The sequence below is a fragment of the Amblyomma mixtum genome, chromosome 4, assembly GCF_055824585.1.
Source record: "Amblyomma mixtum isolate Tamu chromosome 4, ASM5582458v1, whole genome shotgun sequence".
NCBI lineage: Eukaryota > Metazoa > Arthropoda > Arachnida > Ixodida > Ixodidae > Amblyomma > Amblyomma mixtum.
This window is the reverse complement of record NC_143015.1, coordinates 68,608,387-68,658,921: the sequence shown is the minus strand read 5'-3', so window position 1 is coordinate 68,658,921 and position 50,535 is coordinate 68,608,387. Positions and strand designations below refer to the sequence as shown.

General features: G+C 45.4%; 2 protein-coding genes across 2 annotated transcripts; both read right to left on the bottom strand.

The window, feature by feature from the left end:
• Positions 1-9,446: 9,446 nt before the first annotated feature.
• On the bottom strand, positions 9,447-32,563 carry LOC149346780 (uncharacterized). Its single transcript, XM_089541422.1, has 6 exons — positions 32,465-32,563; positions 20,435-20,483; positions 16,348-16,442; positions 13,272-13,351; positions 11,724-11,940; positions 9,447-9,730 (listed from the first exon to the last, which is right to left on the bottom strand). The coding sequence occupies exons 1-6, from the start codon at positions 32,561-32,563 to the stop codon at positions 9,677-9,679; spliced, it is 594 nt and encodes a 197-aa protein (XP_089397548.1). The 3' UTR covers positions 9,447-9,676.
• A 2,613-nt stretch (positions 32,564-35,176) lies between these two features.
• On the bottom strand, positions 35,177-47,452 carry LOC149346779 (uncharacterized). The gene is made up of 3 exons (XM_089541421.1): positions 47,419-47,452; positions 41,867-43,715; positions 35,177-37,677 (listed from the first exon to the last, which is right to left on the bottom strand). Exons 1-3 carry the CDS (start codon positions 47,450-47,452, stop codon positions 37,380-37,382), a joined length of 2,181 nt encoding a protein of 726 aa, XP_089397547.1. The 3' UTR covers positions 35,177-37,379.
• Positions 47,453-50,535: the final 3,083 nt, after the last annotated feature.

The window sequence follows — 50,535 nt, the reverse complement described above, 5'->3', positions numbered from 1 at the left end:
TTCTGATTGGTCATGAGGTTCGGGTTCATGTCTGCTTTTATGGGAGTGCTCTGTTTCTCTGCTGAGGCCGGCGTTTCGGACAACGCGTGTTCTCCGCCGCATGCTCCGAGTTCTTCGAAAAAGGCAATAGCTGTTTTGCGAGGCAAACATTGCGGTTCGCGACCAATATTCGCCACGAAAAGTTCGTTTCGCCCTCTGTTAAGTTTAGAGATTCCGCGAGCAATAATTGCCTTCCTGACCCACCAGCAGCGACACGTTGGTTTCAGCGATGCCACTAGTGCCGGGCCTGTTATCGTATTCTATGAAAAAACTAGCGAAAGCGAAGACGCGGGACAAGAAGGCACACACATGCACACTGTCGCCGGACATACAACTGATTTAGTTCTTGCCATGCAAGTACTTCGAGTTTTGCGCAAGCGCACAATCAAAAGAAAAAAAAGGATAACATACTCAAGTCCGGTCGTCATTTAAGTACCGACGAAAAACGCCGCTCTTTCTTTGTTATCACAAACGGATTGCTTATGAACGACCGCGCATCCTTTTTTGTTAAAAATGCTCTAAGCAGTTCTCCCTCGTGCCTGGATTTCCCCTGTCAATAAGGCTCGTGCATTGAAATAGGGACCAGCATTTCCGGTACTCTTTAACAAGTAAAGCCAGGTTGCTCCTTGTGCCCGTTTGCAACGTGTTGACGTGTTCCCTGAGGCCTTCATTCAGGCATTGTCCTGTCTGCCCTATGCACACTTTCCCACAGGACATTGGAATCGAATGCACAACCCCCGCCGCACAATTTGGGAACTTTGTGTGGCGGTAGGTCTTGCAAGCTTATTCTCTTTCACCGCCGGAGATGCGGGCACAAAGACCAGAAAGCTTGCGGGGGACTGAAAACACCAAGTTAACAGCAAATTCTAGGCACACTTTTTCCACGAGAAAGTGTCCCAGAATTTGGTGTTAACTGGCGTTAAATTTGGTGTCACGTTAAAAGAGGTAGGAGAACAAAAGGAAATAATTTTAAACGCTCGCATTATTTGACAGTATTAAAAAACACAGCAGACGTCGCTTCAGACATCTTTAGATACTGTACGGAATCACCCGAGTACACCTTGCAATGGCTTATTGCGGCATGTCTCAAGGCTGCGTTGTAACTGCCAACGAAACCGTGAAATGGCTGCGAGCATTTGCACGGTTAGAAAACCTTCGCGTAAAGTGATTTACGAAAGGTTTACATGGCAGTAAGTGTTCTTGGGCACACTTACTGCCATATAAACGGCCGATAAGTATCTTAGATCTTCCTGCTTCAGCTTATTTCGCATTTTGTGCGATATCACAGGTTATAACGACCTCCCATCATTTGTTTTCTTTCTGGAGCTGTCTGCACTCATTCCTCAGTTCTCTCCATCTCTACATTAGTCTTCTCTGCGCAGTCCCCTTCCTGATGTCGGTATATACCAACCGTCTTCTGGTATATGCCTCGTCGGCCCCCGTTAAATGGCCAACCGGGAGCAGCCTTCACTCCCGTAGCTTTTGTGCTACCTGTGTAATTTTAAGCGTTCTTATTACATGGTCATTGTGATCTTAGACTATAGACGCTAATTAACCAGGCTGCTAACAGCGAAATATACTGCCAATCACTCTAATCAACGGGCCCTGCCCGTACTCCGTCTAAGTTGTTACAATTTCGTTCACACCAGGAACAGCACACTGGAGGTGAAAAGAACACATTTTTTTCGTAGCAACTTGAAATTATGTGCACCCATTGCAGGCTACCTAGCCATATGGCGGAAACATTAATGCTGCTTGCGACAACCTTGGCATACAGCCGCTATTTTAAGCTATTAGCCACTCGCCTACACACTGGACGCACTCGCCGGCTTTTGCAGACGATAGGCAGCATATGAAGCTCACCTCATTGGGTACGGCCGCACTACAGCTTGTTAGCCCGGTATTGGGGTTTAACGTCACGCTGCGGTACATGAGCTTCGGAGACGCTGTTGTAGAGGATCCTGATATCTCATCCATATATAGTGTTTTTGCCTTTCTCGTCTCGTCCATCGAAATACTGCCGTCTAGGCGGAGAGTCGATCCCTCGATCTTAGGCTCTGCACCCGGCCGCCATGGCGGCTACATCATCGCCCTCGGTCTGTATCTGGAATACCTCTATACAACTACACATAAGTGAGAACAGATACAAGGCAGCCACCAGACACGGAGTTATCAAGTCGTTTCTAGTGTTTAAAGAAATGTTGCAAGGCTAGCATGAAAATTAGCTGGATGCTAAGCAAGGGTTTCACCAATAAAGTTTCAGTAAGGAAGGGTGTCAGGCAGGAAGGCACGATATCGCCAGTGCTATTCACCGTCTGTTTGCAGGAGGTATTCAGAGACCTGGATTGTCAGAAGTTGGGAATAAGAGCTAATGAAGAATACTTTTATAATCTGCGATTCGCATGTGCATTGCCTTCCAAAGTCACCCATGAGATGAATTGCAAAGCATGATCAATGACTTAGACGGGCCGAGCAGAACGGTGGGTCTAAAAATATTTCACAGAAAACCAAAGCAACGTTCAACAATCTTACAAGGGAAGAGCAGTGTAGAACTGGGGGCACGACATCGGTCGCCGCACAATGCTCACCGCACTCCTGATGTTTCAGGTGCTGTCGTACTGGCAACCTGCTTGTACGTGGTGCCGCCCTGATCTACCGCCCTCCGAAGATTACAGCGCACCTGCTGGACCTAATGCCGCCTATTCCACGCTCGAGACACCATTCCCGACGATAATCGCCGTCCCCACCTGGCAACCACCCCTATCCATTACGTCATCAACCACGGGACTCGACGGTTCCCTACTTAACCAGCAGATCCTCCCGGTCCACACGGGGCACGACATCGGTCGCCGCACAATGCTCACCGCACTCCTGATGTTTCAGGTGCTGTCGTACTGGCAACCTGCTTGTACGTGGTGCCGCCCTGATCTACCGCCCTCCGAAGATTACAGCGCACCTGCTGGACCTAATGCCGCCTATTCCACGCTCGAGACACCATTCCCGACGATAATCGCCGTCCCCACCTGGCAACCACCCCTATCCATTACGTCATCAACCACGGGACTCGACGGTTCCCTACTTAACCAGCAGATCCTCCCGGTCCACACGGGGCACGACATCGGTCGCCGCACAATGCTCACCGCACTCCTGATGTTTCAGGTGCTGTCGTACTGGCAACCTGCTTGTACGTGGTGCCGCCCTGATCTACCGCCCTCCGAAGATTACAGCGCACCTGCTGGACCTAATGCCGCCTATTCCACGCTCGAGACACCATTCCCGACGATAATCGCCGTCCCCACCTGGCAACCACCCCTATCCATTACGTCATCAACCACGGGACTCGACGGTTCCCTACTTAACCTGCAGATCCTCCCGGTCCACACGGGGCACGACATCGGTCGCCGCGCAATGCTCACCGCACTCCTGATGTTTCAGGTGCTGTCGTACTGGCAACCTGCTTGTACGTGGTGCCGCCCTGATCTACCGCCCTCCGAAGATTACAGCGCACCTGCTGGACCTAATGCCGCCTATTCCACGCTCGAGACACCATTCCCGACGATAATCGCCGTCCCCACCTGGCAACCACCCCTATCCATTACGTCATCAACCACGGGACTCGACGGTTCCCTACTTAACCAGCAGATCCTCCCGGTCCACACGGGGCACGACATCGGTCGCCGCACAATGCTCACCGCACTCCTGATGTTTCAGGTTAGTTACCTTAACCATTGCAAACAATACCGTAGTAGCAACCGTTTCTTGGTGATGGTGTCGTGCCCCTACGACTCGAAGTGGCGCGATGTTTTTCACATACTCACTGATGTTCTAGCTTTCAACTACCTGTCAAAACTCATGCTAATATTATCTGGTGACGTTGAACTCAACCCTGGCCCTGACACGGCCAAAGAACCATTACCTGTTGAAGCCCGTATTCAGCGACTCGAAGAAAGTTTTGCAGCACTCCGCTTAGAAATAGCTAACCTCAGTGTGACTCAAGTCTCGCACGAAAAACAAATAGCCGATTTAAGCAAACGTCTAGCGAATCTTGAGTCGCCGGAACACTCACCGAATACCGTCAATACGCATAATGAGACTGACCACATACAGCGCGAAATCGCAGTCTTAAAAGCTGCCAACATCGACACCAAAAACCGTATGCGCCGCAACAACTTGCTTTTCTTGGGCCTTGACGACACAAACACCGAAACATGGACCGAATCGGAGAACAAAATTGTACAACTTTGCGCAGATCACCTTGACCTTCAACTCGACCGGAGTAGCATCGAACGTGCCCACCGTATTGGAAGTCATTCCGACGACAAAAAACGCCCCATCATCGTAAAGTTTGTACAGTTTAAAACGAAAGAGAACATTCTTTCCCAAGGGCGTAAACTTAAAGGGACGAACTTCGCCATAAGAGAAGACTTTGAATTTCCCACACGCAAAGCACGTTCGAAGCTGCTCGAGTTCATAAGACCAAAAAAATGTGCCTTTAAACTTGCTTTCGACAAACTTTATGTAGGCAGTAAATGCTATTATTATAACGCTGACGCTGACAGCGTACTGGAAATCCCAAGCTCAGCAGCTACCATGCGCAGTAACACTGAATCACCCCCCACAAACACCCAGCGAAGCGATACGTGACGCACCGGCCAACAAGTACTTTCACCCGTCATTATACAGCGTCCATCACTTCACCTCGACCTGAATATTGCGTTCACAAACATCCGAAGCATTATCCCAAAACGCGATAAACTTGAAGGTTGCATTACTGACATTGAAGCGGATGTCGTGCTACTTACTGAAACCTGGCTGAACGAAGATATTAGAGACAGTGAAATATTTTGCCCCTCCCTTAACTTCACAATATACCGGCATGACAGGAAAAACAAAAAAGGCGGAGGCGTCATCATAGCTATCAAGAACACCTTTTCATCTTCTCACATCTCTAATGACGACACTCTTGAACTCACGTGGGCATCCGTGAATGACAGGGCAAAGAAAGTCATTTTTGGTATTTGCTATCGACCACCTGATAGTGATTCATCCTTCTGCGACGCGCTGTGCCTTGCTTTGAACAACATCAAAGATAAATTTCCAAATTCTCCCATCTATTTATTCGGCGATTTCAACTTCCCTAACATCAGCTGGCCCTTACTCTCAGTGCTTAATAGATCACCTTCCCACGAATCAAAACGCTTCCTTGATCTAACACTTGACTTCAACCTACACCAAGTCATTACATGCCCCACAAGAGGAAGTAACATTCTTGACCTACTTCTGACAACCTCCCCCGATGACGTTAAAGGCATCACCATGTTACCAGCCATTAGCGATCACAAACTAATTCACATCCGCCTATCATTGCCCATCACAAAGCGGTCCCCAACGAAAAAGATAATAACCGACTACAAAAGGGCTAATTTCAATGCCATCAACCACGCACTATCAGAATTTTATAACTCTTTTGTGAAATCTTATAATGCTCGCTCGGTCAGTGCCAACTGGGAACTTTTTAAATCTACAATGCTAACACTGAAAAACCTACACATTCCGTCCTTCCTTGTAAAATCCGATTGTAACAACGAATGGTTCAATAGAGACTTGAAAAGAATTCTTAATCGGAAAAAGCGTCTTTACCGTAAAGCTAACTTGCATAACCTGCCTGAAACATGGGAACGATACCATCTATGCGCAAAAGAATATAATGAAAAATTGGTCTCCGCTAAACTGAAGTTTTTTTCTTCCGACTTACATTCTATCCTTCAAACAAACCCTAATAAATTCTGGCGTATTCTCTCCCCTAAACTCCGATCCTCTAGAATTGAGCTTCTTGACGCTGACCGTGAGCCCATAGACAGCAATGAGTGCGCGGAAATTCTAAATAAATACTTCTGTTCAGTGTTCTCCTCAGCAACTAGCAGTCCAAGTTTTTTGCCAGCCACCTCAGCATTACCCATGTCCCAAATCACAATCACACCAGCAGGAATAGCAACCTTAATCAGTTCTCTCAAAACTTCATCATCGGCTGGCTGTGACAATATCAACAGCAAACTCCTGAAAAATACTAGTTCAGTCTCAAGCTTAATCCATCTAATTTTTACCCAATCGTTGGAATCCGGCGAAGTCCCTGACGACTGGAAGATAGCTGAAATCATTCCGATATTCAAGAAAGGTGACCGCACAAATCCGTCCAACTATCGCCCCATTTCCTTAACCAGCATTCCTTCAAAATTACTCGAACATGTTATATCGTCTAACTTAATGAGCCATCTTGACTCAATTAACTTCTTTTATCCCCACCAACACGGTTTTCGAAAACACTATTCCTGTGAAACCCAATTGGCCGAATTCACTCATGACATCCTACACTTTATGGACAATAACCTTCAAATAGACGCCGTTTTTTTAGATTTTTCGAAAGCATTCGACCGTGTTCCTCACTCGCACCTGCTCGCAAAACTCTCCTCCCTAGGCATTCCTGGTAACCTAATAACCTGGATCGATCATTTCTTAAATGGGCGCATGCAATTCACTTCATGCAATGGTTACCGCTCACCCCTTACCGATGTATCATCAGGTGTCCCCCAGGGCGCCGGATTATCACCACTGCTATTCCTCATTTACATCAACGATCTTTCAGTAAACACAAACGCCAAATTAAGACTGTTCGCGGACGACTGCGTAATTTACAGCCCCATTCGTGATCCCACTGATTGTCACCTACTACAAAAAGATATTGACATAATAGCCACATGGTGCGACCGATGGCTCATGCCTTTAAACTTAGATAAATGCCAACTGTTGTCATTCTCTCGCAAACGCGCAGTTATTCATCATTCATACAATATTAACTCAGTCCCGATAGCCGCAACAACGTCATATAAATATCTTGGATTACATCTGACATCTTCACTATCTTGGGTGAACCATGTCCAAAGAATATGTTCTGATGCCTCCCGTGTCTTGGGTTATCTCCGACGTAACCTCAAGTCAGCATCTCCCGAAGTAAAAAAAACTTGCTTACCTAACATTTGTTCGTCCCAAACTTGAATTTGCATCATCCATCTGGCATCCCTCTCAAGCGTACCTTAGCACCGAACTTGAGGCCATCCAAAACCGCGCGACCCGTTTTATCACCTCTGAATACTCAAAAGAAAGTAGCATCACTGCACTCAAACATTCTATCTCCGTCCCCACACTTGAATCACGCCGCATCATCTCACGCCTTTGCCTACTGCACAGCTTTTTCTACCATCCGATATCAAAACATCCCCTGCTGAAACCACCGATCCGAACTTCCAGTCGCCTCAGCCACAGCCACCCCATAGCCAGCATCAAGAGTCGTACTTTAGCAATGAGCAGTTCCTTTTTTCCTGACGCAATAAACCATTGGAATGCCCTGCCCAACGACATAGTATCATGCAACGATCGCAAATCATTTCGCACGAAACTTACCAGTCATTTTCAGAACACGTGAATCATTTGCTGATCTTTACTTTTTTTCTGTATTTTCCCCGAGTTTTTATTGTATTTTTCTGTGCTTTCTTGGCTTCTCTTGTTTTTTTTTTATATAACCACTTGATACTTTTTATCTTTATTTTTAGTGTTTGCAGTTGCAGTGTTTCTTTTATTGTCTATGTTTTCATCATGAGTGCGTTCACACAAAACAATTTGTAACCCCCTCCTTATGTAATGCCCTCGGGCCTTTAAGGACGTAATAAATGAAATAAATGAAATGATAGCCAGGGGCTGTAAGTGCTATGGTAATACATCTACCTATGACCGGTAGTGACCGCAGATCCAGATCAGGAGACGGAAACAACTAGAAGAACAAGAATGGTGTGGGGTGCCTTTGGCCAGTTCTCTGAGGTCATTAATGGCAGTTTACCAATATTCCTCAGCAGTCTAGAATATAACAGATGTATCCTGCCGGCGCTCACCTATGGGGCAGAAACGTGGACCTAACGAAAAGGGTTCAACTTAAATTGACGACAACCCAGCATGCTACGGAAAGGAAAATGGTAGGTGTAACTTTAAGGGACAGGGAGAGGATAAAATTTGTCATTGAACAAACGCGGGTGAATTACTTCCTAATCGAAATCAAGTAGAAATGGGCTTGGGTAGGGCATGTAATGAGAAAGCGTGATAACCGATAGTCTTCAAGGGTAACGAACGGGATGCCACGAGAAGGCATGCATAGCAGAGGGCAAAGGCAGAATTTTAGGTGGGCGCATATACGAAGCGCGGATGAATACAAGGAATAAGGGCGACCCAACTGGCATAAGAAAGGCTTAATTGAAGATACATGGGAGAGGACTTTGTCCTGTAGTGGACGTAGTCAGGCGGATGAGGATGACGAATGTGATGGGTAGCGACAACGCATGGTTAGCATTGTTCGTATTAAATTTCGCTTTTTACAGTGATATCCTTCGCACTGCGTCTTTAAGTTTGATCCCTCCGTCGATTTTCCCTTCAGATGCTGGAGAGATATCTCGAGTATGCAGGCTTCTGGGAAATAGAGGTGGTTGATGGCTTTCTGGTGGGTGAATATAAGCGGGCGGCTACTCAAGTAGTGTGTGGAACTTATGGATGGTGGGGGTGTTTGGACGGATAGTAAGTTGAGGCGTTCAGGATTGGAAAAGGAGGTTGGCGGGCAGTCGATGATGGGTTCGGATTTAAAGAGCGGAATTTTCGCTATATCATGGCTATGCTAGTGACGCAGTTATAAACTATTATTCCAAATGCAGGACGTCATATCCAACTAGGATGGCGCATGAATTTTCCGGAAATATTGCAGGGCCTCACAATGAACAGAGGTGACCTTAAAACACAAACATAGGCAAATTGCTTGAAAATGAAACGCGAAGTGCTCGCCAGTATCAATAAAGTTGAAGTAAACTCCTCGCTAAAACCCCTGTCGGCATAAACCGGCTTTCCTCAATACTTGCACCATTTATCTCCTGTCCGCGCCCATTTTTAAACACCGCAATGTCCGCGACACTAGCTGACCTAGGAACCATCGAGTGATAAGAGCACTGTCCTGGATAATGACCGCACATTCAAAACCATGGATCCTAACCGTCTTCTGGCTCGAGCTAAGCATGCTGTCGCGCGACTGCAACATCACCTTCAACGAACCAAGGTAAATATCCCTCCAGGTACCTTCACTGGGATCCCAGATTTAGTTGAATGTACCGTTACACAGAAAGCGCAGATATTTAAGCACAAGATTAGTGAAACGTTTCCGCTCCACTCGGTCACCCTATAAGTTGTATAGTGGGACATTTGAGTCAGTCTCGGCAGTGAAAAGCTCGTAAGCCTCAGGCGGGGTCTCATCCTCACCTCTGAGGACCTCGGTGACAACCTCGGTACCGTAACGGCCACACAGTACTGCTCAAAGAATACCCTATGGCCTGGGAACTTTGTACCAACCATGTACTTGCATCGTTACTTATGAGGACCTCATGTTTCGGGTCACCATCACTTTAATGGGTTCTTAACGGTTTTTATTTGTTATGAAGGAGGTCACTATAGAGGGTAGTGCGCGCGTCCCTTTGCGATATTTCTAATACGTTACCGGGCGTATATCGTCAAGTTTCCAATATATGAAGGTTGACTGCGGTGTTTTTCACAATCACTGCTGCCCTTCACCTTCCGGTGGAAGTTTTGGTACACTCATGATTTGGCGCTGAAAAGAGAATAAAACACTAGCAGTGTAGTTGCGAAACGGAAAACCAGATCATGTACTGTTGCGCTGGTGCGCGGTGGCGTAAACTGTCACAAAGCATCTTAACCAATGATAAAAGCTCATTGCGTTACTATAAGGGTGTTCAGAACAATTGTATCCAATTTTCTGTTTTGTAAAAATGATCCTATTCTCTTTGGGCCTATGATAACGTTTGTCCGGCAACAATGCGAGCTTTTGTTGCCGAGAAAATGGATAATCTTTTTTTGCCATTTATGCAAACTCGTGGCTTCAAGGCAGAAAAAGACAGCGTCAATAGCAGTGTAAACTGGCCTTCGAGATTCACGTGCATATTTCTGTTCGAGTGAAAGCACGACTTTCGACGAAAGGGCCTGGGTGGTGACTCGTCTATTTGGCGTTTTTTACGCTGCGATTTTTATACCCTCGTCGCGCCCTTATAGAAATAGTCTACAGACTGTCTACAGACTTCTTATATCCTTTTTCGTTCGTATAAATTATTTTTACGTCCATTCCTAACCTGATGACCGTATATTGAAATTCAAATTCTAATTCAAATTGAGTTTATTTCCGTTCAAACCAACGGTTTCAAACCGCTCAAAACAGCGGTTTCAAAACAATAGAATAAAGTCGAAGAAATATGTACGGCCATAAACATATGGATTCCTTGTAGATTGTTTATAGGGTTGTTATTGCCTAATCAGTAGGATTTGACCATAGAAAGCCCATAAATTTCATATACAATACTTCGTGGATAGCCTACAGACTTCTAAAGAAATTTTTGTAAGCCTGGCAGTCTATAGATATTTATTTTTTTCTTGAGCGTGTTTTTTTTTTGTTGCTCTTGTCTGAGCCCAGCACGAAGCTACGAATGTCTTCAACACACAAGCGTCATTATCAAATTCATTTAGTTAGTGTGTACGCACTTTTAATAGGCTCGATTGCTTTCGTGTAGATATTTTCTTTGTCTATTATTGCTCAAAAACAGAGAGAGCGAGAGAAAGATGAACGGAAAGGTATAGTGGTTAACGAGGTGACGCCCAGTATGCTACGCTTAGTCCCTTCCTGAGTCCTTCAAGGACTTCAAAACAACCTTCACAGCTGTACACTTCTGGTACACTTCTGTACATTCATAAAACTAGATTGTCAATAGGCTGTCGATAGCTTTTGTATTCCCTGTAGTCCATAAGATTTGTCTATAGGAAGTCTGCAGAGTTTATAGACGAGAATCATTACATCAACAAAGTCGAAAAGTTTGGCAAAACCATTACATTTGCTTTCATCTCACCAGAGCATCACAACAATGGGTTGTGCCCCACATGTCGTCTGCTGCTAAAATCTTAATTACCCAATGCGCAGATTTTTTCAAAGTTGCCAAGCAAATATCGATGGCCAGTTGTAATAACTAAATATCTGCATTAATATAATACACCACATTGAATGAGCTGCACAGATTTTAAAAATCTAGCGTCCAGAACGTTGTGCCTTTTACACCAGGTTCATTGAACTGCACAATTTAAAAAAAAAATGAAGCGTCTGGATTGTCGCGACTGTCGCGCCGCTTTTTCATCCATCCACAATGGCTTACTTCGCAATTAAGTTTTCCTTTCTTTCAAAGTAGCGAACCTAGCCAAACTTGAAATAAATTATAGCGGAGATGTGTCGGATCATGCGACATAAATATTGTGTTAAAGTGACAGCTCCATAAATTCTTACGATGCTGAGTAAATTACGTTCACTATCATGGGTTCACGTACAAGATTTCTCAGATTTGCTGGTTTTTCATTCCATGTGCCCGATTTCATTGTGAAATCCTGAAGCAGTCGTAAAAGTACACTTGCTGAGTGCCTGCCCCTCTTGTAGCGTTTGTTGCGGATCTCTACATTGCGCATTTGCCTAGGAACAATGAGAACTAGTATGTCGGTGTTTGGGTATATGCTGTGCCCGCGAGTGCAGTTATTGGGCGTTCAGTACTTACAACAAGGAGAAGGCTGAGGTCATAGTTGGAAGAAAACAAAGGTGGATAGGATTCTCCGCAGATAGGGTTGGAAAAGTATAGCATGAAATACTTTGGCATGTTGGTGATGAAATAGTAACAGTCGTCACGCAGCTCAACGGATATCTCAAATATGCTATCAGTGGGATATTCGTCGATCGGTAGATCGGCGACCACGCGTGGCGCCACCACATGGACCCTGCGAGGAAGACACAGTGATTTACACCAGCATTAAAGAAGCACCCTAGGTTAATCTCAGCATATCAAGGCGATATAGATAAGCAGTACAGGTAATTGGCCCAATATTGCAAAAGGATGTGTTCACTCTGGTCCTTCGTAGGTCAAGCCTTTGCCAATGTATTTCCACCAATGCGCGGATTAGCTGCGCTTCTGGGGATGAATTCGAATCTTTTGTTGTACACTTCATTCCTTGTTATTTTTCCTAATTATACACAAAACCATTTTTTGATAACTATTGTTTGCATTTTGAGATGCTATTTGTTTAAAACATTTATGTTACCTGCTGCCCTGCAATGTAGGGGCCGAGGGGCACGTCAAGCCAAAATTTCTGGCTTTTTTCCCTCGGCCCTCACCATGTGCTCGTGGAAAAAATAAATTGAAATTGAAATTGAAAAAGTGAACGAACCACAGTAGCAGATCACTCTACACAAAATAAACTTTTCAGCTCAATATGCACCATTTTAGGTTATAGGAAGCCGATGTGCACAGCATGAGTAATTTAGCCACAAAACATAGGGACATTAACGCGAGAGAAAATCAGATTACGACGAGTTTTTTAGTTTAAACAAGTTTGGTGTCATTTGATAAAATTGAGTTGAGAAACGAATTTATCATTCTTACAGACAGCATTGGCCTTCACAGAGGAATACAGAGGATAAATTGATTATGCGCTGTTTAGACAGATTTTCGCATTGTAGCGAGAAAGAAGCTACTTTAGAAGAATGGCCTGAGGGGCGAGTTGGCGCATGATGAAATGAACGGGGGCGAGACAAGGACACTAACAAGAGAGGGGACACCACATGCGCACACTACCAACTCCTGCGCACACTACCACCACATGCTCACACTACCAAGTTGGTAGTGGTAGTGTGCGCATGTGGTGTTCCCTCTCTTGTTATTGTCCTTGTTGCGCCGCCGTTTATTACAGAAGCTACTTTGTTTGAAGACGAAGCTTGCATATGCTAAAAATTGCAAAAAAATATTGAAATAGAGGTGCCGCCATTATCGAAAAATTTCGCAAAGCCCTGCCTCAAGACATATTTTCGCCGTGGATTCAGTTTGGTTGAGGTGGCGGAAAAAGCTAGAAATCCAGTTCCCTGAGCGAGAAATGGTGGTTTTCTGTTGGACAGAGCCGATATCATCAGAAAGAGTGATATAATCAATTTTTATTTAAAAAAAAAACAGGTTGTAGTTGTTCTTAGAATTGTTTTAGGACTGAGAATGCGGTTGATTAAATCTGACTTGGGCTGACTTGCAACTTATCATAGAAATCTGGCACCGAGAACTCACGGTTTAGTGCCGTGAACCTTCCCTTGGTAGATGGCTTCTTCTCCAGGGTTCAAGCGACAGAAGGCTTTGATGTATGGCACCTGCAATACGTGCACCAAAATTTGAAGACAGAGCAACGCCTGGTGAAGAATGTAGGTTTGACTCTATCGAATTAACTATCGAATTAAATGGATTACAAACAAATCTGTCGAACGCCTTTTCTCAAAGCACAGGGAATGTTTGAAGCTGGTCGCAAAAAGAAGGAGCGCGAGTCACGACACGTGGTACGTTTTTGGCAGACAGAATAGCGATAATTCAAGTGCAGGAAAGAAAACTACTTGCAAACTTAACCTGGTGCCGATCGTTAAAAAAAATGTTCTCGAAACTTAAACCCTGCCAAAAGGTTACGCGCACAGGTTTTACAACGATAGCATCTGGGGTCCACATCAGCGAAGAAGCAGCCGTAGTTGTTGGCGTTAACGTGTCGAGAAAATCGGTATTGGTTGAAAGGGTCATGAGGTCAGAAGCACATGATCTCGCACAGATAAGTCAAACGCGCCTAAAATCATCACCAGAACAATAGTGATGACTTAAGTACATAATTACTAAATAGTATACAGGGTCTAGGCGTCAGTCGACAACCGTCTCAGGTAGTGCCTTTAAATAAAGAAAAGCTCTTAGGCTGGAAAAGTGAGTAAAGTCAAGCCAGGATTTGAACCGCTTGGCCTTGGATAGTGAGCCGCGCGCTCTAACCCTCGACAACAGAGGAACGTTTGTTCCAGTTGTTTAAAGGGTGGCCCTGTGTGTCTTGTGGTAAATAAGTATAAAAAAGTAGCATAAAACACACAACTCCGTCTGTGTCTGGCAGGTGATATGCAAAGAGCACTCCAGACCGCTGAGAGCGAGGGCTGAGTTCATGTGATTCCGAATTATTCTATTGGCATGAGAGCCTCATTTCTTCTATTATAAGGTGGGCATGGCGAGCCTGGCACATATCGACTGCGTAAAAATCGTCACAGTTAGTCTTTACAACGAAAGACGTTTTGAGTTATAGATGTACTGAGAAGTCACGGAGTGTGACGCCAAAAGATGTGCTCACATGCACACGCCAAAAAAAAAAGTATTTTCAGAATAATTTTGTATAAAGAAAGCACTTCGCTCTCCAATCACTATAAGTACAGCGTGCGCGCAGATAATAGTATCGGTGGAAGAATCTAAATGGGAAGGCAGAGTGTTTATTTTGAGCCGCGTGGTACTTTAGTGGTTATCGTACTCGGCTGCCCAACTTAAAGACGCTGGCTCGATCGGGGCCACGGCGGCCGCATATCGATAGAGGCGAAATGATAAGAGACTTGTGTACTATGTGACATTAGTGCACGTCAATGAACACCAGGTGGCCGAAATTTTCCGGACCCATCAACTACGGCGTCTCTCATACCTTGAGTCGCATTTGAACGTTCAACCTCAAAACCCTGTCTCTTTTCATAGGTTTAGAAGCTGAAGTATTGTGGCGGCTTTGGAAACTTTACTAATGAGTGTGCAATTGTTTTTTTTTTGTCGTCGTATTTGCGGTGAGTGCGTTTTATTTTTCACAACTTCTTATTTTCCCTCTGTAGTTGCTCTCTCCCAGATACGCTGAGATCAATGCATACAAGTAATTCGTAACCCATCTTTAGATGTCCAGTTTTGAAGTTGATAATACATAACCACAGTTTTACTGTCTGGTTGGGACATTAACATGCGCAGTGCGCTGGGGGACGCCCATTCGGAGTGCTGAAAAACGTGAGGACCGATCGAAAGTGAAGCTCAAGAATTTTAACTCCATAGCAATAAGGGTCCCGTTTAACCGCGGCGTCGTTGGTGTTGGTGGTGGTCCACAGCAGATGGTCCACCTGCCACTTTGATCACGGGAGCTTGTGACGCCATCGCTACCCGCTCGCCGTAGCAGATGGAAACCTGCCATCGCATTTTGAGCCAACTGCCCACACCGTGGCATGTGGCAGTTAGATTAATCATTGGCCATGAAGGAATGCTCGGGAAGAGTAACCTGAGGCTCACATGTCCCACCGGTTGTAGTGTTTGAACAGCCACCTGCCTGGGCAGGGGCGCTTCACTTAACCGATGCACCACTGGGCTGGGAGTAGCATGAAAACTCCTCACGATCAATCAGTGTAAAGTAGTGAATGATCACGAGTCCATGTAAGGGCATGTAGGCCTGTCCTGGACAACAGAGAAAGAATCTTTGCGCAGTGGGATCTGAAATGGTATCGCATTGTACTCTTAGCGGTGGGTTAAGCGTTATGTGATGGTGAGGAAAAACAAGAGTATCGGTATCTCTGAAGTGATACGGAAAGAGTACTGTAGGTCACCGAAGAGTCCTCTTTACGCTATCGAGTAGCTCCTTTAGGCGGAGCTTAAGGGTGTAGTGACACAAAGCCTTTTAGTGTATTTTGTTTTGGCTTTGAAAGAACAATTTTGGCCTCGTGATTCTGAAAATGAGCGTTTTTGCGAGTGTATTTTTTTTTGCTTTGAGATATTCTTTTGGACCTAGTGACTATGAAAATGAGTGTTTTTGCCAGTGTATTGTTTACTGTTTTCAAAGAGCCCTTCGGACCTAGTGACTGTGAAAAGGAGTTCAGAGTAGCAGTGCGCAGAGCAAATAATTATCTGCTAAGGAATTTATACCACTAGTTTGGATCTTGGCAGGCCCCAGTGCAAAAGTGCACTTTGCCATCGACAGATCGGCGAAGCTGGTCGACGACATTCCCGATGAATGTCGACGTCGCCGGCAAGCTCTGATCGTTGCTCTGAACCATAACTGGGCTCGGTGACGTCATAGTAGTTGGAGCCAGTGCAGCTTGATGTCACTCGTAACGGTTGAAAATACGTATTCAAAGTCACAATCAAAATGCTCCACTAAATGTCTGCGAGTAGAACTTGCAAAAATGCACCTGCTTAAGCCCATTAAACAAATTATATCGTTCGTTTGCGTTTGAAATATTTTTCCGCTGCCCCTTTAAGCATTCCTTCAAGGTTTTCTTCTTCTTCGTGCAATCGAGAGAGAGAGAGAGAGAGAGAGAGAGAAACGAGAACTCACCATTTTCATGGGCTCAGGAAACGGCCCCCCACAGTCGTGAAATATATGCAGCGATATTCGGCCGCAGTTTAACAGGCGTTCTGAGAATTTTACGCCTGGGGAAAAATGCAGGACTCAAAGTTAGATGGTGCATACAGCCGTACCAGTTGGAAACAATGCGGTGAGGGTCACTCATGGATAAACAACAAATGTTTGTTTACTCATGCACAGAAATTGCTTTGACGTAAATACTTTTATAGAGCTACAAGGTGCTGAGTAATACCCCTGTCACACGGGCAAGTTTAGTGACACTTTCACAAAGTGCACTTCTCCAGAACGAGTGACACTTTCGGGGCGTGCTGCTACACGGAAAAATAAAGTGTCATTCGGAATTGATGGTGGTGACGATGGCTTTTCAAGTAAGGCACAAAAAATATTACTTTTCGCGCTTCAAAGCTTTAATGTACAGTTAATGTACAGTAGATTCCAAACTGCAAGCAATTTTTTATGATTATCAAGGAGCTTTGTGCAATATTGGCGATTACAAAAAAGGCTTCGCAAGACGAGACAAGCCAGGAGCAGTACTTCACTTTTTGAAGCATCATGGCGACCCACGGCGATACCGTTTCTGCGCATCTGACACAATCTGATTGGCAAAAAGTGGTGGCGACATACATGTGCAAATAAGTTTACATGAACAAGAGGCAAAAAAAAAATTAGCTGCGTACGATAAAACGCCATTTTTATTGCCGACGTTGTATTCTAGTTTCGAAACGCTGCTACCGAGGCTATACACTTCGCCCCTTGGGAAAAGTGAAGTGAGTTCCCCAAACTCACTTCTTGCCGAGTGCGTTCAGCAGCGAGTGTCATTACAGTTCATCGTGTGACACGATGCGAATGACACTACAGGCGAGTGTCACTCGTTTAAAATGACACTAAATTTGCTCGTCTGACAGGGGTATAATGCTTGAAAGGAAGAACAATATTGATGCCAACTCAATATTACAGCCTCCCACGGTTACGTATGTAGTTTCTTTCGCCTTTAGCGGTTTGTTGTTCTTGAAAGCAAAAAAAAAACTCTTATTCTTTCATAACACTGGTCTTTCCTAGGTAAGGAGCACGGAAGAAAAGATTCTTGGCCATGGAAGAGTTGTAAAGTGGGCTAGAGAAACGCAGTCCGGTGACTAATGTTTCAAAACAGCTTTTGGAAATGTTTATTAGAGGACTGCGTCTTTGCCATAGCCCCAGATATGTTTTTTTTCTTTTGTCTCGTTTATTCGACGCCATGGTTTTACATTCAAGCGCTTTGTAGATGTCTGTGCACACAGCGAACTCTCAAATTTCTTTGAGTGTGGGCTTGGTCTCACTGTGAAAAAGGAGTGCATATTGCAACCGCGCAAAACGACAAGGCACGAAGAGAGGAAAGCACAGGACAAAACTTGTTTTGTCCTGTGCTTTCCTCTTTTCGTACCTCGTCCTTTTGCGTGGTTGCAATATGCACTCCATGGTCAACCACCAATTAGCCCGCCTTCGCCTGTTACATGTGCTACTCACTGTGAAAACCTGGATCTGACAATCCCCACCCGTGGCAGTGCTTGAGCAGCCACCTGCCAGGGCTGTGGCGCATCGCTTAACCGCTTCACCACTGCGCCAGGAGTGATATGAGGACTGTCCGCGATAATGAATGAGAAGTTCAGAACGACCAGCTCCACATATATGGACATCGAGGCAAAACCTAGGCAACAGACAGGAGTAGTTGCGCCGGAGAGATCTTTAATACTATCGCATTAAACATTTAGCGTAGGTTAAGGACGGTGATAGAAAGAAATGCATCCGTGTAAGCTAAGTGTTATGGAAAGAAGATCACAGGCCACTGAAGGGACCCATTCATACTATCGCGTCATATCCGTAAGCCGGTGTTTATGTGTTCCCTCAATTTTTTTTTAATGGTGTAGTGTTGGAAGCCTCATCATATTAAACAGCCCATGTTGTGTTTTCTCATGAACTACGCTGAGTTTTCGACCCGGATTGGTGGCCTGTTATAAAATTCGCTAATTGTTCAAGACAGTTATAACATCATCAGGTAACTTGATGTGCTACAAGCCATGTCCCCTCGTCCCCGCCATATCTGTACACCCTGTATCGCTGCGAACAGAAAGGAGCATTATCACGACAAAAACGCGCAATTCTGGTGTGTCATAAAGTTCGCTGATGTTGAAGCTTTCACATTCCCTACAGGTAATGTAACTTAGTGTCGCCAGTGTTCCTAGAGTTTTTTTTTTGTGTGTGTAAGTCGAAAGGATAGCTTCGGTAAAGTCCATTTTATGAAAATTCTCACTAATAATGCTCGTGGTCGTGGTGTATAGGGCCTTCTAACGCCTTTACTGCGCCTTATGAACACACACGCAATGCCCTCTGAAAACTTTAATCTACGAATATGTGAGAAATTGAGCGGGCTTTCCCTCTCTTAATCGCGCTATATTTATCCCGTTCGAAACTGCAAAGGATCAGGAGCAATCAGAGACCTTATCATTTCCAGCTCATTAGAAGAAAAAAAGACACTGCCCATTTATCCACGTCTCCATTTCCCTGTCTTAGCTTGACGTTAGCTGATATGACGAACAAGAGATCATATACTCATATTCTGTGCGATCGCTGGGTTTCTTCTTTTCGATCCTGGTGAACCAAGAACTGACAGACTTGTACAGAGAAAATTAATCAGAAGGAACTCTTGTCCACTGTAATACGTTGAAGCCTTTTTTTTTTTAAACTTAACGGGAAGCTCCGCGTCAGCATTTTTTTTCATTTTTAATGGATTCGCGAAAAGCGTTTTGAGCATCTTAGACATAATTTATGACCACTAGCCCAGATTTCTACTTTTAAGCCTCCAGAGAATTGTTTTGTACTATGTATTTTTCTTCTGAATCTTCTAAAAAGGCGCGAGAGTTTTTAAAAAATGCGGCAGAAGGCCTGCTACACATCCATTGTCATCCTACGGGATTGCTACAGGTCAAGACATTCTAAAAATTTCATTTTCTCCAAGCACAGATTTCGCTTTTGAATATTTGTGATGGAGCCTGGGTTGATAAATGTATAGTGAGACGAACGTATCGTACACGAAACATGAAAGTACCATATTTGCAAAACAAAGAATGTTTTGACCTGACTATGCACTATTATTCTAAGAGTGCAAGGACAAAAAGCAGGGTAAATTAGATGAAACAGTCATGAAGAGATCTGCTCTGCAAAGCCGTAACGAAGGAAACCACCCAGTGCTCGGGCGTTTATGCACAGTGCATAACCGCTGCCGTTCCGGAAACAGTTGTTTTATAGTGCTGCGTGGTCGATTTGAGCATTGGAATTTCGAGAGAGCATTAAAAACTCGTCATCTGGGCGAATACAGAAACTTTCAAGACACTAACTTTGGGGCAAATTTTGGGGATACCAGAGTCGCGGTTTCCCTCATTCAAGTTAGAAAATGGCTTGAATGTGTTTAACATGCAAGGGGTTATGACCAATTTTATCACTAAAGCTACCCTTGCAATGCTTACTATTCGCTGTACAGATGTGCCCCGCCAGCCGAAAGAAATTCATACCAACGTATTATTTCGCCGTCGCCCCTACGAACTGCTTAGCTCAAAAAGGCGCTGGGGTGTCACTGCCATTCTGATGTTCAGTACTAGATGCCATTAACAGAAGACGAAATCACATTTTTTTGTCTAAAATGTCTTGTACGTAATCAATACTGTTCCATGTGTTCCAATGGCAAGTAAAATTTAGTATTTCCTTTTAACACTCAAAGAGCATTATAATAACACCGAGAATATTTCCCTGGGCATGTGAATCAAGAAATTTCAAGGCAGCAGTGATATTGCAATGTGCTTAAAGCTAAAGTGGTCTGTGCAAGAGGTGCCTTTTACAATCGCAGGAGCTCAGGACAAATTGCACTAGAATTTGTGCACATGCAATGTTTATTGCCAACCTTGTGGTTTTCTTGTGTTGTCGACGTTGCTTAAACTGCACCTCTGACTGATATGGCATCCGCCTGGCACTTGAAATGTGCAGGCGCTCACTCATAGCCGAATGAGATAAAATTTAGTGCACTTACTTTTCCATGTCATTTCTGTTTCATGAATAACATCGTCGAAAACTATGCACTGGAAAAGGCAAGGCACAAAAAAGTATTAGCTTAGCTTGTAGCGTTCCCTTATAAAGAACAAATGATATGGCAATTGCAGAAATAAAAATGTGCAAAATTGGTGATAGGTACCTTTCGGTAATTCAGTTCAGTTCAATTCTGTTTATTTTACTGGATATTTCAGGTGGCATTACTGGGCAAAAGCTGCTAGGGTACCTTGACTAGGATCAGGAAACCCTTACAAGGACTCGAAAAACTTGGGTTCGGTCCCGGTCGCGGCGGTCGAATTTTGGTGGAGGCGAAATTCTAGAGGCCCGTGTGCTGTGCGATGTCAGTGCACGATGAAGTACCCCATGTGGTCGAAATTTCGGGGCCATTCACTACGGCGTCCCTCATAGCCTGAGTCTATCTAGGACGTTAAACCCCTATAAACCAAACCAAACCAAGCATAGCATATACGGAAAAAATGCTACCACGTATAATGCAGCCAAGACTATACAGAACAAAACGAATTCTGAAATAAATTACGGGAACATGGCGCATGTAGAGCAAGTAGAAGTAACAGTTATGCACAAAAGTATCAATGCTACAACAATGCAAATGAAAGGAAATAAAACAACGCTAGGGTGACGCAAATAAAGTAATAACAGGCACTCGGTATTGAAAGTTTTACTAAATATCTCCGCAGTTATTTGCTCTTAGAGCCAGGAGTGTTATTCAAAGTGCGGGGAAGGTTATGATTTAAAGGTTGTAATTTGTAGGTGCTTAGAAAAAATGGTATCGTCCAAACATCCGGGTTGGTTATATTCAGCGAAGTCTGGCGGTATTCTAGAGATGCCAGAGTTGATAAATAACGTTTGATGTGGGTGTAGGAATAATAGATTGCCTGCAGAAGGCTAAACTCATGAGGATTGCCTACACGGATAATCTTAAGTGCGTGGAAGGCGACTGATCTCGGACACGACCTTTCAAGCTTTGTAATATAACAAACTTCTTTCTGTAGTACGATTAATTTTTTCATGTTAGTCCTCATCATTCTAGCCCAGCCCTTATCACATCCGTAAAAATGCTACTACAGTGAAATGAAACTACGATGATCTCAGACAAAACGTTTTGTCTGTATCTCAATACAGACAAAACGAACTACATTATCTTTCGGGCTAAAAATAAGGCGATTGACACTTAAACTAGTCTTCGAGGGGCAAACATTAAACCGTGTTAGCGCTCAGAAATTTCTGGGTGTACATTTCCATGAAAACTTGAACTGGACACACCACATAAACTATTTGACTATGGACCTCGCGAAAACTATTGGAATGCTAAATAGATTTAAGTTTATGCTCCCAGCGTGGTTGAAACGCCAGCTTTATTATACCATGATTAATTCAAGATTGCAATACTGCATACTAGTTTGGGGCACCACTACCACTGGTAATTTGGAACGTCTTCATATTCTTCAAAAGAAATGCATCCGATTCATAGAAAATGCAGCGTTGCGAGAACACACAGCTCCACTGTTCGTAAAAAATGAAATACTTGCAATTACAAGTATATTTCGACAGCGCTTGGCACTGAACATATTCACTCATATAAAAAGTAACCTAAATTCATTTCTTGGGAAGTACCGACGTCAAGAATGCGGATATAACTTTAGGGCAAATTCATTTGCTAAGAAAAAAGTCAGAACTTCCTATGGTACACAATCGTTAGACTACCAGATTCCTGTCCTTTTAAATTTGTTTCCAGAGCTTATTGACATCGCAGTGAATGTACAGTCACCGTATACTTATAAAGCACGGATAAAAAAAATACTCCTGGTAGAAAAAAAATGACCTGTCTCCTTGTTATCTCATTTAGGTTTGTGTTTCGCTTGTATTGCTGTGTTCCTTGTTAGATTATTGAAATATGTCGATACAAATGTTGCTTTTTCATGCTTTTGACACTAATAATTTTCTGGTTAGGAGCTAATCTTTTGTTGAGATAAATATTTATGCAACTGTGGTTCTTACCTTTTGACACAATAACAACTAACAGGTTGTGATGTAAGCTTTTTTTTTTAGGAAAAATTCTCTTGTTTTCTGTAGTACTTACGGTTTTAATTTCATATAATGCTTGTCCACAATGCTTCTGTTTTCTGCACGTAATGAATGGTGCAATATATTTTTTTTTTCAACGGCTTTTGTAGCATAGAGAGTGCAATGTATCTCGCCAGGAGGCGAGGCCTTGTCAGGCGTAGATGAAACGCCTTTTGCCTCGTCTTCCTTGGTAGAATAATCCCCTTTTAAACTCTCTTGCTCATGATGTATACTTGCTTTCTACCAGAAATAAAATGAATTTGAATATTCAAACTACCAAGATACGACGAAATGATACTTCCGGGATGCCAATACGGTTAATGAATATGCGATTACCGAAGTTCCGCTTGCGCATATTGGTCACCGTTTTCTTTTATAAATCTCGCTCTTCAAACTCGACGGTTCATCAATAAACAGAGCGCCTCTAAGGCGAGGCAGAACCGAGATAAAAACTAAGAAATGAAAAAAGATTGGCGTGAAAGACGGTGCTGTGACAAGTTCGTTCTTTAGTTCGTGCCGTTATTGTAGCAAATGCGGAATTTAAAAAAAAAAAGAACTTATTTTTTTCGTGACTAGCTTCAGACTTGTGAGTTGAAGACCCAAAACGACTCCGTGATGAACATTTGGAAGTGCATGAGGCGGAGTAGCGTTGCCTCTCTGATAGGAACAAATGGAAAGTTGGGGGACCTTTTAACCTTATTCTTAAAGAATTATGCGCTATTGCAATTCTATGGCCTCCGATGGTGAGTACAATAAGCATCTAAGATCGGCCTTGTGATTTTCCCGATTTTGCACCGTTTAGAGCCGGTACCATTGCCCTTTTATGGTATCCGTAAGTCATTACCTTCTAGAACGTTCTATCGCCATCCACTTTATTATCATATGGGAATATACTGATCTGACTCATCATATGACGTTGTTCGACCCATTAATCCCAACTAGCCCACCTTAACACATTTTGTGGGGTGGGGTATAATTCTAAAATTTTGGAAAGTATATGTAAATTTTGTGGTGGGCAAAGTTCCAAATTTTAGGGCTCTGAGATTTTAAAATTTGCCGTCGCTGATCACGGCACGACCCTCCCGGCCAGTCAGAGAATTTCGTCCATTTTTTTTGTAGCGAGAGCTATATTGGCCGCATTCTCGCCATTTCGCTGTGGCCGGTGAACACACCACGAGCGGAGCCGTTGCCTAGCAACCGCCGCAGCTGGCAGCGCCGCTCGCCGCACCATCTGGCATGACGTCAGAGGAGGAGCCTGTGAAACCGCGTTGCCACAACAGAAGAGGAGCCGGCGTTGCATCGTATATATATAATGGGAGGCTCGTTGGGATTCGTCGGTAGATATGGAAAGTGAGTCGGAGAGAATGAAAGAAGCCAGGATTCGTCGTCGGAACGAAACCAAGAGGAGGCAGCTAGCCGAGGAGACGGAGGAAGAACGAGCAAACAAACAAGAACTAGAACAAACAAGAACAAACAAAACAAAAGCAAGAAACAAAAACGAGAAGTTCAAACCTTGGCCTTAAAGTACTGTGTCGGAGTCATTGAGACGGCTGCTTGCCACTTCACCGACCATCGCGCCGTCTTTGTGGCAATTTAGAAACAACAAGATGACTTTGAAAATAAAGGCGTTACACTTTAAAAATGTCTAGCCTTTAATGTAACCATAACATAACGATAGGTAACAACAAAACCTAAACACTGAGACGTACCAAGCTAAACGACAAAAGATGTAACCGTAGAGAGAAGAAAGCTAAACTTTAAGATTAACCGTACCTCTCGCCACGCTCATCCTCTAGGCATGACTGAGTTAAGCCACAGCCAATTTTTTATACGACCACCTAAATGCTATTACGTTAAAAAAAAAAACTTTCTTCAGCCGAATGCAGTTCGCTTCCAAAAACGACCTGTAGTGGAGACACCTGTAATCTTTTTACGGTGTCTTGTATGATATAAAGGCTCTATTTTAAGCATGGGCAGATTATACATCAATAGAACTCGGTAATCTATCGAGAAACTAACATCGGGTGGTCTTCAGGGACCCTCTAAGGTCAAATGTGAACTTGGAATTGAACAAGGAAGATAGCTTTTCCTTGATGTCTGCTGATAATTGTTGCAAGAGGCCCAGCACAGAACAAAAAAACGTTTTGTGAAGCCGATCACCATCACCATTATGTAAAGATTCCAACGACAGAACAGAGACACCTTCAAAGCTGCTTGTCTAGGCTATTTTCTCCGACTGCTCAGTTCTGCCCATTGTGGCGCGACCGCCGCTGTTTCTTAGAGGTTCGTTATCGCCCACCAACGGCTGTTGGTTTGTCCTCAGCATTGCCCTTCTTTGCGAACTGAATGCATTAATGTAAGTGAATCCTCGCTGCCTTGAACACCGACAAAACAGCTGTGCAAACCATGATGCAAATTTTAGACGGTCTACATGATCTCTCAGGAAGCTCTACGTACTGCCATTTCTGTGACTGTCTTTGTAGAATGCTGAGGCGTCGACAACTGCACATAGCCGTCGCCAACATGTGCCTCCCCACTTTCCAGTGATGTGGTGTCGTGCTTGTCTTAATTCTGAAAGATTTTCTTTCTGTTTGTGAGTGTTTGGAGAAGTTGTAGTTAGATCGTGACGTTGGCTATTAGTGATCTGAGGGACATGTCTGAGTAGAATAAAGTATGTCTAACGGTGCCCTCCATAAATGAAGAGAAAATTTCTACTTGGAGCTTTTTATCGTGAACAGATGTCCGGAATTGAACCACTTTGGTACTTACTTGGAGGGTTTCTTTATTAGCGGCGTTTTTGACCGCTCTTATAGCAAATGTAAACATTTCCATAACGTCCATTCTTTTCTGATCCATTTTGGAGGAAGTCACGGGGTCCTCCCCCACCGGAGTGGTGCCGACTGTAGCTTGCACTTTACCATCCTTTAGTTGAATTTCAGCGAAGCCATGCTGATTCCTTATTGCTATTTTATACCTGCGGGAAGAATTGTGAACAAACAAATCAGTTCTTGGTAGTCCGAGGGCCAAGTTTGTGTGGACTGTGTGAAGATGTTTGTTTAACGTTGGTAGCGCAGCTAGTTCTACAAAAGTTATGCTTTGTTTCGACGGGAAACCTAAGTGACCCTGGCTCCCTTGGGTCTTAGAATAAGGCGCTTATGATCTACACGACATAGGGTGGTTATCAGTTTCGCTTCGCCACCGAGGAACCGAGCAGTTCTAAAGCTCTCAGTGGTAGCCGTCCAGTTCCCGATCGGGACGGCCCTCCACTATGAACGAGGACAGCGCTGCGCTCTATACATTGTACTCTGTCTTGCAGTACAGTTCGTTGCGCAAAGCCACTGATGGGAGCTATATGCACCAAGGGTAGCACATTAAGTCTAATGCTCAAAGGTAAGATAGAAGCGGTGCCGTCAAGAAAATCACCGCTCTTTGTAACGTCATACGCAACTGGCCGCCGCAGTGTACCAAACGGCACCTCTTTGGCCCCGCTCACGTGGAAAAGACGCCGAACGCGACACACACACCCAGAAAAACAGCTTTACTTTGATCTGGTCCATCTTTATAGATCGAGAGGGGTCAAGTTTAAAACGCCTACAACATTGCTGTTATAGTAATCCACGACCAGAAAAAGGGATTATTACTTCCATGGTAGTTGGGCGAACCAGGTCTCAGAGTACCCCCGGACCGAATGCGTTACTGGATCACCGCACAGGGTAAAGATGATTGCCTCGGCATTAGAACTGGCCTCGTCCGAAGCTCCCCATTTGCGCTTTCACAGTGCAAAAGGAAAATTTTTCTGCGTTGCATAAGTTTATTCTGAGACAAAAAGCGTGGTAGCGGAATCAATAAATTAATTGGTTATAAGGAAAGAAAATAGTGCAGTAACGGTCTTATTCCGGAAGGACACGTGAACCGTGTCGTGAAGGAAGGAAGGAAGGAAGGAAGGAAGGAAGGAAGGAAGGAAGGAAGGAAGGAAGGAAGGAAGCAAGGAAGGAAGGAAGGAAGGAAGGAAGGAAGGAAGGAAGGAAGGAAGGAAGGAAGGAAGGAAGGAAGGAAGGAAGGAAGGAAGGAAGGAAGGAAGCGATGCAGCAGTGGCGGGCTCTGAAATAATTTTGGCCACGTGGGGCTCTTAATGCACACTAACATCGCAGAGTACAGGTTTCGACCTCCGTAGTGCTTAGTGTTGCAGTCTTGATGCGGTAGGAAATGAGAATGCGGAGCAACTGTCGCACTCGGCGTCAACGGCACATACGGACATTTAGATTCGGTCTCCTATAGTTCTGTCAGGAAAAAACAAGCTTTCAGTAGACGAGAGGCGCATTTATTCCTCCAGGAGTCTAGATCGGCACCGGCAGATATTATCGCCATTCATTGGTTTTCCGTAGCCAATTCGTACTTTCTTATTTTCTTGCGTTGGAACCTAAATGGCAGCTTTTATGCGGAAGCTACATTAGCCACGAACTTGTGATTTCGCTGTGGCGGTGCTCCAGGGAGGCACAGAGTCCGACCTTGAGCCGTTGCCTAGCAAGTGCCCCCAATTAGTTGAGTGGAAATCAGCTGTTACATTTCTCATCGCTCCTCTCAATCTAGGAAAATGGACTTTAATTTTTCACTCGGTACTACAAGCTATTGCATCAGCTTGAAACTGGCTTAAAGCTATACTATTTGGAAGATGCCGATTTTACGGCACAATTACCAAATTAGTGCTAAGTTGAAATTTACTCGGTATGAATAGCAACCGCCTATGGTGATTCCAATCAAAACAAAAAAATCTTTATTTCAAGCTCAACACGAGCATATAACGATTATAAAAAAATTAGCGGCGGTTTACCTAACGGCTGAGCCTGGTTAGAGAGTGAAGGCTATGGTGTATCGGGCAACCCTGTACGAGGCCTTGCGGCTGTAACGTTGAGTGCGTTCCGGACACTGGATAGGCAGCGCACCCACCCTGCCACCCTGGCATGTGGCAGTTACGGGTTGATCGCGAGAGTTTGGTTACCCTATCAACGCTGCGTCCTATTCCTGCAGTGCCGCGTGTCTGCCACAAATCTGTCAGCGCTAACGCAAGCAGGCCACATATCTCTCTCTCACCACCCCACGTAAAAATCGGTAAATTCCTTTTTGAGCAAAAGGAAATGGCGTAGTATCTGTCTCAGATATCTCGGTGAACACCTGAACCACGCCGTAAAGTAAGGAATGGTGGCTCAGTGGTTAAGGCGCTCGTCTACCCAGCCGGAGTACCCGGGTTCGAACCCGACTGCGGCGGCCGCATTTCGATGGAGGTGAAACGCAAAAGCCACCCGTATGCTGTGCGTTGTCAGTGCGTGTTAAAGATCCCCAGGTGGTCGAAATCATTCCGTAGCCCTCTACTGCGACACCCCTTTCTATCTGATCTTTCACTCCCACTTTCTCCCTTCCCTTCCGGCGCGGTACAGGTGTCCACCGAGTTGTCAGACTAATACTTCGCCGTTTTCTTTCCTCGTTAACCAATTACTATCTTTTAAGCACGACTCAGGAGTGCACTGTCGCAGGGGCACAGAGAGCGCAGAGGTCTTTGTTTGCACCTACATTAACCTCGGGGCAGGGGCTCAGCAAGGGGGGGGGGGGGATTCTCTTTTCCGGCTTTCCTGCACGGTGAGCGCAGGTAGGCTCTTGGAATAGTTTGTTTTGGTTTGGTTTTCTGGGGTTTAACGTCCCAAAGCGACTCAGGCTCTGAGGGACGCCGTAGTGAAGGGCTCCGGAAATTTCGACCACCTGGGGTTCTTTAATGTGCTCTGACATGGCACAGTACACGGGCCTTTTGATTTTCGCCTTCATGAAAATTTCACCTCCGCAGCCGGGATCGAACCCACGTCTTCCGGGTCAGCAGCCGAGAGCTATAAGCACTGAGCCACCGCGGCGACTTAGCTGGTGGCTCATTCAGAATTCACACTTGAGCCCACCCCAATCTTGGTAATCATATTTGTGGTTTATTAAGGCAAAACTAATGTTGGTAACCATATTTGCGGTTTATTGAGGCGAAAGCCGTTAATGGCTCATTCTCCCGTCCGTCCGTCCGGCGTTACATCCATCGCCTGGGATGACTCATCGACGAGCGCAGCTGCCAAAAGGTGACGTCATCTTCGTCGACAGGTGGAGCTGTCGGCGCGGCGGCGTCGAGCGCTGCACCGTCGTTAGTCGGTGTGCGGCAGCTAGTGGAGGAGGATGGCTCCCAAGCGGTGCAGCGATTCCGCGCCAGGTGGTTCGGCTCGGCAGAGGAAGGGTGACTGTCCGAACACGAAACGGCGAGAGATGCACAAAGGCATCCTTCAGCGGCGGTTAAACGCGTCGCCGGGCAGCAAAACCAGGGAGGCTGAACGAACATAGGCAGTCATTGGCAGTCAAAGTAGCACGGCAAAGGATTTCGCCTAGCGCACTTTAGGCTGACAAAGTGCCCTCGTAGTTTTTTTATGCGAAGCATACTACTTTAGATACCACTTCAGCCCATCATCGTGGTTATGCTCCTCCAAATCACGTGATACATGACGTCACACCACGTGACACGATGACGTCACGACAGTAGAGAAACGGGGGCCCGCCTCGCGCCGTCGCTGTGGTTGTGCGCCTCCAAATGACGTGATACATGACGTCACACCACGTGAGACGATGACGTCACGACAGTGGAGAAACGGCCGGGGGCCCACCTCGCGCCGTCGCTGTGGTTGTGCGCCTCCAAGTCACGTGATACAAGACGTCACACCACGTGACACGATGACGTCACGACAGTGGAGAAACGGGGACCCACCTCGCGCCGTCGCAGTGGTTGTGCGCCTCCAAATTACGCGACACGATGATGCTTCGCATTCTCCAGGCTTAACCAAGTTAAGCCTCAGCCATTTTTTTTTTTTTGATGTGCTGTACCACAATTTTCCTATTTCTATCATTGTGCTCACTGCTCCCAATATCAGTAAATGTTTCCATCGATGACACAACAATGATGTTACTTTGAACTTTTAAAACATAAGACCACAAATACGACAAGTTCCACACAGTTCAACTCGCTTTCTCATTACCTGCAAGAAATTTAATAACCTGCAAGGCCCCAAGGTATCAAAGCGTTGATTCATTGTGGAGCTTGCCGCGTAACTTTTCAAACTGTCCGTAAAGACGGGCAAGCTAGCATACTTAAACTATTACTTATTTTGTTGTTTCAAAATTTTAAACTTTTGTTCTTTCAAGTATTATTCTGAAAAAAATAGAATGCGGTATACCTGAGCTACTCTTCTTCTTTTAAACTGGACTAAGAGATGCGGACCAATAGCTCACGATACCACCTTCAGATTGAATGTATCGTCGCCCTGATCAGCTCTGTATCTCCTTAACATCGACGGTGTTTGCAAATTATTTGTTAAAATAGATTGCTACATATACCTCCCGCAAATATTCCGTCCCATAAGGTGTATATGATTATAATGAAGTTTAAGATCTTTTTCCAACTTCCGCGGTTGGGTGCTTTCATCTATGTTTGCCACTTATTTATAAAACGTGTGTCCAGTGATGAAAATATTGCAGGCGACAGGATATATCCGCTCGGAAAAAATTACTGGTTTGCATACGGGGTGACCATATTTGGAATTCGAGATACAGACTAGTGTACCGCTACCGGGAATGTTGATACAGAGAGGATGCGTGAGTTGGATTTTTTAAAGTGATAAGTTCGATGTGCGTTAAGCCTTCACTTTTCAAAGGCTAAGACAGGGTCTATGCTGCTTATCATCTGCAGCAGTATAAACTGGTTGGCTTGCCATGAGAGAATTGTCTTGTCGAAATGGTTTTCTACATTGCAATCTGCAAGGCTGATTCGGTCACCCATTTTCAGCTTTTTCACTATAGGCACTAGGGGTCCATTCCATAATTTTTTAAAATTTGTTCCGTGGCTTCTTTTGGAAATGACGATGCGTGATCGTTAGAAAAGAACGCAATAATTGTACAGTACTATCGACATTAAAGGTGCACTGAAGAGGAATCTGAACTCGTGTTTTTACTGCTGAAACTCGATCTAAACGTTCCGGGCGTTCCTGGAAACATCGAATTATTCCCCTCTGCGGCCGATTGCCATAATTTCAATCGCATTAGCGTCGAACTCCCGCCTTTTTTTTTAACTCCCCGCAAAAGTTGGGAGGAGTCGACCAACCTATCACCCAGTCCCGTGGCGGATTGCCGCTCTGCCATCGGCGGAGTGATACGTAGTGATCTGCGAAAGCATGGAGTCTAAGCGTATTTTTATTTCCGTGGGCCTATTTTGCAGATGTGTAGTCTCTGACTAGACCTATTTATTCACGGAAACCTAAACGAAACAAAATAAAAGAGAAGGCAATGTCGCCACGCGACTGCCTGAAAGGCACTCCATGCATTGGTCGACTCCTCCCACCGTATGCGGGGAATTAACAAAAAAAAAGCGGGAGCAGCACGTTAATCCGATTTAATTATGGAAATCGGCCGTACAGGGCAATAAATCGAACTTTCTAAGAATGCTGGGAACGTGTAGATCGAGCTCCCGCGGCAAAAAGACGAGTTCAGATTCCTCTTCAGTGCACCTTTAACTTGTTCAGCGTTTTTCCCGGCAAGTTTTTTTTATTTCATAGCGTCCAGATTGAAAATAATTCTGTGATCACGGCATGAAATTTGATCGCAGTGTTGCCTAGACTCTTAAGATCAGCGTGGCATAAACTACCGCGAGAAAACGGGTGGTAGTTTCGCTACCTAAATTCCATTTTTAACCTTTTGCAGCTGATCAAAGTATCTTTTTCAGTGGAAGCTTACGGTCATTTGGGGCGTAGTGACCTATAAGTACGTGATAGCTAGAAATTTTCCTCGATATCTCTGTGAGCAGTGGTATAAAAAAAAGCATAAATCTATATTTGTAACCTACTATGGACACGGGTGGCGGGACAATACCTTTAAGAAACGAGGACCAAGATTTAGACAAAGTTACTGTACTCACTCAGCTTGTCGGTCAGCTGACCGGATATATACTCGTAATGTAAAGCCATCAAAGGCATCGAACTCCACGGAATCGAAATCCTCATGGGCTGGTACCATCTGTGATCAAATACAACGCCGGAACTTTAAAACCTCTGTCATCAGATACACAGTGAGCCTCCTGTGAAGCTCCAGCCGTCATCATGATCACGACACTGTTTCTCCACGAAAAAGAAACAGCTGGTCCCTAAATGCTTGAGGGCCACGTTGAAAAATAACAAATCGCAAGATGAAATTATAAGTGCCACGATTTTGCTGTCTCTTTGGGAAGTTCTTTACTAGAGTCTAACATTTAAATGTTGGTTAAGCTTTCTCCTATGATTGGTTAACGAATTGTCTTACTGTACCTCTGGAGGTACACTGTAAAGTAGTGGCCAACAAAGAGGCTTCAGCTTATGTTAATTACAACGCACCCAGCTATGGAAAGAAAAATTATAGGTGTAACATTAAGATATCGGAAGTGGGCGGAGTGGGTCAGAGAGCAAACGCGGGTTAATGACATCCTAGTTGAAATGAAGAGGAAGAAATGGGCTTGGGCAGGGCATGTAATGCGAAGGCAAGATAACCGCTGGTCCTTAAGGGTAACGGAGTGGATTCCAAGAGAAGGCAAGCGTAGCAGGGGGCGGCACAAAATTAGGTGGACAGATGAGATTAAGAAATTTGCGGGAATACGGTGGCCGCAGCTGGCAAAGGACAGGGTTGATTGGAGAGACATGGGAGAGTCCTTTGCCCTGCAGTGGGCGTAGTATGATGATGATGTTTTTGGTGACGGTATGCAACTAGCAACACGAGCTTTACGCGGCTGCGCTTTTGAGCTTAATCGTAATTACGCCATGGAGTTAACAGTCTTGTAGATGCCCATAACTAGGACACGCGGCGAGATCGTCGCAAAAGTTGGACCTACCTTCTTCATGATGTGGATGCCACCACATTCGCGCCGAGTATATTCGTAAAAGTCCTCGTCTACAACCCGTGAAATATCGGGAGCGTTAATGTCGCCCATTTGGGTACAGTTGCGGGCTGGTGTGTAGATTTTAAGGAAAGGTTTATTTCCAGGCTAAACAGGAGCTTCGCACTGTGCTCTTGTGCAGAGCCTTCCGAATATATCTACGCTTTGCGATGGAGACCAGTGATTCGGGTTTGTCCCGCATATTGTGTGAGGCCAGTTATTGATGAGCACCGTCGGCTCCTTATATCTTCCCATGAAAAACAAAGACTTTGCGCAAGATGAATCAGACTGCGCACCTGTTCTTCCCTGCTCGTGTGCATCGTGTGAATACCGTGTGCATGTACAGGATGTTTCATCTAAGATTTGAACCGGTTTTTAAATACAGGTTTTTTGAGTTACAAGACCGCTTTTTTCGGCATAGCATTCTCAGATGTGTAGTACATCAGAATACAGCTAAGCCGTGCTAACTAGCATGCTGGTTTACTAATATTTAATGATTACATTTTAACTATTACTATTAGATTCCCAAATTATTCTCTTAGTCGTGCACCTAACCATAAGTAATATCCATATCAGCTTTAAAAATTTCGAAAACGCGGTTACTTTCCGTGCTTTGGCCGAAGCAATTTTGGCTAAATCGCGCCAAAATGCACGCGCTTTCGAGAACCTAGCAGGCAAACCAACCCCTGCAGCGCACGCAACTCGTCGAAATAGCCAACATTTGTTCAGTAACAGCACTGAGGGTAACAACGTTTTCGCAATTATAGAAAGTGATATGTATATTACTGCGGTGGGCTACACGCTTCCCAATAATTGAGCAGCCTAATGGTAATAATCAGAAAGTTAACTGTTCAGTATTAGTTAACCATCCTGCTAGTTAGAACATCTCAGCTGTATTCTGATGTACTACATGGCTGTCAATGCTATGCCGAAAAACTCGCTCTTCTAACTCGGAATGCCTATTTGATAAATTGTGCACTCTCTCAGGTGAAACACCCTTCATTTCTAGCTGCATTCTGTGAGGTTAACACTTATTTTAAGGACGGCTCTTTTCGCAAGTGCACCACGCGTTTTTCTTTTGGCTATGCGGATAAAGGCACTTGTCCCATACATGAAAGCCCTAGCATTATAAGAGGGGAGAACGAGAACAGCGGGAAACTTCCGAGATCTGGTACACTCGCGATCCGCAGCAGGGCCTAGACTGAGTACTTCGGACTGAGTACTTTCCTATCAGCACGCACAGTGATGTCTGAGGATGATCTATAAACATACTCAATCACGCGAGCTAATAAATCACCTTATTGGGAAACCAAGGGGAGGAGAGGACATTACGGCTTCAATTAGTCGTGAAGTTTTTACTTTCATGCATCTAGAACTTTTACTTTAATACATCTAGTTTTACTTTAATGCATGCTTCTAGAAACTTAAAAGACTAACTGAAAAGATATGATGATGATGGTGCAAAAATCTGAAATGGAACTGAAACTTGCTGTTGGTCGCCCTGTTCCTGGAGTCCATTCGACCTTAGAGCAACTGTAGCCCTTTTGAGCAACTCCTGCTGAACTTTGGGGTCCGAGCTCAGCAACATTTCTTCACATCTTTCAATTGACAGCTCTTGAATCATTTCTATTTCTGTGCTCTTTTAGCATGCACACACTATACGGTATAGGTCCGCCTCTCTGTTACAGTGTGCACATTTTGGGTCATAGCCCTCCGGGTAGAGTGCGCGAAGTTTTTTAGGTTCGACTGTGAGTTCATTTGTGTTCTTCTCATTGTTATTTCAGAGAGTGCCACGCACTTCCGCAGCAACCAAGCGGGCACTGCGCGCCAACATCCAATCATAACCAGACGCATGGCCAAGATACGAGACGTGAAAGTGATTTTATCGTCTCTGGCTCACCCATGCGCGTTCGTATCGACAAAGCAGGAACGATGCTGCCAACCTCCTAAGCCCTCTGCTAACCAAGCACAAGACAAACGTCCGATCCGAGACGAAGGTTTAAGCTTGGTTGGTTTGGTTTATGGGGTTTAACGTCCCAAAGCGACTGAGGCTATGAGAGACGCCGTAGTGAAGGGCTCCGGAGATTTCGACCACCTGGGGTTCTTTAACGTGCACTGATATCGCACAGTACACGGGCCTCTAGAATTTCTCCTCCAAAGAAATTCTAGCCGCCGCGGTCGGGATCGAACCCGCGTCTTTTGGGTCAGCAGCCGAGCACCATAACCGCTGAGCCACCGCGGCGGCAAGGTTTAAGCTTCATGCGGTTTAATCTCACAAAGGGACTCGGGCTATGAGGGACACCGTAGCAGAGGTCTCCGCAGATTTCGACCACCTGGGGTTCTTTAAAGTGCACTCTGATGGCACAGTACACGGGCCTCAAGCATTTCGCCTACCTCGATATGCGACCCACGGCTGGGATCGACCCGCGTTTTTGAGTCACAAGCCCAGTGCCATAATCTCTGAGCTACCGTGGCGTCTTTCCGATCCGAAAACCAGGATGCTATCGGCGAAAAAAAAAAGAAAGTCATAGAGTAGGATTCATTAACAGAAATCGCTACGGCTGTTTATCCTCGGTAAAATTATTAGTTTACAAAGCACTGTCCGCTTCACATGTTAATTATTGCCAGTAGGTGTGGCTCTTAAGAGGTCAGTGAAACCTCAATAAGATGTTGTTACAGTATTTATTTATTTATATTTATATATTTACAAGTACTGCGGTCTCAAGGAGACCAAGCAGGTGGGCATGTGTACAACATTTTCATTTCATTAACATCAAGTGATAAGTTATGCTCTTGTGTTTGACATGGGGGGGAGCAGCAAAAAGTGAACAAAAATTAACAAGTTCGCATTTCAATTTTGCACAATAACGACCTTCGCATAATCAGAAAAAAATGCACTTGCATGCGCTACTGCGCAGAAAAAACACATAAAAAACACAACTGAATGAAAAGACGGCAAAATGGCACAGAAAGAATATTACGTTACAAAATACATAAGTAGCGCCTGGTCAAAATTGTCAGTGGAAAAAATTTCAGCCGGCAGATCGTTCCACTGATTAACTGTACGAGGAAAAAAGGAATTTTTAAATAAATAAGTGCGTGCGTGGAAAGGCAGCAAATTGTGAGCGTGACGGTGTCTTGATGCGCGTGGCAGGTATGGTTGAATGTACGGCCGTCCGTTGAATTTCAGTGACTTATGATACATCGTGAAAAGAAATTTAAGTCGTGCTATAGATCTTCGTGACTCTAAAGTAGGTATGTGGTTGACAGCCATGAGTTGTGACAGTTGGGACGCATGGGATGGAAGCCCATGCGCATTATTTAAAATGCATGCTACGCAGAACATGCCAACAAGTTCTTAACATAAACACAGTCATAGAAATGTAAAGACATAACGTAGAGAACCGCACGAAACTGCGTATTTTTGCGCGGGACGACAAAGCAGAGCAGTGAACTTATCACCGGTGAGCTTTTGTCCGGGGTTGGGCGAAAGAGAGGTCCGTGCGTGTGCATGACTCTCCGACATCAGACCAGACAGCCTCCGCTATACTGCCCCGTGCCGAGAGGCGGAGAGCGAGTATCTCCACTTCCCCGGAAGACAGGAAGGAAGGAAGACCTCCATGAGTCATTGTCGCGGGGGTGCAAATGGCAACCGGGATAGCGTGTGGCCTTCCCCGTAAAGCCCTTAACGCGCGCGGTATGCATTATGGCTTAATAGCGACTTTTAGGATAGCGCGCACTGTTCCTGTTTACCGCATACCGCGCGCCGCCAATGCGCGTCCGCTGATTGGTCCTGGTGCAGCAGGAGTGCGTGTAGCAGGCCGGCATGTTGTGCCATCTGGCGTCCTCAAACCAATCTGCTCATGCGCACTAACGGCGCACAAAGCTGCCGCTTAACCACTCAGATAGCTTGAGAGCACCTCCTGCGCGATCGCCTACAGTGCCGGAGCAAATCAGTGCGCGCACTGCCCATACGGGTTACTCAGCAAGCAGAAGCAGTGCGCGCTATGCTATAAGTCTATAATTATACGCTGCCTTTACCATGGGACAGAGAAATTTGTACATGAAAAAGAAAATCTGTCGGGCTTACTGGTGTTTTGTTCTGTCGATTTCTGTTCCGTCCCTGTGTCTAGCCCTGTTGACCAATATCGCGCAAAAAATTTAACTGCACTCCCAGCAAGTTCAGATTCATTGTCTAGGGTCTGCCTCACCTGATGAGTAAAGAACCGCCGACAGGAAGGGAGCCGGAAAAGCATGGAATCACCACAGCAGCCATCCAGAAGGAGTACAACATTTCTGCGGGCTTACAAGACGAAATATAATCGAACTGATTGTGGAAAAGTATTTATATCAACACACATTCGAAGTACAAGGAAATACGTTCCCTCCGACATCCCATCCACTATACATGGTGGCACCTACACACACACACACACACACACACGCACACGCACGCACACACACGCACACACACACACGCACACGCACACGCACACACACACACACACATGCATACATGCATACATGCATACATGCATACATGCATACATGCATACATACATACATACATACATACATACATACATACATACATACATACATACATACACACACATGCATGCATACATGCATACATACATACATACATACATACGTTACACATGCTGGCACCTCTTGGCACAATAAATCAAAACAGTTCTATAATAAAATCAGGCGGTGAGATATCAGGCGGTAACCATAACTAGTCTTCTTCGACCGCACCGTCTGATAACTGGAGCGTTTCTAGAAGCGAAAAAACACAGGAAAAGCAAGTTCGCCTTTAGGAAATGAGCCGTGATCAATGGTTTAGAAATTTTCGAGCACCGGAGTGTCAATAGGCGCACGACGGATCGTCCCTCATATCTTCGAAGTTGAGGAAGCGACGGATCCCTCTCCAGCAGTCCTCGTTGAGGTCGTCCAACTGCTTCCGGCCGTCGTTGCATGGGTGGCACACGACCTGCTTTCGTATGACGCCAGCATATCGCATGAATACGTGCATGTCTTGCAGACTCCTCACTGTGTCTCGCAGCATGACGGCAATGTCAGTCTCACCGATGGACATCACCTCAGCGAGCTCCGCGATGAGCGCAGGATGGCTTGAGACAACCTCCACTGCGGCAGCACAGCGCCTGTGCATAGTTGAAAAGAGAAACTGTTGATTTAGTTCACGCCTGCCTGTAGAGGCAGTTGTATTAGCCTTATTTTACATTACCAATATGAACAAGCTAATGGCTGCATAAACTTCGGGTGTAGGGTAGGGGCGGCAGAGGTAGTAAAACTCGCCTACAGTTAGTAAATTATCAACAACTGATTAAAAATGCAAAACAGGCGAGCGTAGCCAGCATCTAGAAAATAAATCCGCTAGTATTATACATTCTAACTACTGATTCTAGATAGAGACACATGTGGCTCGAAAGTGAACCGGGCGCAATGTAGAATGTGTAAACTAGACAAGAACAAAAGATGTCGAAAGGTAACTATAATGAACGCCGAAACTTATACCGATCAGTTGATAGGTAGGCGCAGTACGTGGTCACCCCGCCGCGGTGGCTCAGTGACTATGGTGCTCGGCTGCTGTCCCGAAAGACGTGGGTTCGATCCCGGCCGCGGCGGCCGAATTTTGATGAAGGCGAAATTATAGAGGCCGTGTACTGTGCGATGTCAGTGCACGTTAAAGAACCCCAGGTGGTCGAAATTTCCGGAGCCCTTCACTACGGCGTCTTTCATAGCCTTAGAAGCTTTGGGACGTTACACCCTAATAAACCAAGCTGTACGTGGTCTATACGACGATAGTCATGCACGACAAGGGACTTATATTGCTTTTTACCATCCAGCCGTAAGGTTACGTTGGACAAACAAAATGCGTCTAAAGGAACTGCTGCGTGAACTCTACAACAAATCCGCTGTGAAGGGCCGTACCTTAGCACACTTCCGGCGCTGCAGTAGTGCATTGGAGGGCATGCAATCAGATAAGTTTCACAGGGGTGTTAATGAGGCCGAAAGGCAATCGGTAACTTCAGTTGCCAAGCATGGTGTCGGGAGGCAAAGACGGCTGACGACAGGCGCAAAACGCCGTCGTACTCTTAACAACCCTGCTGAGTGTTTCGATCCGCATACGCTATCGCCAAGAAGCGTGTCCGCTGTTTTCTGCGCTGAACGCGGCCAACTCGTAGGCGTTACGCCGAAGTTGACCACTAGGCTCCACGTTAATGAGCGCTGCTGCGTTCACGAGTTCCACGTTTCAAAACTGCTGGCGCGAGACTGAGGCGGCTTGTCAGGTTCTTATACTTGGCAATCTCTGTTATAAAGGGAGGCAAAGATAATTTAAAGCATATATCAATATAAAAACTGATGAAACAGTTTTTTTTATCAAGCAGTCGACAACTTGGCACATAATTTTTCTGCGGGAATGCATTAGCTGCAGAAGTAATTCGTCACTTTATTCTTAAGCCGGTAGTGTTATGCGTCCTGTTCAGCCGAAACAACGTCGTCCGTCGCCGTGCGGCGAAACTCACGTCACACGCGTCGTTATGCGCGGATCTGCGGTAATTAAGAGAACATTACATGTATTAAGAACAGCACATCGTCCCATTTCCCAAATGCAAGAAAATTATTTCCTCTTAGACAAACTTCCGAGAATGCTAGTCTGATATGCTACTCCTGGGCATTGCGACCCCCTTGTACGCCTTCGGTACAAGCGGTGGTTTATTTATGTGCCCAGTGGTCTTTCATGCAAAGTGGCGACTTACGACTCTATGCTAACGAGTTTGCATGTAATTAGAGAGGTTCCAGTTGCGGAGGTAGTAATTCAGCAAGTAGCGAAGTTACATGTTGGCATTTCCTATCCTCTTTGCTTGACGTGGCCTAGTAGCGTCGCCGTGCGGCAGCCACTGCAAAATCCCTGCCATCTGATGTACGCCGGTGCCCAACCGGTGACGCGCGAGCGCTATAAAGTGCGCTTTCTCTTCTTTCGGTTTCTCGTGCTTAACCTGGGCCCCAAAGAACAGCGCGCGTGTCTTCGCAGCGATATACGAAGAGGGCCGGTGAAGTTATCCTAATAATATTTCCTTAATTACACTTAAAGCGGAGCTGAAGTGTCGATAAATATTTAAAAATTTTGTATTATACAAAATAGACAAACAAGTATGCAGGTGGGTCGAAGTAGGGCGCCGTGGTATGTTTTGTAAACTTTAGGTAAAGTTAGCTGGAACACCAGGTATAATATGTGTTCATGAAAAGACGCCCAAGGCCTCATGAACCATTTTCGAATTCAATTAGATTCGGATATGTGATGGGCAAGTGTGTCGACACAAACTGGCCGAGCACAGTTTTGCAAGAAACGCTTAAGCCTTCTGGAAAAAAAAAAAAATCGTACACCACAAGGGGTGGAAAACGTTCTTTCTGCAATTTCGCGATACCGAAACTTTGGACCACCGCGGAAAAGTAGAATTTTTGAGGAATATTAATATGTTTAGAGCAAAGGTATGAAAGCGCTTCTGCTGAAAGCAGTGCAAAAATTCACCGACGATTAATACTTCCTAATTCGAAATGTGAGCGCGGCTCGTGACGTGCTTTCATTCTGCGCGCGCTCCTTCGAAGCTAGAACTACGGCATGTGTTGAACGACGGCTCGAAACGTCCTCCGTGTACAGGGCGCACCGCTCTCTTCGTACAAACACTCACTCGCCCTCCTGGTGAGACTCGCGTCTCCGGCTACGGCGCTTAGCTTCTGCTCCAGCGGCGCGCAGTTCAGGATGTTATAAGTAAAGGCGCCAAAAAACCACACACACACAAGACAAGAGAACGGGACAGAGCGTCACTCACAACTAGTTTATTTTTTTGCAGAACCCAGATGCATATATACACTTAGCGAGCGCATGCGCAAGGAACGAAATTACGCATAAATGTGATAACTAGCGCTCAAACACTTTTTTCCGCCTGATACAGAGCAACAGATGTTTCACTGACACACGAACTGCCTTTCTTACTGATATCGAACACTTTAATCAGTTCTCTGACTTTGATATTGGTGCTGACGAGAAGCATGGCTCACAAGAGCGTGAAGGGCAGGATCTGATAGGTTTCGGCAAATATGAGCCCTCTTTATTTTGTTCTACGTTTCGTTCATGTTCCCTTATTCGCTCATTAGCGCAGCGCCCTGTTTGTCCTATATAGGAACAACCGTACAACAGGGTAATTTCATAAATAACCCCTTGGGCACGTTTCATGAAAGGTCGCCCATGCTTACTACCACAGCACCACAGCGTAGGCGGTACTGAGCCTTTGCTCGGGTAGCCCGTTTAGCAGCAGCGGCAAACGAAGCTCCTGCACTGGTTGCATCGCCCATTGTTCAGAAACAACTCCCTGAGATTATTTGCGCATTCATGAAACAGAAGCCATTCACTCAGATACTAAATGTGACGCAGTAGCACTAGAGCTCAAAGCTTGCTCTTCGCGTCTTCTGGACAGCTGAGGCTTGTCAACTTCGACGAAGCCGGACAAGAACCACTCAAGATCACGTGACACGCGCTTAAATAACCCAGCACGAAATTTTTTGAAGCAGGCGGAGGCGTCGAGTAAGGGAAAGGCACCGCAGCTCCGTCAAGCTGCGTCTCCCTGCCCGACTTCTCGAGATGGCTGGAACCATCTCGACCGCTCCTCAGTACGTCGCTTTGAGAAGGTCTGAGCCAGAGGAGCATCATGGTCGTGAGGTGAGACACGCTAGCTGAACCCAGCGCCTTCGAGAGTGTTCTAGAACATTCTTACAAGTTTGGTATGGCATGGTCGTCATCATTACCACCATCACCTTGACTATGCGCACTGCAGGGCAAAGGTATCTCCCCGGTCTCTGCAAATATCCCTGTCCTTCGCCAGCTGCGGTCACTATATCCCCGCAAACTCTGGCATGGGACTGAGCCTTAAGCTGACCTAGCAGTTGAAAGTGCGTATTTAATGCGGAAGCATTTATTGTCTCATGAGTGGCGTGTATAGGACGTGTCTTGTTGCCGCTCCTTTTAGCATGCTGATGTCACTTATGGTCACAGTCATGAGTTATTACTGGTCTCCTGACTCATACAGAGATAAACAGTTGCAACACACAGTATAACGGCACCTCCATATAACAGAACGCCAGTATATACTGCCTAGACTCCAGTGTGACCTCACAGCGTCACAGCGAAGTGATCCGACGAGCTCCTTACAATGACGTAAAAAGCGTCACGCGATATCTTGAGGCTGGGTCCATGTGCTTTACACTCTGTAAATTTAAGAAATGCATGCTTGCAGGAATGACGGTGTACATGAATCCTCGAAAACATACCTGTCACAGCGGGCAGCCGACAGAAACTGGGAAGTTCGAGTCACCAGGCCAGAGTTTCGACGCGCCGTGTCCAGGATCTTGAAACAGTCACTGTCCACACTCCTATCTGGGCGCATGTACGCTATCCTGGCTTTAATGATTGCGTAGTTGTCCTGAACACCATGGGAAAAACGGCGAACAAAGGCAGTTGTCGCACTGTAGAGATAAAAGTCTACCCTTCGGACGCTCTTGCTGTGCTTGACGGCGTCCGCGAGGCATTCGGCGCCTTCGTTGGTGAGGTTACTTATGTCCATGTCGAGGTCTACTATGCTCGTGTTTCGAGACAACGACTCGAATATAACTCTCCAATTTCCTTGATATCTGAAGCGCGAGCCTCCATGAGAAAGCCAAGTAATGCGAAGTTCTTTCAGCACAGCTGTACCTTTGATGAAGTCACCAATTGCCGTCGAAACGCTTGAATTGAAGTCATCAGGCTTTATGGACAAGTGCAAGGCTTTAACTCTGTTAAATGAGGTAAGCTGATGCATTGGATCCATATTTGGCACGATGTCTATGGAGCCTTCAGTGCGCAAGCCAAGCTTGGAAAGAGTTTCACAGTCGGCCATACCCACACCACTATCAAAGCGGTATGGTGTAAAAGATACTCTCTTCACGGCGCCACTCAGAGAAAGGCTTTCGTATACTTCCCTGAATTTAGGCAGTTCACAATACCCCACGGCAATAACTACTTTCTTTACGTTGTTCTTTGCGGAAAGCAGCCGAAAAAAGACCGCCCAGTGGTCAGGGCGCCAGATGTCTAGAGGCAGCGCAGGTTCTTCTAGTGCCTCATTCTCCATGAATGCCGCAGCCCAGCAGTCTAAGAGCGCTTCTTTAGAGTAAGTCGCTCTGTCTGCAAGTATAGAATGCAAATCTAATGTGCGTAGAACATTATTTTCCGCAGCAACTCTAGGTAACATGTCAGCGCCTGTTTGGCCTAGAATGAAATTCTCGAGTGTAACACTCGTCAGGGTCTTGTTGCATCGCAAAGCGTCCAGAAGAAGTGTGAAGCAATGTTCTGACTTCGAGTTCTCACCCCCAAGGACAGTCAATGTCGTGAGACTGCAGTTATACTTGAGAAAGTCTGCAAATTCCTGACGGCATTCTGGCGAGGCGTCTGAGATGACACTGCAGGAGAATGACAGCTCACTCAAGGAAGAATTTGCTTCTAGCGCTCTCAAAAAGCAGTCTGGAGACGCAGGGGACATGAATAAGAACGGGATCTTCAGACGAGTCAGCGACATCGTCGACCTCACAAGAGTCGACAAAGTATGCACAAGCTCCGGCGTACGCCCCCCGAAACATGCCCCGTAATTAAGTTCCTCCAAGTCTCTGAGGTTCGCTATGGTAGTGCACAGCTGCTGGTGGCGCCCAGGATGAACGTATATATTCAAAGTCCTGTTGGAAGGGTTTTGCCGAAGCGCACTGCACAGAAGTGCTTCCTGGGTACTCGCGAGATTTTTGGTGACATCGAAACTAGCGATGCAGCGGTGGGTCGTTAGGAGCCAGTGAATACAGGTAGCCGGTATAAGGAGGGTTCCCATGGGCTCAAAGCTGGAAGACGCAGGTATAAAGCTTGAAAGCGACAACTGCCCGCGCGAGCCGGATATTTCACGCAGCTCGAAGCCAGCATCGAAGAGGAACTCATTCAAGAGAGCTAGGTGGTCGACGATGTGGCACGTTCTGTGCTTGGACGCTGTGCAAGGAAGACGGAGGTCCAGGGGCTTTTCGCTGAACGGACCTCGGGCACACCTCAGCTCGGCGAACGAAACAGCGGTAGTCTCCGCCAGGTCGCGTATTCGCCAACTGCAGCCTGTACAGCCACAAGGCTTGAAACCACGGTGAATTGATCACGGTGACTGAAGATTGTCACTGCGCCTTACCTAAAAGGGATAATAAATCTTCTTAAACGGCATTATATGCCACTAAGCATCATGATTTGCGACCTAAAAGGGAAATAATTGAAAAAAATGAAATTAAAAAAAACAATAAAACTACAGTACAGAGAGCGGAGTCGAACGGCCGACCTTCCATACGCAAAACGAGCCTCTAATCCACTGCGCCATAGCAGCGATGTCAAGCTGTCGTTCTGAATGAATATTTATAACCAGCCTTAATGTAGCTGCTACCTGCCGGTGGGCGGCGCTGTCATCGCTGGCTGTACCGGCTGCATTTGGCGAACACGCCGCCAGGTCACGTGGCAATGTTCCATCTGCCGGACTTGTGGGACCGGTCGCTTTACCTGCGAGAAATACAGGGTGCCATATTCTGAAGCAAAAGCTTCACTATGCTAGGTAACGGCAAGGTCGCCGTGTCTGGAGATTTCACCTTCATTTGACCTCGAGATAAAGCAAAGAAAAGGTGCATAACTGGCCCCCTGGGACAGTTCACACCTTGGTTGCGCTATAAGCTACGAAACCGATGAACAGCGGGTGATGGTTCGGGTTAGTGGGTATGCGTTATGTTCCATAGCGCGGCAAGAACTCAGGGGGCAAACACAACCGCTTGTGTTTGTCTCCTGAGTTGTTGCTGCGCTATCGAACAAAACAGCGCGAGTTTCGAAATCAAAGCAATGGCACAAAACTGTCCCTCTGGGATAGTGCACAGCTCAGTCGTACTTTAAGCTACGTAGTTAGCGGTAGTAAAATGTGCGCTGCATGCGTTGGCATTGACAATGTCACTTAAGCCATAGGCCGTCGACATTCCTTATGATCATTAGCGTTGGCGTTCACAACGTTTTTGACTCTGATGATTTTAAGGAAGTGCGCATAACTGCCAGCCAGCACCAAAACATTGCGATAATGTTTCATTTTTGTTACGCTCAAATGTGTTTTCAGTGTACTTAATGTCCTTTTCTTCTAACGTCTTTGTAATGTTACATACAAATGTTATAATAACCTTGCCCGAACGTTCATGCAACATGTAAACAACATAAATGGAAATTCCTCGAAAATCGTGAAGCAGCCCCGCACAAGGGTCACAAGGCCTGCCAGGGGTCACGGCACACAACTTACAACGCTTTGCAAAAACCAGCAACAAGAGGGACACCTTCTCGACTACACTACAGCACAACAGGCAACTCGTATTCACTCACCTCCGAACGGATATCATGCCGTTGAGCTTATGAACTCACTACTGCGGGATGTCCCATGAGTGATAGTGGCGAATGGGTAATAACTAAATTTCTGTGACAAAATAATGAGGATCTTCATGAAATCATTGCGAGCACTAGGACATGTGGTGGTTACAAGGTACTGTTAGTAGAAAAATATCTTTTCTCTACGAACAGTGAGAAAAGCTCTGGAAATCTGTGCTCGTAATATATTTGCAATGTTGTTTCATAGTTGCGTTCTAACATTAAAGTTAAGAAGATTATATTAAAACAATGTTTGCTAAGAACGTGAAAGTAACGTTTCCTATATAACTTATAACGTAATATCTAAATTTTTAATGTTCATTTAAAGTTACAATGCAACATTTAACATCACTGCAACTCACATAACATTTTCATAGCACTATTCTATTGTTCGGTGCTACCTGCGCGGCTTCCTGAATCAGTAGATGCCTGAATCGCGCTTCGACGTACTTACGTGTGGTGGTAAGAGAGAGATGTGGGTTGCATGCGTTAGCGCAAACAACGTTGTGGCAGACACTCGGCACTGCCGCAATAGGCCGCAGCGTTCAGTGGGTGAGCGAACTAGGCTATCAAACATTAACTGCCACCTGCCAGAGTGGGTGCGCAGCCTGTCCAGTGCCCGGAACAGCAGTCATCGTTACAGACGCCAAGCCGGGTATATTTGTCCGATACGCCCCACATTTCGCTCTCTAAACAGGTTAAGCAGTAGTTCAACCGCAGCAAATTTTTTCGATAAGGGGCCAGAAAGGGGGGGGGGGGGATACTGTATTACAGATTTGCTATAACGAGCTCATTTGGATTCCCTTTAAGAGAACAATTGTGTTGTTCCCAGCAACAGTAGGCCTCAACCACATGGATGCTCAAAATAGTTTACAAAGATGAACTAAACTTGAAATTTATTTGTATCTAAGTTCGTGTACGTGTGCTTAATACGAAAAGAGGCGAAATAAATGGGATTGTCTATGCCTGTACACCCTACGAAATTCATGGCACTATAACCAGTGTTACAAATGCTAAGTAACATTGACGATAAACAAAAGAAAAAAGCATTATTATTGGTCTCATGGGGTTTCAGGTCCCAAAGCGACTCACGCTATCAAGGACGCCGTAGTGAAGGGCTCCGGAAATTTCGTCCACTTGGGGTTCTGTGCACTGACGTCGCACAGTACACGGACCTCTAGAATTTCGCCTTTTTCGAAATTTGGCCGCCGGGGCCGGGATCGATTTAAAGATTACAATACAAAAGCATGCGGCCAGAAAAAGAGGACACTGCACAGTACTACACAAAGTGAGGTAACAGAAAGGTTACTCACAGTACAAAATAATGCAGTTGAAACAATATTATATTTCATAAGGAAATATTTATCTACATGTACAGAAGAAACAATGGCTGAAGTTTGGCGTCACACGGCGCTTTTTAGCAGCTGCTGGTGGTTGGCGGCTGACTCGTTCTTTTATTTTTCTCCCCACTTTCGACATGTACCTGGGGCAACCGGGGAATATCGTTGGTACTGCATATTTCTCGAAGGCCGCTCTTCGAGGCGCGTTAACCAGTACTTGCCCTATATAGACTGCATCCCTAGTTTTAGCTCTCTACATGCTTAGGCTCAAAATATTTCTCATAGACGTAGTCTGTTGGCTGTAGAGCGGAGTCCTTGCGTGGAATTTCCTGACGCCACACCTTCAGGCGATCTTCCATCGGAGCCGCAAACGGCGACACCTTTTCAAAAAAGACATGTCGGTACCCAGAGTGGCACTGGGGCACAACGCATTTTTTCCCATTTCGGGAGCCTTCAGGCCAACGACGTGACAACACGCATGAGTAGACTATCCTTCCAAGCCAAACCACTACCAGAAAAGTAAAATCATGACAAGAAAAGTCAAACACACACGTAAAGGCAAGCGAAAACAGGCACGTTTTGTTCACATAAAGTACTAACCGAGTCAAGCGCTGCGCCTCCTCGGCGGTACTTCCACCTGGTGGCAAGCGAGAGAAGCGGGGAGCAGTTTTCCCCCCGTCTCACTGTGTGGCAGCAGCGGCGCGTTGTTTCGCCTGAAATGCTTCCTACACCGTGGTCACGACGAAACTATACGGACGCGCGCCTGGTTTATCTCCTTCTTCGTATGATGCTCCTTGCACGGGATCATCACGCTGACGCCCGGTGCCTTTAGCAGAGCATAGACTCCAGTACTTCGTGAAATTCTCGCACATTGGCGTCGCGAAATAGCTCCAAAAGTGTCTCCCTGTTCCTTATGCAGTGTGTTACGTATCTGATATCGGCATGGAAAGCTTCGGCAGTTGGCTACCTTACTGCAAGGAAACTAAGCACAGGGACCCGGGTGCGGAGTCGGCTTGAAAAGAAAGGTTAACATCTCTTACCCAAACTTTCAGGACAGGGATGCGCCGCCTCCATGGCTGCCTGAGTCACAAACAGCTACACCCTGCCAGTTATCAAAGGCGCCAAGGCCATGTCGGCAGTGATGTGCCGCTGTTGCCTTTCAAACCGGCAACACGCTTGGACTTAGCAGGCGCCTGCTGCCATCTAGGAGAAGCGCTGATAAACCAGAAACTGGAATTCTTGAATGGGGTCGTGCGCGGGATTTTGAAACAAACAAGGATTATACGGCGGAGCGGCCGTGGTGAAAAACTTTTTTTTTTGTTACTCAAAGAGAGTTTGGGGATCAGAAGACCCCGCTACATGGTCGGTATCCTTAGTCCGGGACACCGCACGACGAGGCCCCGTCTCGCGCCCGCTTTACTAGAGCCCTTTGGGACTCCAGTGTGGAGCAGTGGAGGAGAGCAGTGGCGGAGAGAAGGGGCCGCCCCACCGCGGGGAGAACACCACCCAACCTGCGCCTAAAACCTCTTCTGCAATAACATTTACCTCCTCCTCTCTCGGCAAGCACATTTATGAAAGCGACCAACGTACGGGATGCTTGTGCGTAATGGCTGCTTTGATTGCCTAGAGAAAAATGATGTAATTATCCTATTTTTACGACTCATGAAGTTGAGAGTCAGAGGGAATCCCATCTTGCTGGGAGGGTTTTACATTTTAAACATAACCACAGCAGTCAACCAGTAAAAAAAGCTCTCTGACGGTTCGGCGCCCAGATAAGGGAACACCGCCTGGAACATCTTTGCCTTAACGAGTTCTCCTGGATTCAGCGGCACAAAGCACTGTGAACAAAGCTCCCGCGCTAGGCGCCAAAACATCAAACGTATTTTTACTGGTTGTAGTGCCTGTTTTTGTTTCAAATTCACTGCGTATGTGACGCGTTGATTTGATTTGAAGTTTATTTTATTAATTTTCAACAGAAAAAGGAAGCCGAGGCAATAGGCCAATTGGCCTGACCAGGTCCCGGCACATAAAGCAGGGCACCGCACATACCAAAAACATACAAACATGACAACATTACGGCCACAAAATAGAAAGAATTGGTGACATTGGGCACGCAAAACGAGATGGAGAAGCACTGTGTTAGAAAGTGTAGTCGTGGTGTATAATGCACAGGAGATATAACATATATATGTATATAATTTTTAAGAGAAGCCAACCAGCACATTAACCAAGGAAGGGAAGAAGGATAGTGAGTAAAAATCTTCATTGATCAACACCATAAAATTAATAAATATAAATAAAATCCCCTGTGTTCCTTGGTTTTTGTGGCTCCTTGTCTTCTCTTAAAAATGTATAACTAGCCCCTAATTCCCTTTCACTTGTCTATATATATATATATATATATATATATATATATATATATATATATATATATATATATATATATATATATATATATATATATATATATATATATATAAATTCAATGCAATAAGTAACAAAAATGCAAGTGAAGAAGCACTGCATACATTAAAGAAGCCGTCAACAGAACACAAGTTACACAATAATTATACAAAAGAGGAGCACAGGCACTGCACGGAACACATAAACCATGCAAACATTGAATATTTACCAGTGACAGAAAGCGTAGTAATTTAAAAAAGTAACATGATATGCAGTAAAAATTAAAAATGACAAATGTATGCCAAAAAACGAGACAACCTAAATAGGTTTTCATGTTTAGAGGGTCAGTTTTCTCACAAATTCTTCTTGATTTTTCGGAAAACCATTAAACGAGATGATAAATTCAATCTTAAGGCTAAACACACTAAGAATTGTTGGTACCCATGTTGGTACCTGATAAATCAAACATTGTTTGCCCCGCCGCGGTGGCTGAATGGTTGCGGCGCTCGGCTGCTGACCCGAAAAACGCGGATTCGATTCCGGCCGCGGCGGCCGAGTTTCGATAAAGCCGAAATTCCAGGGGCCCGTGTAGTGTACGATGTCAGTGCGTGTTAAAGAACCCCATGTGGTCGAAATTCCCCGAGCCCTTCACATCGACGTTCTTATAGCCTGAGTCGCTTTGGGACGTTAAACCCCAATAAACCACAACAAACCAAACTTCGTTTGCAGTAGTTTGTACGGATTCTCGGTACTACCGTATTTACTCGCATAATCCTCGCACTTTTTTTCGCAGAAAATCGGTGCGAAGTTAGGGGGTGCGATAATTACGCGGGGAAAATTTTTGAACAATGCTTTGGAGTGCTGAAAGCAAATGTAAATAGGCTGTGAACCGGGGTTCTCAAGCCAGCTATTGTAAATTTAACCAAAACTTCAATTGCAAGCAGGACTTACGTTTGTAATAAAACCACAGAGACGACAAACACTAGCTGCAGAAACACTTTATTTGCGAAGGCTGGCCGCCCGCAACATCACCATCACTCAGAGTCCGCGGAGTCCACGTCGACATTGCCATCGCTATCGCTGGTCGCTGCTTCGTCGGCTTCCTCAGCTTCACCCTCTTCATCTTCGTCCCACACCAAGTGGTCTTCTGTCGCGTCCAGGGCGTTGGAAATGCCAGTTTTCTTGAAACTCTTCACGACCACGTCAGCGCCAATCATGCTCCATGCATCTGCTACCCAGCTGCACAGCAGCTCCACAGATGGCCTCTTTATCTTGCCACCCGGCGTAAGAGCGTGTTGGCCTTCGGCCATCCATTCTGCATACAGCCTCCGAACGTTATCTTTGAACGGCTTGTTCAAAGACACGTCCAGAGGCTGCAGCATCGATGTGAGGCCACCTGGTATTACTGCGATGTCCGTACGCAATTCCGCCAACTTCGCGCGAACAGAGTCCATGAGCGGAACAAAACTGACGAAACACCTTCTCGCCTTCTCGCTCTCTTGAATGTTTTTATGTAGCCCAAAGATTCCGCTTTGCTTTGAAGTAATCATTTTCTTTCCTATCTGAGCTGTAGTTGTCTTAGGCTGTAGCTGGGTCATCCGCTCCTTTGTATCTGTTAGTCCTTTTATCATTAGTTTGGTAATGCTATATTTTGATAGTGCATGCACTTTTCCTTAGTTCTGTCGAGTGATGTTGGGGATGCGATGATTATGCGAGGAAAAAAAAATTCCAATTTTCGATAGGCAATGTGGGGG

Excerpts from the sequence above, each read along its gene's own strand:
- LOC149346780 (XM_089541422.1), bottom strand. The coding sequence starts at position 32,563 with ATGGGCGACATTAACGCTCCCGATATTTCACGGGTTGTAGACGAGGAC. Across the intron at positions 20,484-32,464 it reads GCATCCACATCATGAAGAAG|TGCATAGTTTTCGACGATGT; the intron begins GTAGGTCCAACT and ends TGCCTTTTCCAG. Across the intron at positions 13,352-16,347 it reads TTCCTGAGCCCATGAAAATG|GTGCCATACATCAAAGCCTT; the intron begins GTGAGTTCTCGT and ends CACGTATTGCAG.
- LOC149346779 (XM_089541421.1), bottom strand. The coding sequence starts at position 47,452 with ATGGAGGCGGCGCATCCCTGTCCTGAAAGTTTGG. Across the intron at positions 43,716-47,418 it reads TCCCTGTCCTGAAAGTTTGG|GCTGCAGTTGGCGAATACGC; the intron begins GTAAGAGATGTT and ends GTGGCTGTACAG. Across the intron at positions 37,678-41,866 it reads TCGGCTGCCCGCTGTGACAG|GCGCTGTGCTGCCGCAGTGG; the intron begins GTATGTTTTCGA and ends AACTATGCACAG.